The 72,089-nt window shown below is 35.9% G+C and overlaps 1 protein-coding gene and 5 pseudogenes across 1 annotated transcript; 2 read left to right on the forward strand and 4 right to left on the reverse strand.

The window, feature by feature from the left end:
• Nucleotides 1-660: 660 nt before the first annotated feature.
• LOC129250161 (uncharacterized) lies at nt 661-11,889 on the reverse strand (annotated as a pseudogene).
• Nucleotides 11,890-18,260: 6,371 nt separating this feature from the next.
• Nucleotides 18,261-27,354, reverse strand: LOC129250163 (cytochrome b-like; annotated as a pseudogene).
• Nucleotides 27,355-27,794: 440 nt separating this feature from the next.
• Nucleotides 27,795-28,583, reverse strand: LOC129250164 (NADH-ubiquinone oxidoreductase chain 6-like; annotated as a pseudogene).
• Nucleotides 28,584-29,658: 1,075 nt separating this feature from the next.
• LOC129250165 (NADH-ubiquinone oxidoreductase chain 5-like) lies at nt 29,659-30,868 on the forward strand (annotated as a pseudogene).
• Nucleotides 30,869-37,982: 7,114 nt separating this feature from the next.
• On the reverse strand, nt 37,983-39,725 carry LOC129250166 (NADH-ubiquinone oxidoreductase chain 6-like; annotated as a pseudogene).
• Nucleotides 39,726-39,985: 260 nt separating this feature from the next.
• LOC129250167 (uncharacterized) lies at nt 39,986-40,564 on the forward strand. Its single transcript, XM_054889804.1, has one exon. The coding sequence runs from the start codon at nt 39,986-39,988 to the stop codon at nt 40,562-40,564; it is 579 nt and encodes a 192-aa protein (XP_054745779.1).
• Nucleotides 40,565-72,089: the final 31,525 nt, after the last annotated feature.

Raw genomic sequence — 72,089 nt, forward strand, 5'->3', positions numbered from 1 at the left:
GAGGAAAGTTGAATTTGAAAATTCCTTAATATGAATCTACAAATTAGTACTCGAAAAAAGCTCATTTAACATTTGCTCCTTCTCATTCCATTAACATTCTCTGGTATTACTATAAAAAAATTATTACAAAAGTGTGAGCTGTTACAATTACATTATAAATTTGTTATCTCCAATTAAGGCTCCTGAAAATAAAATATAATGTTCCAATATCTTTATGATTTGTTGAAAATAATAATCATTGTCGCGATTAAGTATTTAGTAATTAAATAGATTTAACTAAATTTTAAAATATGGATGATTAAATGGCTGAAGATTAGGCGATAGATTGTAAATCTATTTATATGAATAAATTCTTTTTAATCAAAACAAATTTACTAAATAAGTAGATTTAACGAAATTTTTGGCTTTGGTCAATAATAACATTAGACTGCAATTCTAAAGAAGTAAATATGATTTAATTTATATTTATAGCTTTGGAGGTTATTAGTTTATTTAACTTAAAGCCTTTAGTTTTATTGTGAGTACTAATCTTTCAAATTTATAGTAATTAAATTTATAATTATTTTGATTATATTTAAATGAAGGTAGGGAGGAGTTGTATTTGTATTATATTGTTGTATTTATTTAGTGTTTATATAGAAATACATGTATATAATTTGTTCAATTATTTTCATTATAGTTTAATATAAAAGCAGCAAAACATTAACTTAAATAAAAAATTATGTAATTAAAGTTATTACAGTTATAATTGTTATAATTGTTATAAGAGTATATTGATTATTTAAGACTAATAGTTGAATGACCAATTATTTTGGTAAAACTCCAATGAATAGTGGAAGTCCACCTAAAGATAATAAAATTTAGAAATAATATAAATTTAAAGATTTTTGAATTGAATAGTTGGTTAAAGTGACAGGTACATTTTAAAATTATTTAAAATAAATGTTAAACTAAATGATGAAAATGTATAAAAACAAAAAAAAAACTGTTCATATTGATTCACTAGCTTTTATTGCAGCTAGTTTTCATCCTAGATGATTAATTGATGAAAATGCTATAAGTTTACGTAAAGATGTTTGATTTAATCCTCTTATTGATCCAACAATTGTTGAAAGAATCATTACTGAAAAAACAAAAGTATTTGTTGAATTCTAATATATAAAATTAATATAACTGGCGCAATTTTTTGTCATGTTATTAATATATATATACATACATATATATAATTGGCGCGTACACCCTTTCTGGGTATTTGGCCGAGCTCTTCCTCCTATTTGTGGTGTGCGTCTTGATGTTGATCCACAAATGGAGGGACCTACAACGGCAAATATTTCTTATGAGGAGCTTTTTCATGGCAGAAATACACTCGGAGGTTTGCCATTGCCTGCCGAGGGGCGACCGCTGTTAGAAAAAACGTCTTTTTTATTTTGATCTTTCTCCGAGATTCGAACCTACGTTCTCTCTGAATTCCGAATGGTAAAGCATTTATTCATGATAAACCTTCTATAACATTAGTAAATCAAAAATGAAAAGGCGAAGCTCCTCTTTTTAATAGTAGAGAGGAATAAATAATTATATTATAGACGGCACGCGAACCACACAGGTGGAAGAGGTAAACTTCGTTAAAAAACTCCCTCAACCCGTGCCTATTGGGTGGGCTTGGCAGCCGGGGGACTAAACGAGGCTGTCTTCGAACGGAGTCCTCCTGATATCAGGCCGCCTCTGGTTGTAACGGTGGCCTTGCCATGGTATGGGGCGCTGCCATGGTCGACCGGATAGTTCCCCTTTATCCTCTTTGGTCACCGCGCATGGCGACATGCGCAGCTCACAAACTTAACCAACAGTCGGACAAATGGACATGACGTACGAGCAATGACGAACTGAGGATGACTGCGTCACCCTCAGAGAATGAGCTCTTGGCATTCCAAACCGTTCGCACGACGAGGCTGGGAAGGTAACGAAGAAGCACAAGATTTCGGATCAGGGTAGAGTTGCCTACCAAGCGATTTCGTGAGGTGGCACGGCATTGGTGGATGAAACCTCTAACCGCGAAAAACCAGTGCTTCACAAGTGGTTAGAGATAGAGGCACGGTTGTCTTGCATAGTCGTCGACCATGTCATGGTGAGCCCGGAGGGTCAAACACCAGGTTTCGATTCGGTGGTGGTAGTCCGCGGTTACCATGTCATAAAATCCGGTTACCAATTCTCACTGTATTTTCTGACAAATGTGATTGGTAAAATCTACAACAGCTGTGAAGGTTTGAAACGCAAGCTAATTCGGGCTAGTGAGATTCCACGAAGGCCGAGGGCTCGCATCTGTGTACCAAAGATGGAGTTTGAAGCTAATCAACTGATCCCCTACCTTGAGGCTCATAATCGCTCGGTGCTGATGACTGACTGGTCGATCATCAAAGCGGAGGCTCCGTAAAAGCCCAGCACATCTTTCCTCCTTCTAAGTACAGAAAATAGTCTAGGACCACTGGAGAAAAAGGGAAATAAACTTCGGTTCGGCATTCGGAAGACCCAGCTGAAGATTTTCCGTTCTGCGTACCCAGAAGTCCTCTTCCAGGATGAGGTTGATGGTGCCAACGAACTGCTGCCTGCCATGCAGCTAGATGACACCGAGTTCGAAATAGGAAACCAATAAACATGGGTTTAAGGGCTGTCCAAATTAATCTTCAGCATTCACAGACTAAACCGTTCTCCTGGTGGAGGAAGAGGTGGACATCGCATCATTTCAGGAACCCTGGGTGTAGAGCACCGAGGTGAAGGGGTACTCTGGAAAAAACTACAATATCTACTGCAAACGGAGAGAAGGTAATCCCAGAAAATGTGTTGTACCTAAAAAACATTTAAACACATTTTTAATTCCATTGTATAGTTCACAGTATGTGACGGCTGTTGATGTGGTAGCCACTGACGGAGTCAGAATGACACTTTTCTCTATATACATGGCACATGATAGACCAGCACCGCCTGAGGAGACCCGTAAGCTTGTGCAGGAAAACTCAAGCAAAACCCTGCTTCTCGATGTCAATGTGAGGCATGCCTTATGGGGAAGCTCCGAAACACACGACCGAAGTGAGTCTCTTTATGATTTTATAATTAACACTAACTTGTTGGTATGTAACAGGGGAACACTCCCACTTTCACCTTTCCCAGTACGGAGTACTTCAGGGGATGGGAGGAGGGGATCGATGTTACCCTATTGTCTGAAAACAGCTTAGTAAGGTTAGACAATTGGAGGGTCTCCAACAAAAGGTCTTTTTCGGATCACAGCTGGATCTTCTACGATCTGGTTCTTAATGTTGATCCGCCCTTACCATATAGAAATCGACTAAGGTTCAGAAACGTAGTTAATAAAAGGATAGGAGAGATTCCCATCCACCAAAGTACTCTGACCGAAAACCTTGGGAGTAGGGTCACAACACTGGAGAAGGCATTTAGTAGGACTAACAAAACGTCCTGCCCCATAAAATTTACGAAAAAATCCCATTCTCCTTGGTGAAGCAGTGAGCTCTCAAAACTGAGGGAAAAATCTAGATCAATGTTTAACCTCAGCTACTCGACAGAAAATTGGGAATTGTACAGAGAGAGTCGGAGAAAATACAAGAAGGCAATTAAGGCCGCCAAGAAAGAGAGCTGGAGTGAATTTTGTTCACCAATCGAATCCACCAGGGATTCTACTATGCTCAGCCATGTCCTATCCAAAGGTCATTCAATGGCTTCTTGGGACAAGAGACCTGATTATACTTCGATTGCCATGACAAAAGAATCCTTAGAACTTATGCTGAACACGCATTTTCCGGGGTGCAGTGTCCACGATAGTGGGAGAGGAAATATCAGCCGGAGCCAATATAATCCACAGCATCTTGCAAAAGAAGCAATTACAAAGGAGGATGTTGCATGGGCAATTAAATATTTTCACATTTTTAACCTCCGGGGCCAGATGAGATCTTTCCAAAGATGTTACAGGAAACCTTGGACTGCATCCTAGCATGGGTAGAGGAAATTTTTAAAGCGTGTTTAAATTTAGGCCATATTTCAGATAGTTGGAAACTAGGCAAGGTCGTTTTCATTCCAAATATAGACAGGAGGGGACATGAGTCAGTGAAGGACTATAGGCCAATCAGTCTTTCGTCTTTCATGTTAAAAAGCTTTGAAAGACTTTTGGATGTATATCTCAGAAGCTCTTTGGAGAGCTGTGGTATATCATCTGCACAACACTCTTACCCTAAAGGCAAATCTACGGAGACAGCACTTCACGAGGTAATCCGAAAAATAGAGGGTTCTCTAAAGAAAAAACATCATACCAAGGCGGCATAACCAAGAAGGTCCACAGAGGCACTCCACAGGAGGGAGTATTACCTCCATTTCTCTGCTTATGCGTTATTAGCAAAATCTTAACAAATCTGAATAGAGGTGGGGTAAAAGCGGTGGCGTACGATGATGATGTGGTACTAATGGCGTCAGGATTGTGCCCTAATACGATCAGTGGGATCATCCAAAGGGCGTTAGGTGAGCTTAACTCTTGGGCCACAGGCTGTTGCCCAGGTTTAAACCCGCGTAAAACAGAACTTATGCTTTTCACCACCAGATATAATGTACCAACTTTTACCCTACCAAATACCAACGGACAAACTCTCTCACTATGACCCAGCGCAAAGTACTTAAGGGTAATTCAGCACTCCAAACTTAGCTGGAAATTAAACGTCGAAGAACGGTAAGGAAGGCAGAAATTGCTTTATATGCCTGTAAACGTATGGCTGGAAGAAGCCTAAGCCTACATTATGGCTGTATAAGGCGGTTATCCGACAAATTTTATCGTATGGCTCGGTAGTTTGGTGGAAAGCTCTAGGGAGAGAGTATAATACCAAATTACTCGGCAGAATACAAAGATCACCCGTGCAATAACGGTCGGTGAAATCGGATCATGTCCTAGAGAGGCTCTCAATGCACTATAGATCTACATATTAAGAAAACGGCAACCATGAGAGCATTTAGGTTAAAAGAAGCGGGTCGCTGGAAAGAAAAAAACTTATGGTCATGCCAGTCTATTATTGCGACAAACTCAGTTAATCTCGGTGAGGACAGATAACATCGTCCCGACGGTAACACTCAATAGGAACTTTGCCACTCTCTTTGCATCTAAGGAAGAATGGAATAAGGGATTCTCTCTAAACAACTTCGACACTGCAGTCTATACAGATGGCAGTAAAATGGACTGTGGTGTTGGAGCTGGTATATATTCTCACAGAATTAAAATTGAGAAATCTGTGCGCCTCCTTAATACCAGCAGTGTCTTCCAGGAAGAAATATTGGCAATTGGGGAAGCTTGTAGGCTACTAATCGCAGATTTCTCTTTTAACGGCTACAACAGCCTCTAAAGTGGTGAGTAGCCTCACCACCTTAAGTGTAAAGCATAAAGTTATCTTAACCTGGGGGATTGTAGATGGAAAGACCAGACGAAATGCAAAATTAGTAGAACGTTATGGCCTACCTACAAACTCAAGCAATCGTTGACATTAATACGCATGAAACGACGGGACGCGTGGAGACTAACGGTAGTCATAACTGGCTTTTGGTCTATCGGAGAACAAGCAGCCAAAAAGAGTATCCCTCACAATACATACTGTCACAGTTATAAACAACCGGAGAGAAAGGAGACAATTTTCCATTTCCTCTGTGAATGCCCTGCCCTATGGAAGGACAGCATGTTATCACTGGGCAAACCGCTGTTCGAGAGTCTCGAGCAACTGCCTGGCTTAAACGTCAACAACCTAATAATGTTCTTAAACCGCACAGACTGACTATAACCCTTAAACAAGTTGGTAATGAGGATGTGGCAACAAAATAGTGCCGAAGCACTAGTTGGATTCTGGAAGAATCCCCACTTTAACCGACCAACCCACCATGGGAAAATTATTGAGATATATTATAATATAATATTCGCGAATAATAAAACAGCAGATCCTATTGCTTGAGTTAAGAAATACTTAAGAGAGGCTTCTATTGATATTAAATTATTATCTCTTATTAGGGGGATGAAAAATAATAAATTAATTTCTAAACCTATTCAAGCACTTAATCAAGAATTAGATGATACTGTAATTAATGTTCCTACTATTATTAAAAAAAATATATGATTTTGGCAGAATTATTGAAAACTAAATCCTGTATAAATGGGATACGAACCCAGTAACTTAATTAACTTATCTTTTTAGGAATTTACTAAATTTGAAAAAATTATATGTGTTATTAATTAATTATGTTAGAGATAATGCTATATTTTGGTGTATGATGCACAAAAGCTTTTGATACTTTTAGACATAGTTTAATTCTACTAAATATAATGAATGTAAAGTTATTACATAATTTACCATATCAATGTAACCCTTTTTTTTTTGCCTGATAATTCATTAAAGGGAAATAACTTATTTAAAATGAAATAGGCTGTTTCCATTGAATTGTTTTAATGAAAAAGAGTAAATTTGATTCGCGGTATTTTTACTTTTAAGGAGGAAATACTAAAATATTTTATTAAATTTAAAATTTAATTATTTAATTTTTTTATTCAATATTTGTTATTAAGAATTTAGTAAATAAATAGATGTGACTCTGTGTAGTCAACGAGCATTTTCGTTAACTGTTCTTTCAACGAAAAGAAAAACATGCTATTCCGAAAAAATATAATTTATTTTATATACATATGTATATACATATATTCGAAGTTAAGGTAAATAGAAAATTACGGCACGGCGCCTCGAATTAATCTGCGCGACGTGGTATACGATCCAATTGCGACTGACTTTGCCCTGCAGTTGGGCGTGGATATATACTTGCTTTGATTGCTGCGCAGAGCAATTTACAAAAGTTTGTATATATGTACATACAGGTGTTAGAGTGCATGAGAGAGGGCAAGTGCATCGTAACCAAACATCCTCCCCCCGTTGGAAGACTCGGGCTTTCAACCTCATCCTGTCTTGGCAATGGGCATAGCTTTCGGATGGCTCTTCGGATGACTCCATTTGCAGTTTTTAGTACAGCGACACGTGCCACACGATCTGATCCATATATTAGTTCGGTGACTCTTGCTAGGGGCCACTTGAGAGGAGGCAGATTTTCGTCTTTTACTAAAACTATGTCGTTGACGCAGAGTTCGAAATTCTGTGTGCGCCACTTTGAGCGCTGCTGCAAGGTAGTTAAGTACTCCTCACGCCAACGTGCCCAAAATATCTGCTGGTAGTATGATACGCGCTGCCATTGATCCAAGCGATTAAAGTTAATCTTCGTGACATCTGGTTCAACGTAAGTAGAGATAGGAGCAGTGCCAATGAAGTGAGCTGGAGTTAGAACGTCTAAATCAGCCGGATTCTCTGAAAGTGGAAACAAAGGTCTTGAGTTAATAATTGCCGCTATGTGGCAAATAAGTGTGCGCAGTTCATCGAAGTTTAATAATGACGAGCCCACCGAGCGATGAAAATGATATTTCGCAGTTTTAACGGCCGCTTCCCAAAGCCCACCAAAGTGTGGAGAGCGAGGTGGAATGAAATGCCATTCTATGGTATTGGCTAGACAAAATTCATGAACTGCTTGCACATGATTATCGCTCAGGAATAAACGTTTTAATTCTGCCATCTCATTCTTAGCGCCAACAAAGTTGGTTGCGTTGTCCGACCATATACGAGTGGGGCGACAACGCGTTAGGATGAACCGCTTTAGTGCATTTAAGAATGCCTTCGTTGATAAGTCTGCTACGAGCTCCAAGTGCACAGCTTTCGTGGCAAAACATATGAATATGCAAATGTAACATTTTATGGGTTGCTTGTTGCGTATTTCGTTTTTATAATGGAATGGTCCACAATAATCGACGCCTGTGACCATAAATGCATAAGATGAGTTTACCCTATCTTCCGGAAGATCAGCCATAATATGTTCCGCTAAGTGCGGTTTAGCTCGAAAGCATAGAGTGCATTTGCTGACAACGTTCGTAACAGTTTTTCGTCCGCCAATAGGCCAATACTGCAGCCGAATGTATGCTAGTAGGGAACGAGGACCCGCGTGCAAATTGCGCCTATGAAAATGCATAATGATTGCCTGAGTGACAGGATGACGCCTCGGCAGTATGACTGGATGCTGCGCCTCGAAGTCGAGAGCTGAATTTTTCAGTCGTCCACCCACACGAAGCAATCCACAACTATCGATGAACGGTGATAGCGACGCAATGCAACTAGATGCCTTCACACCTTGACCGGCTTGAAGGAATTTGAGATCCTCTTTGAAGTGAAGCCTTTGGATGGTGCGCAGGAGTAGTTTTGTGCCACGGCGTATGCAATCAACAGTCAATCCAGAAAGCCGCAAGCGATTTTGGAACTTATAAATGTAACCAAAGACATGCTGTAATTTTTCAAATGAATTTATGAATTTACACCTGAGTGTTATGTCGACGTACTCAGATGTCGCAAATAACACCCTTTTGCGCATTTCTGGGAGTTGACTGACTTGACTGCAAGGCTTTGGCCAATTGTTTTTATCTTGAGCTAAAAAATCCGGTCCATGCAGCCATAGAGATGAGTTAATGAGGTCGTTAGAGGTTGCACCTCTGGATAAAATATCAGCTGGGTTAAAATTCGTAGGCACGTAGCGCCATTCCATACCCGCAGTCAACTCCTGTATAGTGGCTATGCGATTAGCTGTAAAGATTTGAAATCTTGAAGGTTCGTCACGGATCCAGGATAACACCACCGCCGAATCAGACCAACAATAATATCGACACGAGAAAAGTTTCATTTGAGCTATTTCATGCATGAGTTGCGCCAACAGGGAGGCACCGCACAACTCCAGCCTTGGAACCGTAAGAGTTTTTAAGGGCGCTACACGAGATTTTGAACATAGCAGTTGCGCCTGGTTTCTTCCTTGACTGACTGACACGACGTAAAGACAAGCTCCGTATGCTTCGATGCTGGCGTCACTAAAACCATGAATTTCATAGGCGCCATTCTGCTGGATTGACAAACGGGGAAACTTTATTTGCGGTATGCGGCCAAAATCTGCACACAAACTAAGCCACGATGAATGTAGTGATGAAGGCAAACTTTCATCCCAGTCAAGCCTTTCTTTCCAGATTTGTTGAAGAAAGATTTTGGCCTTCGAAATAATAGGGCCGATGAGACCGAGTGGGTCATAAAAACGAGCAATAGTTGACAAAATGGACCGCTTGCAATGTTTTGATGAAGGCTGCATTGGTGAGAACGCGAACAATAGGCAATCTGATGCAGGATCCCAAGTTAAACCGAGTGTTTTAGTTATATCGCTTCCATCGTCGAACTTAAGTAGTGTTTCTCGATCATCAGGTGGTATCGTCTGCAACAATTCAGGATTATTGGAGCACCACTTTCTCAACTTGAATCCTCCTTTTGCCAGCAGCTTTGTAGTTTGACTCATAATTTCCTTGACTTCTTGAATGGACTCACCGCCTGTAATAAGATCATCGACATAAAAATCGCGCTTTAATATTTTTGAGCCTATGGGGTAGACAGTTTGTTCATCAATGGCTAACTGGTGCATCGAACGAATTGAGAGGAATGAAGCTGGTCTTGTACCATAAGTGACTGTGTCAAGTTTAAAGACGGTGACCGGCTGCTGTGGGGAGTCACGCCACAAGATGCACTGCAGATAACTATCGGGCTCTGAGACTCGTACACAACGATACATCTTACATATGTCACCCGTCAAAGCAATTGGAAAGGTTCTAAACCGAAGCAATGTGTTGAACAGCTTAGGTTGTATGGTGGGTCCTGTCATAAGCAAGTCGTTCAACGAATATCCAGAAGATGAAGCCGCAGAGCCATCAAATACAACGCGGAGTTTTGTACTTGTGCTCTCTTCCTTCAAAACACAGTGATGTGGCAGAAAGTATTTGCAATACCGCAGATTGTTCTTAGTAACCAGTGACATATGTTTTAGATTCAAATACTCCCGTATGAATGCTGCATATTGGGCCTTCCTCTGTGGGTGGCGCTCCAATTTTCGCTCTAGATTAAGAAAACGACGAAACGCTTGTTGATAGGAGTCACCCAAGAGATCAATATTAAATTTTGCTGGTAGCCGGACCGAATAGTTCCCTGTAGACAAGCGCATATAATTGGCCTTAAAATGCGCCTCGCAGTCGAACTCTTCCTTGGAGTATGTGGCGACAGATTCACAGCAACTTTCAACCTCCCAAAATCTACGTACTAGTTGATCGATTTGAACATTGGATTCGTAACCTATGTCAAGTGATGACTGTGCGGCCAATATCGCTCCCCTTTGCCGGTGCGATTCACCACCTGTTACAACCCATCCTAACCTAGTTTTCTGTAGGCACGGTAGACCGTGAGCTAACTTTATTTGTCCAATGCATAAGAGATCATAGAAGAGGCTGGCTCCAATAAGCATGTCTATTCGTTGCGACTTGAAAAAACCTCGATCTGCTAAACAAATGTTCGACGGTATTTTCCAATGAGAAATATCCAAAGTAAAAGAGGGTTGATTGTCCGTTATGTTAGGAGCAACCAACGCTGTAATGCAGGTAGAGTACTCTGAGTTTTGAGACTGAATATTAATATTGACAGTCAAACCATCAGAGGCGAAGTTTGCATTACCAAGACCCGATACGTAGGTGGGTGACTTGGTTTTTCGCAACTGCAGTTGATGAGCAAGACGACACGTAATAATATGCAACTGCGACCCTGAGTCGAGCAGTGCACGACATGGTACCCATGTACCTGCGCTGTTCTTAACGTTGATGACAGCAGTGGCTAGAAGCACAACATCAGGACTGAGATTCTGAGCAGATGTGACAATTGACGTTGTTCGTGAGATTGCAGCCAAGGTGTGGTGTGTGACTGAAGTTGAAACAAGCTTGGAGGTGTTTGGAGGTGCTAATTGGGAGGATGCTTGCACTGAAGATGCAGGACCTTGTGACGACATTAGTGAAGAAGAGGAGTCGATATGTAGCAGACTGTGGTGCTTGGATCCACACGTACGACATAGACCAGCATTGCACGTTCGAAGCTGATGGCCTTTTCTGAGGCAGTTTAAACACAAAGCAAGCCTTTTGACCTCCTTAAGACGGAGTTGTGGAGATAAATTTAAAAAAGGGGTGCATGAATATACAGCATGGTCTGTGTTGTCGCAAAAAACACAGCCATTGGTTGAATTGTTTGTATTGTTAGTAGCAATAAATGATTTTCTACCATGGTTAATAGTTCTACTATTTTTTCCCACCTGAAAGCCACGAGTATACGCTGCCATGGAATGTTCTACATTCTCCAGCCTTTGACAACGCTTCTCCAGGAAACTTGTAAACTGCTCCCATGAGGGTATGAGATCTAACGGCGCAGCTTCCTCCCAATTTGCCTGCGTGATACTGTCGACTTTTTGCAGAAGAGTGTGTACGATTATACACCCCGCTATTTGCTCCGAATTCCCCATGGTGCGTAGGGCGCGCAGGTTTGCATTTACCTTGTCGGATAATTCACGAAGCTTCACCGCTGAAGAAGTGTCCACCTTTTTAATGCCCATAATCTCAGTGATGTATGCCTGAAAAATAAGACGCTTATTATTGAATCTTTTGTTAAGCAAATCTAGAGCCACAGAGTAGTTGTTGCCACTCATCTCCAACGAACGAATTGCATCCAGAGCTGGACCCTTCAGATTTGAACATAGGTGTTGCAACTTCTCGACATCCGTGAGGTCCGGATCCTTGTCTATAACGGTTGAAAACAAGGAAAAGAAATCTGTGTATTCCGTATATCCTCCACTGAATGTAGGCAGTCTGAGCTCAGGCAAACGTGGTCGACTTTGCAAAACAACTGTTTGCCCTTCCAAAACCGGATCGTGCCGCATGGTTGAACAGGATGGCATTTGAGATTGACGTTTATGAATCTCACGCCGTATACGACACCGAAGTAAAAGGAGTAGCTCTTCAAAATTTGAACGCAGTGCTCCGCAAAATTCGTCAAAATTGAGCTCCTCTAAGCTGTCATGAGCCAAGTTAAGCGTGCTGGAAATATGTTCGAGGCACTCCAACCGCACCTTTAAATCTACTTCGGTGAATGGATTAATTTTTTCGCCTTCGATTGCCCGTTCAATCGATTGCGCTTGTGCATAAATTGATTGCGCCTTACGTTTGTAAAAATCTCCATATCCTCAGGTGACAACCGAGAAGCTTCGTTTGTTGCCATCATACAAAATATTAAAAATGTATTAACGAAAAATAATATATATATACTATATATCCAATATTAAAGTTTTATGCGCGGGTTGAAGTTAGCAGTATATACCGTTTGAAGTTAGCGGTATGAGCAGGTTGAAGTTAGCGGGATATACCGTTGGAAGATAAAACTACCGTATGAATACCGTATGAAAATAGAGTTTTTATTGTTTTTTTTTTTTTTTTTTTTTTTTAAGTTCGTACATATGCTACTTTAGTTATGTACGTGTGCTTCTGTACTTCAACTGTATTTTGCTTTATTTATTTCAACTGTATTTTTTTTATATGTTTCAACTGTATTTTGCTTTATTTATTTCAACTGTATTTTTTATTTTATTTATTTCAACTATTTTTTATTTTATTTATTTCAACTATTTTTTGTTTTATTTATTTCAATAGATTTATTCCACGAGAATTTAAATAGGATTATATTAATCGCGATCACGTCGGGGTGACCAAAATGTGTAGTCAACGAGCATTTTCGTTAACAATTGCGACTGACTTTGCCCTGCAGTTGGGCGTAGATATATACTTGCTTTGATTGCTGCGCAGAGCAATTTACAAAAGTTTGTATATATGTACATACAGGTGTTAGAGTGCATGAGAGAGGGCAAGTGCATCGTTTATGTTGGTTGCGCTGACTGCGCTGACTGCGCTGCTTTCTGCATAACCAAACAGACTCTTTTAGAATGTAAAGTATTACCAGAGAATGTTAATGCAATGAGAAGGTGCAAATGTTACTGTAAGCTTTTTTTAGTACAATTGAGATCTGAAAGATTTGTAATAAGGTCATTTAGCACACCGAGTTTATAGACACCTCACTGACTTTTGCCCACACAAAAATTAGAAACACCACACATCTTTCACCTCAACACACGACACATTTCTCACCTCGACATTAAACCAATTAAATTTGTACTATTTTCGTATTTTTGAAATAATAAGCGAATACGTAAAATTTATTACATAATTTTTTTTTTTCAATTACATTAAAAAAAAAAACGATTTTAAAAAATAAAATTTATAAAAAAAAGTTTGCACCGGGAATTGAACTCGAGTCTAACATGTGGCGAGGAAAAATAGGCGGTGCGTTTAGTTCTTCGACTGCTTATTTTTTGACCATTTTGTTACTTTTGAAATGATAAGCGGATACATAAAATTTATTAAAAATTTTTTTACGATTACATTAAAAAAAAATTTAAAAACGAAAAAAAAAAAATTTGCACCGAGAATTGATGGCGAGTCACGTGGGGAGGATAAATACATTAAACTAATTAAATTTTTACTATTTTCGTATTTTTTTGAAATAATAAGCGAATACGTAAAATTTATTACATAATTTTTTTTTCAATTACATTACAAAAAAAAAAACGATTTTAAAAAATAAAATTTATAAAAAAAAGTTTGTACCGGGAATTGAACTCGAGTCTAACATGTGGCGAGGAAAAATAGGCGGTGCGTTTATTTCTTCGACTGCTTATTTTTTGACCATTTTGTTACTTTTGAAATGATAAGCGGATACATAAAATTTATTAAAAATTTTTTACGATTACATTAAAAAAAACACATTAAAAAAAAAAAAAAAAATTGGCGCCGAGAATTGATGCCGAGTCACATGGGGAGGATAAATACGCAGTGCGTTTATTTCTGCGCCTGCGTTGTGAACCAAGGTTTTGTGCATGCGCGCGACGCGAATAAATTTTAATAAAGTTCTGAAAGTAATTCAAGAAGTTTTTCATTACATATATTCATAAATGAACGTATACTCTATATGTACATAAATGATGGTATATGACAATATACATACATAATATGTATGTACATGTCAATAGGAGGTATTTGCATTAAGAAAAAAAAAACGGTTTAAGATAAATCAACACTTATTTTATATTGTATGCCAATTTATAGTTTATGTATTCGACAGCATTTACATACATATGTAGGTATGTACATTTGTATATGAAAAACAATAATGCACAAGCGCAAGAACATCATCTTCCTTTCATACATATGTACATATGCATGTATGCCCAAATAACCTTGACTTATGTATGTACACAAGTCACAGCACATCACATTCTTACAAGACAAATACACATACGCACTAGCGAGTTTCTTCCTAACAAGTGCAAAAACAATTCTGCTCTATGTTATGTCCTAGCATATATATGTACATACATATATGAGTATACCTACTTGCCTTCTAAACTTCCTACAAAATAATTGTATTCATATGTTACTACATCCATGCACGTTCATACATTCAAGCATATGTATATGCGCGAGCACAGCGCTCCCTTCTTGCTTCCGTGCACTTTTGTCTTTCACCAGTCGATATTCCTAATATTGTACTTACAAAAACACGATATGTACTTTGATAGACGCAAAAGCAACAGCAAGCGCAACGCCATGGCCGCTTTGCCACCGCACATTCTAAAATGTTCTAGAACACAACAAAAACACATACCTCACATGCGCATGTCGCCCAAAGCTAAAATCTAAGCCTAGCGACTACAAAAATAAAATACATTCGTAGACGCAGTCGCAGCGGCCATGATTCTATCAGCGACTGCGCTGAACAATTTAGAAGAAAAACAAAAAGTTCATTCATAAGTTAGAGCTCATATTTCAATTTCATTCATAAAACGAGCCGCCCATATGCCAATTTTCGCGACCGTTCGAAAATAGTCAATATTGGAATATTTCGCGTCGAATTATTTGCCAATATTTGATAAATCTTGAATTTTTGTCATGTCGAGTGGCCGCGGCTCCGTATGTATGTATGCACCCTTATATGTATGTAAATATGTCTTCTAACTGTGCGACAGTCGCGAGTTAATGCGACTTCCAGCGAATCACACATTGCTGTCCGCAAAGCCGCAAGTATGTACCTTATGATCAGAAAGTACCGGGAATGTTTAAATTAAACAAAACAGAGTTAAATTTAAGGCAAATTTATATTATCTTCTTCAAAATATGACCCGTCTGAAGCAACACACATGTGCCAACGTTTAACCCAGTCCTCCAAACACCCCCGGCAGGCCGATTTGTATTCTCTTTGATCAGTGCGATGGCGCGTTATCATCATACAAGATCTGAGAATTGTTTGCTCACATTTCCGGCGGTTTGCAACACACAGCATCTCTCTAAGGTTTCAAAACGAATAAATAATATTCTCTATTGACTGTCTGGCCCGATGGAGGACTATGCCTTGGCAATCGAAGGAAACAGTCAACATCACCTTCCCGGTTCTTTTTGCTCATAGGGTATACATATCCCATGTGTCAAGTGTGCGCAGAAGCTTGTGTTCTGGGTTTGTTAGAATAGTGGTAGTTTGTACATATATTTAAACACATATGTGAGTATGCGCGTTAGGCTTCCTGGATGGATATTAGAATATTTTCTCATCAATATGTGTATGTAAGTAGTTCAGATTTGACTGAAGAAATTAAATATAGGAATGCATATTCATATGATTGACTTTATGGCTGTTTTACATATAAATCAATTCAAATGAATAATGTTATATAGAAAATAAATTTCTAAATAACTGGTATTAGAAAAACCTGAATACACTATTTTAAATCAATTTCAATTAAACCAAATATAAAAAATGAAATAAAAATATCGAATAAAAAACTGTGCACAGGATTTGAACCTGAGTCAAACATGAGACTACGTACTGCATATACGACACGTCCTTCACGATTGCGCTAATCTATAATTATTGATGATCTTTTCTAAATCACTCATTTATTCGATTCGCAGTTTTATATGTACATACCTATTCTGCGTTAGTTGAAAGTTTGTATGCGTAATTATATGCATATGCATCTGTGTATGCGCGTTTGGCTTTCTGGACGGATATTAGAATGATATTTTCTCATCAATATAATTTGGATTTGATGAAATAGATTAAAGACATATGTACATATTTTCTGTTTTGATTGATTTATATAAAAATCAGGTCATATCCAGTATGAACTATTTTATACCGAAAAGAAATTTCCATTTATAAAATACAAAAAACAGTATTTTAAAGAAATTTTAATATAATTAAAATAAACTCAAAAATTGTACCAAACTTTCCTGGTTTGAATTGTAAAAAAAAAATGTGCACGAAAAAAAATATGACTTCAGGACTTGAACCTGAATTAAATACGTGCAAAAACACAAAACGAATAACTCCGCCGACTTTAGCTTCTGCACCACAAACTAACTACCGCGCGGTCTTCTTAATCGCAAATTTATTCGCTTCGATTTCCTTAGTAGTGTGCCGAAAAATCTTATGAACGTCCTCAGTAGTATGGTAAACGCAGAAAATATCTGAATTCTTGGCCTAGCGTGGTAAGTAAATATAGAAACCCTCCACTCGCGTCACTCGCGTGGTAAATATCTGCAATTCCGACCTCTTCAGGAAAGTTGAATTTGAAATGACCTTATTATGAATCTATAAATTAGAACTCGAAAAAAGCTCTTTTAACATTTGCTCCTTCTCATTGCATTAACATTCTCTGGTATTACGTTGTATTCAGATTCGTAAGGGTCCTAATAAGGTTGGTTTAATAGGAACTCCTCAGCTTTTTTGTGATGCAAATCAATTATTAACTAAGGAACAAACTTACCCTCTTTTATCAAATTATATTTCTTCTTATTTTTCTTCTATTTTTTCATCATTTATTTCTTTAATTGTTTGATTATATATTCCTTTATTTGTAAAATTATTTTTTTTTAATTTAGGAATTTTATTTTTTTTTGTGTTGTACTAGATTGGGGGTATATGCAGTTATAGTTGCTAGTTGGTCTTCTATGTATAATATTATATATACTTCTAATTATGCTTTGTTATGAGGGTTGCGAGCTGTTGCTCAGACTATTTCTTATGAAGTTAGTATAGCTTTAATTTTATTATCTTTTGTTTTTTTTTAATTGGGAGATATAATATTTTAGATTTCTTTTATTATCAGAATTATATTTGATTTGTAGTAACTATATTTCCAGTTAGCCTTATTTGATTTTGTATCTGTTTGGCTGAAACTAGTCGGACATCTTTTGATTTTGGGGAAGATGAATCTGAATTAGTTTCTGGGTTTAATATTGAATATAGAAGTGGTGGATATGCTTTAATTTTTATAGCTGAATATGCTAGAATCTTATTTATGAGTATTCTGTTTTGTTTAATTTTTTTTTGGTTGTGATTTATTTAATTAAATATTTTACTTAAAATTACTATTTATTTCAATTGTTTTTATTTGAGTTCGTGGTATTTACCTCGATTTCATTATGATAAATTAATATATTTAGCTTGAAAGTGTTTTTTACCTTTTTCTTTAAATTATTTATTATTTTTTATTGGGATTAATCTTTTATTAATATATTATATATTGGTAATTGATTTTAGTAAAGTTAATAGGAAATTTTTGTTCTTATATTATTTTTTGAAAACATATGCTTGTTCAAGCTCATTAACTAGTTATTTAAGTAGTGGATTAATAATATGGTATAATAAGTAAACTACTGTTAAGATTTGTCCAACTAACACATAATGATCTTCTACAGGTCGTGCTCCAATGCATGTCAATACAATTACAGTAACTACTATAATTCAAAATAGAATTTTATCAATAGGATAAAATTGAATTCCTCGAAAATTTCTAAGATGATAGAATGGTAGAATTGCTAGAATTGCAATTGATAGAACTATTGTTGCATTAGTAGTGGATTAATAATATAGTATAATAAGTAAACTACTGTTAAGATTTGTCCAACTAATACATAATGATCTTCTACAGGTCGTGCTCCAATTCATGTCAATACAATTACAGTAACTACTATAATTCAAAATAGAATTTTATTAATAGGATAAAATTGAATTCCTCGAAAATTTCTAAGATGATAAAATGGTAGAATTGCTAGAATTGCAATTGATAGAACTATTGTTGCATTAGTTACCTCCCAGTTTGTTAGGAATAGAACGTAAAATTGCATCTGCAAATAGAAAGTATCATTCAGGTTGAATATGAACTGGTGTTATTAAAGGATTAGCTGAGATAAAATTGTCTGGGTCTCCTAATAAATATGGATTAATTACAGTTAATAATAGAACTGCTATAATTATAATAATAAGTCCGACAATGTCCTTATATGAAAAATATGGATGAAATGGAATCTTGTCAATATTAGAATTTAACCTAATTGGATTATTTGGTCCTGTAAAAATAATAGATGAACTAATGTTATTGCTAATACAATAAATGGTAAAATGAAATGTAAAAAATTGTGTAAGAGTAGCATATTCTATTGCGAATCCTCCTCAAACTCATTGTACTAAATCAATTCCCAGATAAGGGATTGCAGATAATGGCCCTTATTATGAGCAACATTCGATCTTCGACTATAGTCGAAAGTGCTGATCGAACGAATTTTCATTTGGTATTATGGTGCTCATTCGTTGAAGAATAGGACTATTGTGAATTTCGATCGCTCGACGCATTTACAATAGATAATTTTTCTCAGCTGATACAGCAAATCAAAATAAAAGAAAATCCGATTGTGTTGAAATTCTTTGCTAACAACAATTTTAAAAGTTAAAAAAAGTATTTTTTGTGAAAATGAGTACAACGGAGTTGTGGTTCGGCGATTCATCGCTCGATGAAAGATTAGTGGAACTAGCTAGATGTAGAAAACAGCTGAGGGGCGCATTCAACCCCCTTGAAATGGGTTCCACTGAGTTAGTTTAGTATTTTCAAAATGTGTTGACGTACTTAATATTACAGAAATTTTCTTACAGTTTTTTAAAGAACTTTAGATTATCTAAAGAGGCGTTTATGAACCTACTGTCCAGTACAGAAAACCAGTTGCAGCAGTGCACCCGAGCCAAGAGCTCTTCACTATTATCCAAAAAAAGCAACACAAATTATTAATGTGTGTGCAGCTTTGCACAACATTTGCTTGTTTTATAATGTTCAACTTCCGGATGAAGAGTTATCCGATGAGACCCTCAACGATGATGCTGAAGATATTGAAGTGGAGCCAAATAACGGAGAAGCAGAAAACATAAGAAATGAAATTCTTAGAATATTATAGAAAAATCTAAAAAGTATTAAATAGAAACCTTTACGCCACAGTTTGTGTTTTATTTTTGTTATAAATTTTCTTTATTCAATTATTCGTCATTCGAAAAAAATATGTATTTCAGCCCATACCTGCCAAGGGAAAATAAAAATGTATTTCTATAAACATCACAAAAAAAAAAACCATTATTAACCTTAATCCATTTTGCTGCCGTTCTAACTGGTGGTCCCAAGCAATTCAGCTCCGTTGTAAATTCTTCCCATTTTTTTGCTGCTTGTACTTTGGTGGAAATCCCTTTTGCGAATTGTGGATTCTCTTCCATTAATGCAACTAGCCTTTCTAATTGCTGTTTGGTACTCACGACTTTCGACCTGCATAATATTAACAAAATTAGTATATATTTATTATTTGGTTACTATAAAACAATAAATAATCGCAAACAACTTACATTTTAACAAGTTTTCCCACAATACGCTACACAATCGAAAGCAAAATTGCATTCGGCTCTAAATAAATATTTCATGGTTGTCATATAATAATAATCTAATACCTTCTAACGTGAAATCTGAAATTGAGTTACTGTTTGTAAGCACTTTATTATCGTTTGGCCTTAAACAGATCAATTCAGTTCTAAACGATAACAATCGAATATTGGATTTAGCTCTTATTTCTGCAGACTTGAATTCATCTTGCCAACAATGATATTTACCTATTTTAAATAATAGTCAACATCATAAAGCGCTCTTAATAAATTTTGAATTTTATAATTTCGATAAACTATCGTCGATCACTACACTTGGACGCAATTACTCTAAAGCTGATGTTACAAAGATGAGCGAATACATTGATAACACAGATTGGTCATTTTTGGACACTTTCGATGATCCTAAAACATCTTATAGTATTTTATGTGACAAGTTACAATCAACAATTTCCCGCTTTGTTCCTCTACGAAATTGGAAATCTCATAAGAAACTCCCTTGGTTTAACTCGAGGCTTTGTCATCTGAAAAATTTAAAAAATAAAGCATACAAGAAATTAAAAAGAACCAATAGCATAATCGATCGAGACAACTTACTCCGATTGAAAAGGGAATTCAATTGTCTTCATAACTACTTGTTTAAACATTATATACAATATTTAGAATTGAATCAAATTTAAAATCAAATCCCTCTAGCTTTTGGCGTTATATCAACAATAAACGGAAGACCAATGGCTTCCCCACTTGTTTAAATTACGATGGCATTGTTTCGGATAATGAACAAGACTCGTGTGACCTCTTTGCAAAATTTTTTCCAAAAAGTTTATGAAAAGTTTGACAAATTAGACACTTTTAACCTTAATGTATCCTCTTCTAAATCCTATGATGACTTTACTGTTTCAACCAGTGATGTTGTACAAGCAGCTTCAAAACTGAATAATAGCTCATCTACCGATCATGAAGGTTTCTGCCCCGTATTTTTTAAACTCGTCTCAACCTCAATAGCGAAACCGATCTCAATTCTCTTCAATAAATGTCTAAACAAATCGATTTTCTTAGAGGATTGGGAAATATGCTCAATCACGCCAATTTATAAGTCAGGAAGCCGAAATGACGTATGCAACTATCGCCCAATAATTAAACAAAGCACCATTTCGAAATTATTTGATTATATTCTCAAAGTTAAAATGTTAAGTCGTATTAGTGATCTTATCTGCGAGTACCAGCATGGCTTTGTCCCCTTAAAATCCACTTGTACTAATTTGGCACTAGTCACAAACAATATTATTAACGCTTTTGTAAATCGCGCACAACTAGATGTAGTTTACACGGATTTCTCAAAGGCATTCGATAAAGTCAACCATTCTATCCTCATTAAAAAGCTGAGTGCATGCGGTATTAAGGGAACACTTTTAAAATTCTTTTTAAGCTACCTTACGGGAAGGAAATTATTCGTTAAAATAGCATCGTCTAAATCTACATTATTAATTAATGCTTGGTCTGGAATACCCCAAGGGACTCACTGTGGGCCAATTCTTTTCTTAATATTCATAAACGACTTACCTAAAATATTTCAATATGTAAAATGCTTAATGTTTGCAGATGATGTAAAGTTATGTTTACAAATCGGCTGTATTGAAGATTGTTCCAATCTTCAAAAGGATCTCAAACATCTTCAAGATTGGTGTACCATGAACCACCTACACTTGAATACCGACAAATGCTGCGTGGTTTCATACAGGAAGAAACCTAATCCATTCATCTATAATTACTTTTTGAACAATATTATACTTAGTAGGAAAGAGGAAACCAAAGACTTGGGCATAATCTTCGATTCAGAACTTACGTTCTCGAAACACATTGATTACATTATCTCTAAAGCTTTTTCTATAATTGGATTTTTACGTCGTAATACGGAAGACTTTTCAGATCCCTTGACTTTGAAAGCACTCTACGTCTCCTTAATTCGAAGCCGACTAGATTATTGTTCTCTAATATGGAACCCATTCTACCAATGTCATATAAATAAGATTGAAAGAGTCCAAAAAGTCTTTACCAAATATGCGTTGTGTAAGCTGCGCTGGCCTAAAGGGCTCCCTAGTTATATAGGCAGACGCAAACTGATTGGACTGCAAAGCCTTGAGGACAGACGAATCTACTTTTCGATTCTCTTCGTGTATAATCTTTTAAATTTCAACATAAATTGTTGTGAGTTACAGAGTCTAATTACATATCAAACAAAGCACCATGATTTAAGGCAGGTTCGTTTATTTGTAGATCAACGGTATAAAACTAACTATGCCCTCAATGAACCAATGGTGAGATGCATTCGATTCTGCAACAATTATCCTAGCCTCGACTTTAGACTAAGTTTATATAATTTTAGGCAACAATTGTTTATAATCTTTAACTAATAATTAAAAATTGTCTAATATAGTCTGTAAGAATTATTTGTAGACTGAATAAATAAATAAATAAATAAATAAATAAAAATTCGGTATACAACGAAAATTTCGACAGCGTTGCATCGCTCATAATACCACGAAAAAACTTGTGATTAGCAAAATACATATTCATGCGTTTTTAGTTTCGCTGTGCATATATGTACATATATTATTGTACGGTAGACTAAACGCGAAAACAAAGAACAATAGAAGAGAGAGAAAGAAAAAAACAAAAAACAAAACAAAAAAAAAAAACATTACAATAAAAAAAAAACAAAAACCCCGCTATAAAGAGTGTAAACAATCTCGTAAACAAACAATCTCGTGGGTCGGAAGAACAGCTGTCATCGTTAACTGCATTACCGACTCAACGAAAAGGTATCTACTATACCGACTAAACTTCGAACCCAAAGTGCTGTGTTAGTAGATAAGTGTTTAAACATACATATATCCCAGCGCACACTACGAATTACATAAATTAAAACCATGAAATTATGGCAAATAACTTAATCCACTATCAAAACATAATAAGCCAACAAGCTAACCAGTTAAAAAATATGGAAAAATGTGCATGGAATTAAAGAATGAATTAGATTTACTCAAAACAGAAAATAAAAACCTTAAAAAAAATAGTACACCTCCTAAAAAAAATGATACTAACGTACAATATGAAACGGATGAAGAGGAACTTGCACGAGAGACGGATTGGATCCTAAAAAAAAGGCCAAGTAAGAAAAGAAAGGCTGAAGTATCACCTGAAATACAGGCTTCTTACTCAAAAGTTACTGCAAAAGCATCCTTTGAGCAAAAAGAGAAGAAAATCCCGCGATCTCCACCAATAATGATATCTGGAGAATGCGATTACCAACAAATTTTTAATATTGCGAAAAAGGAAATGAAAAAAGAGTTTCTTATTAAACTTCTAAACAATAATACTTACAAAATCAATGCATCAGATCCTGATGACTATAGAAACCTGACAAAAATGCTGACCAATAAAAACCTATCTTGGTATACATACGAAGACAAGCAAGCCCGGCCGATTAAGGTGATGGTAAAGAACTTGCATCATACGAGTGATCCAGGAGAAATAATATCAAATCTTCAAAAACAAGGACTTAAAGCCATCAGCGCAGTCAATAAATTGAAATGGAAAACTAAAGAACCTTTAGATATGTTTCTCCTTACGTTTGATTCCAATGAAAACATTAAGAAAATACATGAAGTAAAAACTATCTTACACTCTGTTGTTACTATAGAAGCAGTGAGACAATCAAAACTCATACCGCAATGCAAATCATGCCAGGCGTATGGGCACACGCAAAACTACTGTGGCAAACAACCAAGGTGTGTCAAATGCGCAGGGAAGCATAAAACGGTTGAATGCACAAAGCTTGAACAACAACAACCAAAATGCTGCAATTGTGGTGAGTCCCATCCTGCGAACTACAGGGGATGTGTTGTTGCCAAAGAACTACAAAAGATACGCGATCAACGAACTGGCTCAAAAATAAAAAATAATATATTATAAATAGTACTCAAGGCAAAAATTTAAATAAAAATATTATAGGTAGCTACCCAAATAACCTTACCAGCAAACCAATTTTGCAAAACAATACTACACCACTTAAAAGACCCACATTCTCACAGGTAGTAAAAGGAAACAATCACTCGGAAAACGCTAACATACTACAACAAATATTGGAAAAAATAACGACACAAAACGAGTATATGACTGCACTAGAAAAGAGATTGCAGAAGATCGAAAAAACACTACACCTAGTTGAATAAAAATTACTAAATTTTTAAAAATAATGCTATGGAATGCAAACGGCTTGTTTAAACATCAAAGCGAGCTGGAAATGATTTTAGAAACCGAAAAAATCGACATCTGCCTAATATCTGAGACGCACTTTACCAAGCAGTCATATATCAAATTCAAAAACTACAATACATACCATTCAATTCACCCAACAACGCCGCACGAGGAGGCGCTGCTATTATTATAAGAAATAATATAAAGCATTACGAAGAAGGCAGCATCTCTATACCTGAATTTCAAGCAATAACCGTAACAGTGGAGAGTGATAGGAATTTATCAGTCACTGCAGTCTATAGTCCCCCAAAACATCAGATCAAATGCGACCAATACATAGAGCTAATTAATAGTCACGACAACCGATTTGTAATGGGCGGTGACTTCAATGCGAAGCACACACACTGGGGCTCGAGATTAACCACCACAAAAGGTAGAGAATTATGCAAAGCTCTTCAACAGACTGGATGTATAACATTTTCTACTGGGACTCCAACATACTGGCCAACGGATTCACAAAAAATACCCGACCTAATCGATTTTTTCATTGCCAAAAAAATATCAGCTAATTATATCAGCATAGAAAGCGGGTTGGATATGAACTCGGATCATTCTCCAATTTTATTAACATTATATGAAAATGCGCTTATCAAGAAATTTCCATTTACGCTAACAAATAAATATACGGATTGGGAATATTTTAGGAACGTTTTAACCGCGGATAATCACAATGCAGAAATTACCAACACTTCCGATTTAGATGATGAAATATTAAGATTATCTAACCTTATACAACTGGCAGCCTGGAGTAGCACTTCGGAAAAAAAGTTTGTCACATCAGGTCATAAATATACCAAAGATATTAAAGATATGGTCGCAGAAAAACGCAAAATACGAAGACGATGGCAGCAAACAAGATCTCCCTCCGACAAAAAACGACTAAATAAAATTACGAAAGAAATTTCCAGGAAAATAAAAGATTTTAAAAACAGATCTCTGAGTACGTATCTAAAGAGCTTATCGAACGAACGCAGCACTGATTACTCGCTCTGGAAATGTACAAAAAACTTTTCACAGCCAGTAACACAGTACCCACCAATCAAAAAAGAAGACAGTTCTTGGGCCAAAAGCAGTAAAGAAAAAGCTAATGTTTTTGCTGAGTACCTCGAGGGCATCTTTAAGCCATATGACACGTCGAGGATAGCCGGAATGCAGCCACTTACCTATGAAACTGATGCCGAAATTCCCCTTGTTACGGATTCCGAATTGCTTGGTGAAATAAATACACTAAAATCAAAAAAAGCGCCTGGGTATGATCTTATAACTGCTGAAATTTTAAAACAACTTCCTCAATGCACGGTATATAGGTTTACTGAAATAATGAACGCCACATTCAAATTGCACCATATCTCAATATATTGGAAAACTGCTGAAATAATTATGTTTAATAAACCAGGGAAGCCAGCGCATGATGTCACATCTTATCGGCCTATCTCGCTCCTACCAATTATATCAAAACTGATGGAAAAGCTTTTAGCCAAACGTCTCAACATAATTATTAAGCAAAGAAATATAATACCAGTGCATCAATTTGGTTTTCGCACAAAACATTTTACCATCGATCAAGTGCACAGAATTACTCGCATCATTGAAAACGCCTTTGAGGAAAAAAAGGTGTGCTCTGCTGTCTTTCTCGACGTGTCTAAAGCCTTTGACAAAGTTTGCCACATTGGGCTCCTCAACAAAATAAATGCGCTTCTACCAATACAATATTTTAATGTTCTAAAATCGTACTTATCCGATCGTTTTTTCCGAATAAAATACGAAGACACATATTCCGAACTTAAGGAAATTAAAGCTGGCGTCCCACAGGGCAGCGTGCTGGGGCCCATTTTTTATATTCTTTTTACGTGTGATCTACCTATTGACATAAACTGCTCCACAGCAACTTTTGCTGACGACACAGCCATCTTATCGGTAGGAGAAACTCAGATTGACTCAATCAAAAACCTTCAAATTTATTTAAATAAAATCTCCGAGTGGACCATTAAATGGCGCATAAAACTAAACGAAACAAAATCGGTTCATTTAGACTTCACACAGAAGAAAATCAAATATCTGCCACTACATATAAACGGCGTACAAATCCCGCATCACAACACCGCCAAATACTTAGGTATGACACTAGATACCAAGCTTAGATGGAATGCTCACGTTAAAAAGAAAAGAGAAGAGTTAGATATCAGATTTAGAAATATGTACTGGCTTATGGGCAACCAATCAGCCTTATCCCTATACAATAAAATTCTTTTATATAAGCAGGTGCTTAAACCAATTTGGACATATGGGATCCAGTTATGGGGATGCTCAAGCTCAACCAACATAAAATCCATACAAAGATTCCAAAATAAGGTACTACGATGCGCTGTTAATGCACCTTGGTACGTCCGTAACACCGATATCGAACGCGACCTTGGCATCGAATCAGTTGCCACTTCGATCAACATCAACGCTAAGTCTCATATGGAAAGACTACGCCACCATGTAAATAGCGAAGCCTCAGCCCTAATTGACCCCTTTAAATGGAAAGAAAGGCTGAAACGAAACTCACGCAGTAGCCCATTTCCCTGCAAGCCTGATGCAGAGTATCTTTAAATTTAGTTGTATTGTACAAAATTAAATCCAAATTGTTCGTTAGTTTATAATTTATTAACTAGTTACAAAGTAAATAATAATAAAAAAAAAAAAAAAAAAAAATAATACCAAATTGACATTCGATTTTCGATCTTCGACAACCAACGAATATCGAAGATCGAATGCAACTCATAATAGGGGCCAATAAATTAGTAATGACGGAGAATGATATTTGTCCTCATGGTAAAACATATCCTATGAATGCTGTTGCTATAACTAAAAATAGAATTTGTACTCCTACTAATCATATGGGTGTAAATAAATATGAGCCATAATAAATTCCTCGACCAATATGTAAATAAATGGAAATGAAGAAAAAGATGCACCAATAGCATGTAAAGCTAGTAATAATCAACCATAATTTACATCGCGACAAACATGATTAACACTATTGAATGCCATATTAATATCTGCTGTATAATGTATAGCTAAAAAAATTCTGTTAAAATTCGAATTATTAAACATAATCCTAATAGTGATCCGAAGTTTCATCAAACTGAAATATTATATTAGTTGGAGTTGGAAGGTCTACTAGAGCGTTTTTTGCAGTTTTAAATAAGGGGTGTTGGGTTCGCAAAGGTTTGCTCATTGATTTGGTTTAATGTAATAATCGTAGGGGTGCATAAAATAATTTAGTAATTTTTACTACTGCAATTAATGTAATTAGCAAATAATTTATTAATAAAATGGTGATTGAATTTGTTGGGTAGCTATATAATTTGTGAAGATTTAAAGAATTTTCTTCTGTTAATATATTTAAATTAAATATAGTTTGTATTTCGTTATTTTGAATAAAGAATGAAATATATGATTTATCTGTAACTCATCTGGTGCTTAATAATAAAATGAAAATTAATATGAATGAAAAGGCTGATTTCATTCAAAAGAAGAATATTTCATTTGATGCTAGAGATGTAACATAAATGAATAGAACTAGAACTCCTCCTAGGAAAATTAAAAGTAATACATATGAGAATCAAAATCGTTTAGCTATTAGTCCAGTTAGAAGACAAATTTGCATTGTTTGGATTATTGGAAATAATTTATTAATAAAATGGTGATTGAATTTGTTGGGCAGCTATATAATTTGTGAAGATTTAAAGAATTTTCTTCTGTTAATATATTTAAATTAAATATAGTTTGTATTTCGTTATTTTGAATAAAGAATGAAATATATGATTTATCTTTAACTCATCTGGTGCTTAATAATAAAATGAAAATTAATATGAATGAAAAGGCTGATTTCATTCAAAAGAAGAATATTTCATTTGATGCTAGAGATGTAACATAAATGAATAGAACTAGAACTCCTCCTAGGAAAATTAAAAGTAATACATATGAGAATCAAAATCTTTTAGCTATTAGTCCAGTTAGAAGACAAATTTGCATTATTTGGATTAATAGTATATATTAGTCTCATTGCTAATGGATGATTTATTTGAATAAAAATAAGACTAGAAATTAATGTTTTAGAATATAGAATTAATTGTATAATATCAGGAGGTAGTTTATTTAAAATGTTAATCTTGGGGAATAATGATAAGGTTATTTCTTTTCTCTTCAAGCTTTAAAAGATTAATTCTTATTTTTTTATTAAAACTAATGTTAATATTATTAAATTGGGGATAACCTTGTTTTTTTAATTTTAATAGGAGTATTTGTTTTTGTTTTTAATCGTAAACATTATTGTCTATACTTTTGAGATTAGAATATATTGTTCTAAGTTTTTATTATTAATTTATTTAAATTTAATTGATTTTAGAAGGGGCTTTATTATGTATTATGTATTACAATGTTAAACTTATTTTTTATAATCATTTTTATTACACCTTTTTTTTATTATAAATTCATTTTCAACGGTTCAAAGTTTATTATTTTTGATGAGATTTATTTTTTTTAGGTAATTATTCTACTAATTATTTTGTAAATATTTCTTATTTTTTGGGGTTTGATTTTATTTCTTATAGATTAATTTTGTTAAGTTTCTGTATTTGTACTCTTATAATTACTTCTAGTGAATATATTAACAAATATAATAATTATGGAAATTTTTTTAAATTAATGTATTAGTTTTATTGTTGTGTTTAGTTTCAACTTTTGGTAAAATGAATTTATTTATATTTTTGAATAGAATAAATTTATCTTATTATTGATTTTGGGGTGGGGGTATTAACCTGAACGTTTGCAAGTTGGAATTTATCTTTTATTTTATATTTTATTACTTTCTTTGCCCATATTAGTAGGAAATTTTTATTTTTATATAGTACTTTAATAACATTAAATTATTAATTTTCTTTTGATAACTTACCCGTATGTTAATTGTTATGATTTAATATATTTATCTTTAATTTTAGCTTTTTTAGTAAGAATACCTATATTTTAAGTTCATTTATGACTACAAAGGCTCATGTAGAAGCACTTGTTTCTGGTTCTATAATTTTAGCTGGAGTGATATTAAAATTAGGGGGTTATGGGTTATTTCGAGTTTTTTTCCTTTTTACAAGTGAGTGGTATAAACTATAGCTATATTTGAATTAGAATTAGATTGATTGGGGGTGTTTTAATTAGTTTAGTTTGCTTACGGCAAACTGATTTAAAGACTTTTATTGCTTATTCTTCTGTTGCTCATATAAAAATTGTTTTGGGAGGTCTTATGACTTTAAGATATTTAGGATTTTGTGGTTCTTATACATTAATAATTGCTCATGGATTATGTTCTTCTGGACTTTTTTGTTTAGTGAATATTACATATGAACGTTTAGGAAGTCGACGTTTATTAATTAAAGGGTTTATTAAATTGTATACCTGTATTGATTTTGAAGAGTGATAATTTGTATACTTTGACTTTTATTTAAATAGTTTATTTAAAATATTGATTTTTGGTGTCAATAATATGATTTTCAATCATTTTAAATCGTGAGAAAGTCTTTAGCTATTTGTAGAATTAGATTTTTAATTTAAATTTTATTTAGAATTAATTATTTTTTTTAGATTGTTGATATTAATTGAGGATTTTTGTATATTTATTGAATGAGAAGTATTTAGATTTAATTCATGTACAATTATTATAACTTTTTTATTTGAGTGAATAAGTTTATTATTTATGTCTTTTGTTTTATTTATTTCTTCTTTAGTTATTTATTTTAGAAAGGAATATATAGGAGAAGATTTAATTATTATTTTATTATATTAGGTCTTATATTCGTTTTGTCGATGATATTACTAATTATTAGTCCTAGTTTAAGTATAATTTTGTTAGGATGGGATGGGTTACGGTTAGTTTCTTATTGTTTAGTAATTTATTTTCAAAATGTAAAATCTTATAATGCTGGTATATTAACTGCTCTATCAAATCGAATTAGTGATGTTGCTTTTTTATTAGCTATTGCTTGAATACTAAATTATGGAAGGTGAAATTATATTTTTTATTTGGAAATAATAAATAATATAATTGTAATAGAAATTATTGGAGGATTAATTATACTAGCTGCGATGACTAAAAGAGCACAAAAGTTCTTTTTCATCTTGGTTATCTGCTGCAATAGAAGCTCCTACTTCTGTTTCTGCTTTAGTTCATTCTTCTACTCTTGTTACTGCTGGAATTTATTTTTTAATTCGATTTAATGTTTTATTATGTAATTCTTGAATAGGCCAAGTTTTACTTTTGTTATCTGCGTTGACTATATTTATAGCTGAATTAGGGGCTAATTTTGAATTTGATTTACAAAAAATTATTACTCTATCTACTTTAAGTCAGTTGGGTTTAATAATAAGAATTTTATCTACAGGGTTTTATAAATTGGCTTTTTTTCATTTGTTGAGCCATGATTTATTTAAAGCATTATTACTTATGTGTGCTGGGGCTATTATTCATAATATAAATAATTCTCAAGATATTCGACTGTTAGGAGGATTAGGAATTTACATACCTACCTTTAACTTCTGGTTGTTTTAATGTTGCTAATTTAGCTTTATGTGGAATACCTTTTTTAGCTGGATTTTATTCTAAAGATTTAAATTTAGAAATTGTTATATTAATATATTTTCTTTTTTTCTTTTTTTTTTTTCTTCTGGACCAACAGTATGTTAATCCAGACGTTTAGTTTATCATTCTATAATTGGTGAATTGAATTGTGGTTCTTTAAATATATTAAGAGATGAAGGATGAGTAATATTGCGTGGTATAAGAGGTCTATTGATTATGAGAATTATTGGTGGTAGTATACTTAGATGATTAATATTCCCAACTCCTTATATAATTTGTTTACCAATTTATTTGAAATTATTGACTTTGTTTGTTTGTATTAGTGGTGGATTGTTAGGTTATTTAATTTCTAATGTATCTTTGTTTTATTTTAATAAATCTTTAAATAATTATTTAGTGAGTTATTTTTCTGGTTCAATATGATTTATACCTTATATTTCTACTTATGGTGTAATTAATCCTCCTTTAGTTTTAGGTAGAGTTGTTTATAAATCTTTTGATCTAATTTAAAAATTTATCTTTTATTGTTTGTTTTATGAATTACTTTCCTTTTCAGACTTTTTTTCTTACTTTATTCAAGTAGCTCAAATCATAGAGTATAACGCTGAAGAGGTTAGGGTAATTATTTAGTTCTTGAATGTAGTGAATAAATTTTAGTAAATTAAGAATTTACTAAATAAATAGATTTAACTAAATTTTAATTTTTATTTAATTGTTTAAAGTTAATTAAATTATAAATATATATATTATATGTAGCTATTGAGTAAATTATATAAATGATATATGTTTATTATACTATATTATTATTTTTGATGAATATATACGTAAGACGGAGTATACATTTTGATACAGAGAGAGAGATAAACAGTTGTTGGCGATCGAAGTGGTAGTCGGCGGACAGCTTTTTTCCATTTTTCTTTATTTATTGAATCTTTCTTGTATAAGAAACTAACAATAAGTTTACAAATCTTATATACTATAGTAATATGTTTACTTGCCAGTGCTAAGAAACGAATTATTTGCTCAAATGAATATATATGGTAGGTATTTAGATATATGATTAAATCGGTTGTGAATCTCCAATTCTTTATAGTTGGGAGCTGGAAAGGACTAGTTTCCAGTCTCCCTTAGAGATTCCGTTGTCCCTCATGTCGATTGTGAAAATGTTGTTGTTTTTTTGTTTTTTTTCGAATGCGATAGATGTGGTTGGAGGAAGTTGCGGACGGACTCTCATGTGAGATGAGATAATTAAGATAGTGCAGACTTGAAGATGTCTCTTTTTTTCAATCGTGTGTGATCGTCATCTAAAAGTAGATTTCGCGCTAGTTTATTGGGATGGTCTTCTAGCTTTTGTAGGTATTTTTTGCTCAACCGTACTATTTCATCGACTACACGAGGTATGCAAATATCTCTGTGAATGTTCGCGTTCTTTATATACCATGGAGCTCCCGTGATTATCCGCAAGGCTTTAGATTGCACTCTCTGAAGTTTTTCGATATTTGAGGGAGTAACCGTTCCCCACATTTCTATACCATATGTCCATTATTGGTTTTAGCATGGCTTTATATAGTAGCCCTTTGTACTCTAGAGGTAATGCTGATTTCGAATTAAGCATCCAATATAGGCTTTTCATTTTAAGCTTGATATTCGACACTTTCTTTTCCATATGATTTCGCCATGTGAGTTTTCTATCTAAGTGAATTCCAAGATATTTTATTTCGTTTTGCTGTGGTATATTCTGACCATTTATTGTAACTGCAGGGCAAGTTTCTTTTCTTAGAGTAAAAGTAATATGCACGCATTTGGTTTCATTAACCTTTATTCTCCAGTTTTCCATACTTCAGTTTCAAGTATATGCCTTTGTAATATGGAGGTTGCTACTTTTGGGTCTGTGTGAGTGCAAAGTATTGCAGTATCATCGGCAAATGTTGATGTCATTGTTTGGCTTGTCGTTGGCATATCAGATGTGTATAATACATATAAAATAGGGCCTAGAACGCTGCCTTGTGGAACTCCAGCGTCTATTCTACAATGCCGAGAGAAAAAATCTTTTTGCTTTACAACAAATTCTCTATTAGTGATATAGTTTTGCAGCAAGAGGTGTACATTCGTAGGCAGTAAACTAGTAATTTTGTGAATTAGGCCGCGGTGCCATACCTTATCGAATGCTTGTGCTACGTCTAGGAACAGTGCAGTGCAGTACTGTTTTTTCTCTAAGGACTTTCGTATAAATGACACAATGCGATGAACTTGCTCAGTTGTACTATGTTTTGATCTAAATCCAAATTGGTGTTGAGGAATAATATTGTTATCTTGAATAAAGGGCATTATTTTCTGCAAGAGCAACTTTTCAAATAGCTTTGAAAGTATGGACAATAGACTAATTGGCCGATATGAGGATGCTTGGCTTAAGTCTTTCCCAGGTTTACCAATTATAGTGATTTGAGATAATTTCCAAGCTTTTGGGTAGTAGGCAGTACGAGAGATGGCGTTAAATATGTGCCTGATATGAAGAACAGCAATATTGGGAAGCTCTTTTAGCATTTTTGGGGTGATTTTGTCGTAACCTGGTGCTGTTTTAGGTTAAAGTTGATTAATAACTGAGACTATGTAATTTTTTTTAAACTTTATTGGCTTTTTTGGTGGTTGCAATATGTCTAGTGGTAAACAAGTAGTTGCAGAAGACTGATTGGGAGTGAATACAGATTGCAGATGTTCAGCAAATACACACCGTTTTTCAGAATCCGTACGTGCCCAATTACCATTTCCTAGTCGAATTAGTGATTCGTACTGTATGGGCCGATTTATATTTTTTGTGGCGTTCCACAATGCGTAATCTGTTTGGTCCGTCGGAGTAAGATTAGAAAGGAAATCATGAAGGTGCCTCTCCTTTTCTTTTTTAAGGGCGCAACGCAACTTAACTGTGTATTCATACAACAGTTTCTTGTATTTTGGAGAACGATATTGTTGCCAAGACCTTCTCAGCTCTCGTTTCTTTTCAACTAAATCTTCAATCAAATCAATGTTTCGCTGAGAGTTAACACGACTTTTATTATTTGTGGCCACTGCTGCCCTAGTAGCTCCATGCATTAGTTCAGTCAATGTATATATCTGCCTATCGATATCAATATCATTCTTTAAAGAAACATTGGTTTTTATATGAGTGCTAATGTATTTCTTATATTTAAGCCAGTTTATGAGATTGGGATGAGGGAGCTGATTACCAGCTGTTCTGGTGCAAGGACTACCTTCCATGGTTATAATAGACGGAGAATGGTCGGAGGACAATTCCAGGGATGAGGACACTGTTACAATCTTGCGATCAATACCCTTTATAATACCAAAGTCAATCAGGTCAGGCATCTTCTGGCGGTCAGATGGCCAATATGTTGGCTGTTCTGTAGATACAGCATCAAGTTTTGATCTTAGTATACAACTAAAAAGTTTTCTCCCTCTAGGTGTGACCAGTCTAGAGCCCCAATAGTGGTGCTTGGCATTGAAGTCCCCTGCAGCCATAAACTTTGGCCCAAGTTAGGCAAAAAAATCTTTGAACTGTTGTTCGGTTATAATTTGAGAAGGAGGGCAGTACACAGCTGCGATAGCCATGGTACTGGAAAATTTTTGCAGTTGAATAATAGTGGACTGAAGGTATTCTTCATTAAACTCCTCTAGTATACTGTGCTCTGGCTGAAGCGGAAAGTCGCAGTGAATCACGAGAGCTGAATATTCATTTTTCATTTTAATACAATACTCTGTAATATAGTTCGTTCATATAATTAAATACTCTTTTTACATTTGGGGGCTCAACCGCTTTTAAGCCAATAGAAAAGTGTCGCGTACGTGTCTGAACTGTGCAAAAGTGTGTAATTTTGAACGATGCATGCAACGACGCGTTAGATCAATACAGTCGATATACGTAGTTGGTCATAGTAAGCGCAGTTGTTTGTAGTGACGCGAGTTGACGCTGGCAAGATCAAGTGGAAAAATTCATATAAAGAACTGCAACAATGGTTGTTGTGTGCGCGAATTGACGATAAACATCTATACGGATGTTGACTATGCGTTATAGCTCCTGGTGACGCTCAAGCATGCTTGTTCTGCAGCTTATGTGTGTGCATGTCGGGTGCTTGACGCTAATATCTAAAATTTTTGATTTTCATCATGCAAAAGCCGACAACAAGTATGTGTGACACGAAGCAAGTACGAGTATCACCCGACACGCACACATATAAGCCTGCTGGACATGCATGCTTGAGCGTCACCAGGGGCTATTACTAAGCGCAGGGAAAAGTTGTAGCTACGCGGTTGTTATTCGTCGTCCTATTGAGTTGAACAGTTATTGCGTGCTCAAAGAATGAAGTTAAAACGCCGATAAGATGTAATGGGCAAAGTAAAGCATACACCAGCAAAAATAACTAATCAAGAGGAAGTTGAGAAAAAAGTTGAAACAAAAGCAACAATGGCAACGGGAGTACCAGAGAAGATAACAGTGGCGATAAATAGGAAGAGAAAATTTAGCAATTGCTACAACTTCTTACTCTTAAAATACAAGTTGACGAACAAAGAGACAGTAAAGTAAAAATATCAACAGAGAATTTTGAGAAAGTAATCAGCGAGTGTGATGGCCGTTCTATTCCAATTATTAAATGGTTTGTAGTCTTCGAAGCAAATGCCGACGCATACGGTTTGAGAAATAAGCAAAAGTAGGTATGTACAGGCGAAAGGGAAAATGCGAAGATGTTTTTAGAAGCAGAAACAGTATCCGATTACACCGGCTTGAAACAGGCGCTTATCGATGAATTTCAATATAAGCATCACGTCAAAATCAGTAATCAAATGTAATCATACGAATGTAAACATACCAATACATACAAACAAAGCATATCATTTTGACGTAAGCTATATCTACGGCGAAAAATTCAGCTGGGTCAATGCTGTCACCTATAATAAATCCACCTTGGCAGCTGCGTAAGCGCAGAAATAAGCAGAGCGAAACATTACATGACAATATGTTAGTAATGAAAAAATTGCAAGCATTGGCAATGTTGAAGAAACAGCTGTGCTACGATACATTGTTGACGGTCTGGACATAAAAAATGAGTATAAATTTGCCATGTATCGTAGTAAATCCTTTAAAGAGTTGAAAGACGAATTTTGTGTGTACGAGCAGTTGCATATTAACGAAAAAAAATATAGAAGTCTTCAAAAACAAAGGGTGGTGAATAAAGAACAAGTGGCTCATAACAAGGAAAAAGTGCATTATCTATTGCGAATCCTCCTCAAACTCATTGTACTAAATCAATTCCCAGATAAGGGATTGCAGATAATAAATTAGTAATGACTGAGAATGATATTTGTCCTCATGGTAAAACATATCCTATGAATGCTGTTGCTATAACTAAAAATAGAATTTGTACTCCTACTAATCATATGGGTGTAAATAAATATGAGCCATAATAAATTCCTCGACCAATATGTTAATAAATGGAAATGAAGAAAAATGATGCACCATTAGCATGTAAAGCTTGTAATAATCAACCATAATTTACATCGCGACAAATATGATTAACACTATTGAATGCCATATCAATATCTGCTGTATAATATATAGCTAAAAAAATTCTGTTAAAATTCGAATTATTAAACATAATCCTAATAGTGATCCGAAGTTTCATCAAACTGAAATATTAATTGGAGCTGGAAGGTCTACTAGAGCGTTTTTAACACACTTTTATTAGGTCGGGTTGTATGTATGTATGTATGTATGTATGTATGTATGTATGTATGTATGTATGTATGTAACGGAATCTTTGAGCCTAATTTTCACTGACTTTTAAAAATCTGATTGGCTTGAAATTTTGCATACCTATCAAGGACCGATGACAATGCAATAATTTGATAAAAGTTTTCCATTACCCTTATTAGGATTGCCAGGATTAATATTTTCTTTTTTTTACTGTGGGCAAAAAGTAAGGTGAATTTGGTTGTAAAATGAAAAATCTTTATTTATTCTTGTAAATCAGTTTCTCAGGCTCCCTCCACGAAATAAGGATTAAATATAACACGAATATATCGAATCATTTATTCACTGACTGCAATGATAACAATAATTTTCATTCATAATAAAAAAAATAGTTTAAAGAAACTAAAAAATACGCGTTTTTGCTAATCGAACTAAAATGTAGAAAATAAATTTTAATGACAAAGAGGCCTATTATGAAGCAATAGCAAATCGAACGATCAGTCATAATCAACTTCCTTAGAACAAAATTATAACAAAAATTAAGATACAAATAGAATAATCAACACACTTTTATTAGCTCGGGTTGTATGTATGTAACGGAATCTTTGAGCTTAATTTTCACTGGCTTCTAAAAATCTGATCGACTCGGAACACACAACCTAGATGACTAGATGGGAAACTCTTTTTCTCGTGAAAGCGCTGAAAATGTGCATTTTTTATAACATTTGCCAATATTGCCACACCGGTAGAAACATGAATTGGGTATTTTTTTAAACAAAAATTGGGAATTTTTAGTTTCCACACCACCATTGAGGTTAGTATTTAGTGTGCGGTTGTGTAATAGTATATTACTCGTAAACACCTACATATACTAAAAATAAAAAATAGTTAAAAAAGAAAACTAAAAAACACGCTTTTTTGCTAATCGAACTAAAAAGTAGAAAATAAAAAATAGTTTAAAAAAACTAAAAAACACGCTTTTATTGCTGATCGAACTAAAAAGTAGAAAATAAATTTTAATGACAAAGGGACCTATAATGAAGTAATAGCAAATCGAAGGATCAGTCATAGTCAACTACCTCAGAACAGAATTATAACAAAAATTAAGATACAAATAGAGTAATTCAAATTAGAGTTAAAAGCGTGGGATGCTTGATATAGTAAATATTACAATCATTCTATTGGCAACTACCTATGTACAGAAGGTTATGAAAGTGAAGCAAAATGCATCCCACGCTTTTAACTCTAATTTGAATTACTCTATTTGTATCTTAATTTTTGTTATAATTCTGTTCTGAGGTAGTTGACTATGACTGATCGTTCGATTTGCTATTACTTCATTATAGGTCCCTTTGTCATTAAAATTTATTTTCTACTTTTTAGTTCGATTAGCAATAAAAGCGTGTTTTTTAGTTTTTTTAAACTATTTTTTATTTGCAATTTTAAATAAGGGGTGTTGGGTTCGCAAAGGTTTGCTCATTGAGCTGGTTTAATGTAATAATCGTAGGGGTGCATAAAATAATTTAGTAATTTTTACTACTGCAATTAATGTAATTAATAAATAATTTATTAATAAAATGGGGATTAAATTTGTTGGGTAGCTATATAATTTGTGAAGATTTAAAGAATTTTCTTCTGTTAATATATTTATATTAAATATAGTTTGTATTTCGTTATTTTGAATAAAGAATGAAATATATGATTTATCTATAACTCATCTGGTGCTTAATAATAAAATGAAAATTAATATGAATGAAAAGGCTGATTTCATTCAAAAGAAGAATATTTCATTTGATGCTAGAGATGTAACATAAATGAATAGAACTAGAACTCCTCCTAGGAAAATTAAAAGTAATACATATGAGAATCAAAATCTTTTAGCTATTAGTCCAGTTAGAAGACAAATTTGTATTGTTTGGATTAATAGTATATATTAGTCTCATTGCTAATGGATGATTTATTTGAATAAAAATAAGACTAGAAATTAATGTTTTAGAATATAGAATTAATTGTATAATATCAGGAGGTAGTTTATTTAAAATGTTAATCTTGGGGAATAATGATAAGGTTATTTCTTTTCTCTTCAAGCTTTAAAAGATTAATTCTTATTTTTTTATTAAAACTAATGTTAATATTATTAAATTGGGGATAACCTTGTTTTTTTAATTTTAATAGGAGTATTTGTTTTTGTTTTTAAACGTATTGTTCTATGTTTTTATTATTTATTTATTTAAATTTAATTGATTTTAGAAGGGGCTTTAGGACATTTTATTTTAGTATCTATTATTTGATATCATGGATATAGTTATATTATAATGTTACACACTACTATACTTAGTTACATGATCACCCTATTCCTATATTATACCTACTCTTAATTCTAACTTAATCTTACTCTTATATTTAATTACTTATGCTAACTCTAATGTAAACCAACAACTGCTTTACATACTTTCTCACACTCTACACCCACACGCTTACTCACGCACTCAACATACACACAACATGCATTCCTACATTCATTTGCTAGCTTTACTTTCTCCCATTCTCATTAAATGTAAATATTAGTTAAGCTTTAAGTTAAGAAGAGTTTTTGTAAAAGTGAGAGTGAAATAAAGTTCTTTGACTGAAGAAGACGTGTTTTACTTCATTATTGGCGCAGTCGGTCAAGAGCCTAAAAGGCACGGCAAAAAAAAAAAAAAAATTAAAAAATTAGTAGAATTTGTGGCGCAATCAACAAATTAAAGTTTAAAAGAAAATATTTAAAAACCATTTCAATTACGAACTCATTCTGAACTTACTTCGCAATAAAAAAATATCAAAGTTTTTTTTATTAAAATGCTGATTAATTCAAAATATTTATAAAAAAACAGTTTCATAAACATTCGGTACAAAAAATAAATTAATAAAAATTGGTGGCAAATAATTCTAAAAACACTAAATAATCTGAGCTTAAAAAAATATTGGTGGAAGAGTTTATTCATTGCGTATTTAAAAAAAAAAAACAAATTCAGAAACTATTTCAGTTCTGATCTTACTTTTTAATAAAACAATTTCAAGTTCCTATTATTGAAATGCTGGTAAATTAAAAAAAATTAAAAAGAAACTGTAAAGTGAAAAAAACGGTAAATCAAAAGCCGTTATAATCAACTAAGAGAGAAAAAAAAACCACAACAACAGCAGCAGCAGGTGCTACCCACATCGCCACCAACAGCTGTCACACCTGCACCATTTCCAGTGCATACACCACAGCAATTGAAAGAGCAAAAACAATTGCAAGCGCAGCATCAAGTACAGTCGATGCCACCTCAGCCGCAAATGCAGACGTCTTTAACAGCAGCGCAGCAGCAATGTTTATGTTATGTTTATGTTATATACAATATATATGTACGTAATTAACATTTAAAGCCAACAAACATAATTTTTCTAGTATATTTGTAGAAACTCATTGTTTAATTTATATAACATTTCATTTAAATCAGTTGAGCAAAGATGGATAGTTTAGACATGAATATAAAATTTAAGCTTATTTCCTCTAACATAAATAGCATTCCTCCATATGATGGAAACAGAGATGCATTATTAAATTTTGTACAGCGTATAGATTACATGTGCCCAATGTTAGACACTTTTACTGCTCAAGAATATAAAATTCTATTAATTGGTCAAATTAAAGATAAAATTATTGGAAACGCTAGGAGATCTCTTTTAATAAATGGAAACCCGGATACTTGGCCGGAAGTTAAAAGAGTTCTTATAGATAACCATGGCGAAAAAAATTCGGTTGACGAACTCATTGACAAAATTAGAATCTGTAGATGTGATTCGATAATTGAAGCTTTTTATAATTCACTTAAAACTTTGTTATGCCGGTTAAATAACGCGTCAATACTTTGCACAAATAGTACTTCCAGTGAAAGCAATGCCAGAATTGCTTTGAATTCATTTAAACATGGTTTACCCGAACCTGTCAAAAGTATTATTGTTAGTAGGAATCCTAAAACTTTAAAAGACGCATATGATATTATAAAATCAAATGGTTACTTAAACCAGAGAATGTTAATGCAATGAGAAGGTGCAAATGTTACTGTAAGCTTTTTTTAGTACAATTGAGATCTGAAAGATTTGTAATAAGGTCATTTAGCACACCGAGTTTATAGACACCTCACTGACTTTTGCCCACACAAAAATTAGAAACACCACACATCTTTCACCTCAACACACAACACATTTCTCACCTCGACATTAAACCAATTAAATTTGTACTATTTTCGTATTTTTGAAATAATAAGCGAATACGTAAAATTTATTACATAATTTTTTTTTTTCAATTACATTAAAAAAAAAAAAAACGATTTTAAAAAATAAAATTTATAAAAAAAAGTTTGCACCGGGAATTGAACTCGAGTCTAACATGTGGCGAGGAAAAATAGGCGGTGCGTTTATTTCTTCGACTGTTTATTTTTTGACCATTTTGTTACTTTTGAAATGATAAGCGGATACATAAAATTTATTACAAATTTTTTTACGATTACATTAAAAAAATAAAAATTAAAAACGAAAAAAAAAATTCCACCGAGAATTGATGGCGAGTCACGTGGGGAGGATAAATACATTAAACTAATTAAATTTTTACTATTTTCGTATTTTTTTAAATAATAAGCGAATACGTAAAATTTATTACATAATTTTTTTTAATTACATAAAAAAAAAACGAATTTAAAAAAAAAATTAATAAAAAAAGGTTTGCACTGGGAATTGAAATCGAGTCTAACATGTGGCGAGGAAAAATAGGCGGTGCATTTATTTCTTCGACTGCTTATTTTTTTACCATTTTGTTACTTTTGAAATGATAAGCGGATACATAAAATTTATTAAAAAATTTTTACGATTACATTAAAAAAAACACATTTAAAAAAAAAAAAAAAAAATTGGCGCCGAGAATTGATGCCGAGTCACATGGGGAGGATAAATACACAGTGCGTTTATTTCTGCGCCTGCGTTGTGAACCAAGGTTTTGTGCATGCGCGCGACGCGAATTAATTTTAATAAAGTTCTGGAAGTAATTCATGAAGTTTTTCATTACATACATTCATAAATGAACGTATACTCTATATGTACATAAATGATGGTATATGACAATATACATACATAATATGTATGTACATGTCAATAGGAGGTATTTGCATTAAGAAAAAAAAAACGGTTTAAGATAAATCGACACTTATTTTATATTGTATGTCAATTTATAGTTTATGTATTCGACAGCATTTACATACATATGTAGGTATGTACATTTGTATATGAAAAACAATAATGCACAAGCGCAAGAACATCATCTTCCTTTCATACATACATACATATGTACATATGCATGTATGCCCAAATAACCTTGACTTATGTATGTACACAAGTCACAGCACATCACATTCTTACAAGACAAATACACATACGCACTAGCGAGTTTCTTCCTAACAAGTGCAAAACAATTCTGCTCTATGTATGTATTATGTCCTAGCATATACAGTAGGTTCCGTTTTTATGCGGTAGATACGTTCCGCAAGAAACAGCATAAAAAAAAATCAGCGTAAAAAAAGCTACTAGTTCTATAGTAAAACTATAGATACGTTTCAAAAGTGCTAAAACCGCATAAATCTGAAATAATGTAATAAAATCGCATAAAAAAGGGCACTAGTCCCATATTATAACTATAGATACGTTCCATAGACCGCATGAATCTGAAATAATTAAATAAAATTGCATAAACTAAATATTGTATTTTTGAAAATTATATCTTTATTTAAGAAACGTCAGAATCGAAAAATAAATTTAAGTCAGAAATAGAATCAGACAATACCCACATGTTGCGCGTTCGTTTAGGATTTGGCGTAAAATCACTTTCGTCACTTGAGGAAATGTACACGTCTGATCTAGATAGCTATTCAGGCGGTTCCATACTTGTAGGGTTAGCATTTCTGATGTAATCTGTGATGAGTTTTTGCTTAGCTGGTTTAGAATCTTGTTTATATGTACAATTCCCGATAGGTCGACATGCATTTTGTAATTTAAAAAAAAACCGCACTATTTCAAAACCGCATAAAAAAAAGCCGCATAAAAACAGAACCTACTGTATACATACATACATATATACCTACTTGCCCTCTAAACTTCCTACAAAATAATTGTATTCATATGTTACTACATCCATGCACGTTCATACATTCATGCATATGTATATGCGCGAGCACAGCGCTCCCTTCTTGCTTCCGTGTACTTTTGTCTTTCACCAGTCGATATTCCTAATATTGTACTTACAAAAACACGATATGTACTTTGATAGACGCAAAAGCAACAGCAAGCGCAACGCCATGGCCGCTTTGCCACCGCACATTCTAAAATGTTCTAGAACACAACAAAAACACATACCTCACATGCCCATGTCGCCCAAAGCTAAAATCTAAGCCTAGCGACTACAAAAACAAAATACATTCGTAGACGCAGTCGCAGCGGCCATGATTCTATCAGCGACGGCGCTGAACAATTTGGAACAAAACAAAAAGTTCATTCATAAGTTAGAGCTCATATTTCAATTTCATTCATAAAACGAGCCGCCCATATGCCAATTTTCGCGACCATTCGAAAATAGTCAATATTGGAATATTTCGCGTGGAATTATTTGCCAATATTTGATAAATCTTAAATTTTTGTCATGTCGAGTGGCCGCGGCTCCGTATGTATGTATGCACCCTTATATGTATGTAAATATGTCTTCTAACTGTGCGACAGTCGCGAGTTAATGCGACTTCCAGCGAATCACACATTGCTGTCCGCAAAGCCGCATATATGTACCTTATGATCAGAAAGTACCGGGAATGTTTAAATTAAACAAAACAGAGTTAAATTTAAGGAAAATTTATATTATCTCCTTCAAAATATGACCCGTCTGAAGGAACACACATGTGCCAACGCTTAACCCAGTCCTCCAAACACTCCCGGCAGGCCGATTTGTATTCTCTTTGATCAGTGCGATGGCGCGTTATCACCATGCAAAATCTGAGAACGGTTTGCAACACACAGCATCTCTCTAAGGTTTCAAAACGGATAAATAATATTCTCTATTGACTGTCTGGCCCGATGGAAGGTACTCATGGTGGACTATGCCTTGGCAATCGAAGGAAGCAGTCAACATCACCTTCCCGGTTCTTTTTGCTCATAGGGTATACATATCCCATGTGTCAAGTGTGCGCAGAAGCTTGTGTTCTGGGTTTGTTAGAATGGTGGTAGTTTGTACATATATTTAAACACATATGTGAGTATGCGCGTTAGGCTTCCTGGATGGATATTAGAATATTTTCTCATCAATATGTGTATGTAAGTAGTTCAGATTTGACTGAAGAAATTAAATATAGGAATGCATATTCATATGATTGACTTTATGGCTGTTTTACATATAAATCAATTCAAATGAATAATGTTATATAGAAAATAAATTTCTAAATAACTGGTATTAGAAAAACCTGAATACACTATTTTAAATCAATTTCAATTAAACCAAATATAAAAAATGAAATAAAAATATCGAATAAAAAACTGTGCACAGGATTTGAACCTGAGTCAAATATGAGACTACGTACTGCATATACGACACGTCTTTCACGATTGCGCTAATCTACAATTATTAATGATCTTTTCTAAATCACTCATTTATTCGATTCGCAGTTTTATATGTACATATTCTGCGTTAGTTGAAAGTTTGTATGCGTAATTATATGAATATGCATCTGTGTATGCGCGTTTGGCTTTCTGGACGGATATTAGAATGATATTTTCTCATCAATATAATTTGGATTTGATGAAATAGATTATAGACATATGTACATATTTTCTGTTTTGATTGATTTATATAAAAATCAGGTCATATCCAGTATGAACTATTTTATACCGAAAAGAAATTTCCATTTATAAAATACAAAAAACAGTATTTTAAAGAAATTTTAATTAAAATAAACTCAAAAATTTTACCAAACTTTCCTGGTTTGAATTGTAAAAAAAAAAATGTGCAAGAAAAAAAATATGACTTCAAGATTTGAACCTGAATTATATACGTGCCAAAAAACAAAACGAATAATTCCGCCGACTTTAGCTTCTGCACCACAAACTAACTACCGCGCGGCCTTCTTAATCGCAAATTTATTCGCTTCGATTTCCTTAGTAGTGTGCCGAAAAATCTTATGAACGTCCTCAATAGTATGGTAAACGCAGAAAATATCTGAATTCTTGGCCTAGCGTGGTAAGTAAATATAGAAACCCTCCACTCGCGTCACTCGCGTGGTAAATATCTGCAATTCCGACCTCTTCAGGAAAGTTGAATTTGAAATGACCTTATTATGAATCTATAAATTAGAACTCGAAAAAAGCTCATTTAACATTTGTTCCTTCTCATTGCATTAACATTCTCTGCTTAAACTATAAAAATCAGCAAACATTTTTTTTTAACAGTTGTTCGCTTAACAGAAGCAGCAACTTAGAATATAATGCTGATAACATGAATTTTGCTACTCAACAACGTAGACAGCAACATAGTTATAACAGAGGACCTAATATGCACCAATATCATAATCAACAGAACAGCCAGCTGTTCAGTAACAGCAATATAAGTCATAGCAGAGAAGGTTAATGCAATGAGAAGGAGCAAATGTTAAATGAGCTTTTTTCGAGTTCTAATTTGTAGATTCAAACTAAGGTCATTTCAAATTCAACTTTCCTCACGAGGTGGGAATTGCAGATATTTACCACGCGAGTGACGCGAGTGGAGGGTTTCTATATTTACTTACCACGCTAGGACAGGAATTCAGATATTTTCTGCGTTTACCAAACTACAGAGGAAGTTCATAAGATTTTTCGGCACACTACTAAGGAAATCGAAGCGAATAAATTTGCGATTAAGAAGACCGCGCGGCAGTTAGTTTGTGGTGCAGAAGCTAAAGTCGGCGGAATTATTCGTTTTGTTTCTTGGCACGTATTTAATTCAGGTTCAAGTCCTGAAGTCATATTTTTTTTCTTGCACATTTTTTTTTACAATTCAAACCAGGAAAGTTTGGTAAAATTTTTGAGTTTATTTTAATTAAAATTTCTTTAAAATACTGTTTTTTTTGTATTTTATAAATGGAAATTTCTTTTCGGTATTAAATAGTTCATACTGGATATGACCTGATTTTTATATAAATCAATCAAAACAGAAAATATGTACATATGTCTATAATCTATTCCATCAAATCCAAATTATATTGATGAGAAAATATCATTCTAATATCCGTCCAGAAAGCCAAACGCGCAAACACACATACATATGCATATAATTACGCATACAAACTTTCAACTAACGCAGAATATGTGCATATAAAACTGCGAATCGAATAAATGACTGATTTAGAAAAGTTTATTAGTAATTATAGTTTAACGCAATCGTGAAAGACGTGTCGTATATGCAGTACATCGTCCCATATTTGACTCAGGTTCAAGTCCTGTACACAGTTTTTTGTTCGATATTTTTATTTCATTTTTTATGTTTGGTTTAATTAGAATTGATTTAAAATAGTGTATTCAGGTTTTTCTAATACCTGTTATTTAGAAATTTATTTTCTATATAACATTATTCATACTTCTTTTGAATTAATTTATATGTAAAACAACCATAAAGGCAATCATATGAATATGCATTCCTATATTTCAAATCTGAACTACTTACATACACATATTGATGAGAAAATATTCTAATATCCATGGATGCATCCAGAAAGCCAAACGCGCATACACGCATATGTATACAAATATATACAAACCTTCAACGAACGCAAAATGTATGCATACAAAAAACAACAACTGCGACCGTCTTCTTGCCCGTCAATGAAAAGATGGGATATGTATACCCTATGAGCAAAAAGAACCGGGAAGGTGATGTTGACTGTTTTCTTCGATTGCCAAGGCATAGTCCACCATGAGTACCTTCCATCGGGCCAGACAGATTTTGCATGATGATAACGCGCCCTCGCACTGATCAAAGAGAATACAAATCCGCCTGCCGGGGGTGTTTGGAGGACTGGGTTAAACGTTGGCACATGTGTGTTGCTTCAGACGGGTCATATTTTGAAGGAGATAATATAAATTTGCCTTAAATTTAACTCTGTTTTGTTTAATTTAAACATTCCCGGTACTTTCTGATCATAAGGTACATATATGCGGCTTTGCGGACAGCAATGTGTGATTCGCTGGAAGTCGCATTAACTCGCGACTGTCGCACAGTTAGAAGACATATTTACATACATATAAGGGTGCATACATACATACGGAGCCGCGGCCACTCGACATGACAAAAATTTAAGATTTATCAAATATTGGCAAATAATTCCACGCGAAATATTCCAATATTGACTATTTTCGAATGGTCGCGAAAATTGGCATATGGGCGGCTCGTTTTATGAATGAAATTGAAATATGAGCTCGAACTTATGAATGAACTTTTTATTTTTGTTCTAAATTGTTCAGCGCCGTCGCTGATAGAATCATGGCCGCTTCGACTGCGTCTACGAATGTATTTTGTTTTTGTAGTCGCTAAGCTTAGATTTTAGCTCCGGGCGACATGCGCATGTGACGTTTGTGTTTTTGTTGTGTTCTAGAACATTTTAGAATGTGTGGTGGCAAAGCGGCCATCGCGTTGCGCTTGCTGTTGCTTTTGCGTCTATCAAAGTATTGTGTTTTTGTAAGTACAATATTAGGAATATCGACTGGTGAAAGACAAAAGTACACGGAAGCAAGAAGGGAGCGCTGTGCTCGCGCATATATGCATGAATGTATGAACGTGCATGGATGTTGTAACATATGAATACAATTATTTTGTAGGAAGTTTAGAAGGCAAGTAGGTATACTCGTATATGTATGTATATATGCTAGGGCATAAAGTGGGTATATATACATACATAGAGCAGAATTGTTTTTGCACTTGTTAGGAAGAAACTCATTCACTAGTTTTTTTTTTTTTTTTTTTTTTTTTTTTTTGTTTTTTTTTTATGGAGGTGGCACAAAGCATTGAAAGCCGAAAAGTGTGAGACTTGCCTTTCGGCTCACCCACTAAAAACCCACCCCAGCTCCGTTTCCCTCCCGCGGGACAACCGTTAAGTAGTACTTCACGGAAGGGGGAGCGGCCTATTGCCTCTTCATGAAGATCTGCGCTGTTGTTCAGCGCGACGCAGTTTGGAGATTATTATTTTTGCCATATTACATACAGCGGACCAATATTCTTCGGACTCTATCATAATATCGACTAGGTTATCAGCCGTAATTGGCTTCCCCACCCTAGTGCTTAATTCCTCCCTTTCTAACGCAAATCGCGGACAGACAAACAAAACATGTTCTGCGTCTTCTGCAGTTGGTGCACAATAAGAACAGTACGGGTCGTCTTCGTACTTAAACCTGTATAAGTAGGATTTGAAGCACCCATGTCCTGTCAGTATTTGGGTCAGGTAGTAGTCTAACTGTCCATGTTCACGGTTAATCCATTTCGAAATAATGGGAATCAAACGGTACGTCCAGCGTCCGTTGGGAGATGAGCTCCATTTTTCCTGCCATAAACGCTGGCTGCGCTCCCTTGCTATCCTGCGTATTGTCTGTCGTTCTGAAGTAGCTTTGTTTTGGTAAACTTCAGCGTACTCTTTTGCCATTAAATTTATTGGGAGTAGACCTGCTATAACCATAATGATGTCTTCCGATACCGTGCGAAACGCGCAGCACACTCTGAGAGCACTCAATCGGTACACCGATTTCATACACTTCACATACGAGCTGTAGTTTGTGGCTTCCGCCCATGCCGGAGCTGCGTACAGCAAAATCGACGAGACCACAGTATTAAGAAGTCTCCTGCTGTTTTGCCTAGGGCCTCTAATATTCATCATTAGTCGTGTTAGTGCAGTTACTGCTTCTGCTGCCCTTCTACTCGCGTACACCAAGTGCTCTTTGAAATTGAGCCTACGGTCAATTATTACGCCCAGGTACTTAATGAATGGTTTCGATTCTATACCATGGTCGCCCACCATTATATTAGCTGACTCCACAATCTTCCTGCTGCTAATTAATACTACTTCAGTTTTATGGTCCGCAAGAGTTATACCACTGTTGCATAACCATCTCTTTACCATGCCGACAGCCTGGTTGCATGTTTCTTCGGCTCGACGGAGTGTTTTGGCCACGACCACAACAGCTATGTCGTCAGCAAATCCAATGATTTGCGACCCTAGAGGCAGACTGAGGCGCAAGACTCCATCGTACATGACGTTCCAAAGTAAGGGTCCCAGGACTGAGCCTTGTGGAACTCCGCCAGTTATTTTGTGCTCTTTTACCCCAGCATCGGTTTTATAGCGCAGGGTTCTGTCGGAAAGGTAACTGGCGACAATCCTGCGAATGTACCTTGGAATGTGGAAGTTATCCAGCGCGATCAGAATTTTGCTCCAATTCGCCGTATTGAAGGCGTTCTTGACGTCTAGTGTCGCAATTAGGCAATACTTCTTGCTACCGTTTAGCCATCGAGTACCTTCTATTGCCTTCTGCGCAATGGTCTTGACTGCAGACACAGCATCTGTTGTTGAACGGGCTTTCCGGAATCCAAATTGTCGTGGTGATAGACCGCCTACATCCTCTATAGCAGCCTCCAGACGGACTGCAATCAGTCGTTCAAGGATTTTTCCTGCGGTGTCGAGCATGCACAGGGGGCGGTAGCCTGTAGGATCTTCCGCAGGCTTGGATCCTTTTGGTATTAATACCAGTTTCTGCAACTTCCACTGGGTTGGAAATGTACCTTCCTTTAGGCATGTATTGTAGAGATCTACAAAAATGTCGGTACGACTTTGAATAGCAACTTTTAAGGCCTCGTTGGGGATTCCATCCGGTCCTGGAGCTTTATTATTTTTAATCCGTTTTATGATCATCAGGAGTTCTTCTTTGTTGGTTAGCTGCAAATTTTGTTCGCCTTCACAGGATCCTACCAATTCGTGGTCTCGTATAGTGTCTTGGACGGGGAACAGAGTTTCTACTACATTACGCAGTGTAGCTGGGCATGTTATTGGGAGTGGCTTAAAGACTTTGAGTTTTTTCATAACAAGCCTGTAACCGAGGCCCCAAGGGTCATTATCTGCGTCGTCGCATAGCTGCAGGAAACACCGGCGTTTACTGTTTTTGATTGCCTTTTTTAGGGCCTTCCTTCTTTGCTTATATTGGAGCTGGTTTTCTTGGAATCTGTCCGTACCCCTAGATCGTTGGTAGATTCGACTTGCTCTTAAACATTCGCTGCGCAGTTCTGCAATGTCTGCTGTCCACCAGTAGACAGGTTCGCTGTTGCGCCTATTGGGCCTCGTTTTGGACATGGCTGCGTCGCATGCTTCTGTTAGGTGTCTCATGGTTTGTGTTGTTTTCTCAGATGCATCCCCTCCGAGAGTTACATCTGCCAGCATGATTTCAATAATCTCAGCCTCCATTGTTTTAACTTTGTACCGCGTGTCGTAGTTATTTGGGAACCTTTCTTCGCCGTGCTTCCTTATTTCACAGATTATTGCGAGGTGATCGCTCCGAGTGTAATGCTGGCTGACGAACCATTTCGTGTCGCGAACAAGACTAGAACTCACGAAGGTTAGGTCGATTATAGACCCCGTTCCCGCCTTTTGATACGTCTGTTGACTTCCTGTGTTCATCAAGGCTATATCTAGCATAGCAAACGCTTCCAGCAGGGCTTGCCCTCTAGGGCTTGTCCGTGGGCATCCCCAGTTAACAGCCCAAGCGTTGAAATCACCGGCTACGATGACAGGTCTATGCTCCTTTACATCCTGGGCGAGGTTCTCCAGGATGCCTGTTGCTTCCAGCAGAGTTAAGCTGGGTGGTAGATAGCAGCTGTAAATGTATGTGCCTTCCACGCGCGCACGTACGAATCCGCGGGCTGCATTCACGCTCATCAGTTGGGATCTATTTGCTCCACAGTTCCAAATCGTTGACTTGCCTGTTGTGTCAGAGGCCCAGCCGTTACCTGTTTTGTGTTTATAGGGCTCACTAAGTATAGCAACATCTATTTTGTGTTCCCGTATTGTCTGCTCGAGTAGGTCCTGGGCGCTTTCACAGTGGTTAAGATTTAGTTGCAAGATCTTCATTTCTGCCGAATTTCTTTAAGAGCTCTCAGATATTGAGGGCACTTACTGCTGGTCATCGCATGCGCCGTATCGCTTTCCTTTTTCTTCTTGCACATTATACAGCTTGCTGTTTGTGTGCAGTTTTTAGCCTGGTGATCCTTGTTACCACATTTGAAGCAGGTGTTACTAAGGTCAGCTGAGCTTTTACAGCTTACTGCCACATGCCCATATTCCATGCATTTAAAGCATCTTTTTGGCTCGATCTTCTCCCGTATGCGGCAAATTACGAGACCTATGCGGATTTTATTAGCTTCCGCCAGCTTGGTAGCGATTTCCGGTGCTACTTTTAGCGTCGCCGTTTGCGTTCCTCCGTAAGCTTTTCGCAGACCCAAGATGGCTGAGATAGGTATCTCCAGCTCTTGGAATTGTCTTGCTACCGCCTCGTGAACTTCTTCCTTTGTCGTAATTTCATCGAGGTCACGAATTTCCACCTGCCTCAGCTCTGTAAGTGCCCTGACATCTACACTTTCTCCTAGAGCCGCCTTAACAGCTTCATGGACTCTCGAGGTATTTGGGTCGGATGTTTTTTCCAGCAGAAGCAGTAACTCTCCTTTCGCAGTTTTTTTGACTCCTTGTATGTTGTTACTAAGTTCCTTAAGACTTGGCTCTGTCTTAACGCGCTTCAAAATTTCGACATATGAGATGTTACCAGCGCTTTTGACCACGATAGCGTCCTTACGTGGTGGTCTTCTCCGTCTTCTACTGCTTTTGGCGTCGTTATTTTCTACTTCCTTAACGTCTCGTTTGAGAGTATTCTGCGAAGAACTCTTTTGATTCTTCTTAGCTTTAACCACTTCCCACTTTCCTGTTTTTTCTTGTTCGTACGTTTTAACCGGCGTATTCTTTAGGTCTTCGACACGGTTCGTTTTACTTCTTTTCGCTGAGCTTGCTGCAGCGTTATCTATTGCCCTCTTTGGCGTGCAATCTGTGGTACGCTTGATCAGTGGTGATGTTTGGGTACCTTTGTCTCGAATAGCAGAAGTTGCTTCATTCGCTCCTCTTGGGGCCTGGTTCCTCGGGGTAAGGATAGATCTACCTAGCTTTTTATGGAGGTCCGTTATGTTAGCGATCAAATCCCTCATTGGTTGATTGATATTTCGCTTCGGAGGCTCCATCATATACGTTAGCTCCTTAACCTTATCGCCAATTGCTTGATAGATTTCTTCAGCCGTCATCGCTTTCAAGAAACCGAAGTGCTGCATACACGGTGACGCCGATCTGGTCCTTCCCGTGTCTGGTGGCGAGTGCGCCAGCCTTGAGCTCCTTTGGAAGGGGTTTTTAAGGAGTTCCCCGCAGCCATTATTGCCATCTGCAATAGCTGTTGGGAGTATTAACTCGTGCACTTGTGATGCCGTTTTTGCTGTTACTTCAGCCTCTTCCCTAGTTTGTTGTTTTGAGTTGTTTGTCTTATTCGTATTCATGTTATATGGGCCCCAACTTCCAGGTCGTTATCCATATTCCGATGCGTAGTCACCATTGACGATTCCATGGTTATCTTTGCATGCAGGGAGGCCATGCTAGGGTTGACAAAGGCTCCTTATGGGAGCTTAAGTTCAGAGCCGAATCAGTGTTAACTAGGAATATTACATCTAGACCTACGCCGACACTTAATGGCGACGGAATATGGAGCGTTCCTAGAGATTTGCCATCATTTTAACGGGGCGGGGGCAACTACACCATTAGCCTGAATGCCGTTTCTGCTGGATACCACTCCGCATACTAAGGAAACAGAATAGTGCAGTCGTCAGCTCGAGGTATTAATTCCAATCATTTTCCAGTACGCCATAATCAAGACCTTACTGGGCTCAGTCTTAATATCGTTGTTGTTGTTTTGACAGCCGCACCTAACATGGTGAACAGACGCTGACCAGGAAGCCGTCCATTATGGAGCCGTCGCGCCTGGTTTTTTGTATTACTCATCATGCCTACACATGATGAGGGGGACACCTATATCTAAGAGGCGGTGTCTTTTCGCCACTGTCACAAGAACTTCATCAGATTTATGCTGGCTTTTATACCGCATCCTCCGCTCCTGATCGCTCAATTGTCGGGGGTTGCTTATTCGTTTAAACTTATTTCGCAACTGGCCTGCTACTACAGGCTTTCCGGCTATCCGCAACCTGCCGACCCCCACGGTAGCTTAGAGCCCAGCTTAGCAGTCCGATCCCTAAGGAGCGTGGACCTCCGTGCGTATGTGTATTTGATTTCTTGTAAGAATGTGATGTGCTGTGACATGTATACATACATAAGTCAAGGTTATTTGGGCATACTTTGCATATGTGATATGATGTTCTTGCGCTTGTGCATTATTGTTTTTCATATACAAATGTACATACATACATATGTATGTAAATGCTGTCGAATACATAAACTATAAATTGTCATACAATATAAAATAAGTGTTGATTTATTTTAACACGTTCACGCCGGCGCGTACCACCGCACAAGTCTGCTTCATGGGGCGGCGTGTACCAGCGGTGGCCCGCACAAGATTGCTTCATGGGACGGCGTGTACCACCAATGGTACTTTATTAGACGGTACCTATGAGATGAGAAGCCATAAACGACTACCCTTATGAAAAAATTTCGTTTTATATAATATAACCTGCAATCGTTTCCGATAGAGCGAAAAGATGTAAACGTTGCCGTCTGTGGGCGAAGACCATGAATAACAGCGCCGGCGGGAACGTGTTAAACCGTTCTTTTTTTCTGAATGCAAATACCTCCTATTGACATGTGCATACATATTATGTACCTATGTATATTATCATATACCATCATTTATTTGCATATAAAGTATACGTTCATTTATGTACATATGTGTGTAATGAAAAACTTCATGAATTACTTTCAGAACTTTATTAAAATTTATTCGCGTCGCGCGCATGCACAAAACCTTTTGTTCACAACGCGGGCGCAGAAATAAACGCTCTGCGTATTTATTCTCCCCACGTGACTCGCCATCAATTCTCGGTGGAAATTTTTTTTTTTTCGTTTTTAAATTTTTTTTTTAATGTAATCGTAAAAAAATTTGTAATAAATTTTATGTATCTGCTTATCATTTCAAAAGTAACAAAATGGTAAAAAAATAAGCAGTCGAAGAAATAAACGCACCGCCTAATTTTCCTTGCCACATGTTAGACTCGAGTTCAATTCCCGGCGCAAACTTTTTTTTATAATTTTTTTTTTTTAAATCGTTTTTTTTTTAATGTAATTGAAAAAAAAAATTATGTTATAAATTTTACGTATTCGCTTATTATTTCAAAAATACGAAAATAGTAAAAATTTAAATGGTTTAATGTCGAGGTGAGAAATGTGTTGTGTGTTGAGGTGAAAGATGTGTGGTGTTTCTAATTTTTGTGTGGGCAAAAGTCAGTGAGGTGTCTATAAACTCGGTGTGCTAAATGACCTTATTACAAATCTTTCAAATCTCAATTGTACTAAACAAAGCTCACAGTAACATTTGCACCTTCTCATTGCATTAACATTCTCTGGTAATAGAGCAAACGATGCGTTTAGTCAACAGCGTAGACAACAGTACAACAACAATAGCATTAATAACAATCACCGACAACCAAGTTTTAATAGCAACAACAGTAACCAAACAAATAGAACAAATCGTAGCTCTGGTAGTTTTCTTAATCAAAATAACAGTAATGAAAGACTTTTCAATAACGGAAAGTATAACAATGTAGAACCCATGGAAGTAGGAGTGAATGAGAACGGTGAAAATTTTCCATTAGTAGCGATAGAAAGTTACCCTATATAACGGTGGACACTCCAGTGAGAAAATTGAGATTTATTATAGACACAGGAGCAGAGTTTAGTATAATGAACACCAAAGTCTGTAATCCAAAATGGGGAATAACGTCGCCAACCATAACATTGAAAGTTGTTAACAGAAACATTTCAACAGATGTGCAATATAGAATTCCACTATTTAAAGAATTTAAAGAAACCAACGCATATGTAAATTTGTTAGAGTTTAAGTTTCATGACTATTTTGATGGCATTGTAGGTGATAACATTCTGCTAAATCTTAATTCAAAAATTGATTATGAGAACAGGCTATTGATAACAGACAATGCACACTTACCAATTTATTTTAGTGAAGAAGAAGAACTGACTGTCAGAGATTACCTGCAAAATGAATACATACAAATACTTACCAGCGAAAAAGAAAACAGAGATGCAACATTAGATAGTCTTTTTTCGAAAAACCTGAATTCAAAAGATGAAAAAGTTTTAAAAAATATTTTACGTCAATTTCAAGACATATTTTATAAAGATGGAGACAACTTACCATTCACTAGCGAGATTCATCATAGGATAGTCACTAAATCCGATATTCCAATTTATACCAAACTTTACAGATATCCAGTAATACATCGAGAAGAAGTTAACAAACAAATACAGAGTATGCTAAAACAAAATATTATTTCTCCAAGTCATAGTCCTTACAATTCTCCATTATGGGTAGTACCCAAGAAAAGTGATAACAGTGGTGAACAAAAATGGAGAATAGTAATTGACTATCGTAAACTGAACGAGCAGACAGTTGACGATAAGTTCCCACTTCCAAATATGGAAAACATATTTGACAAGTTGGGAAAATGTAGTTATTTTAGTACCTTAGATCTTGCCAAGGGATTTCACCAAATTCAGGTGCATCCAGACGATAGAGCTAAGACAGCATTTTCGACCGCAAGCGGCCATTACGAATTTAATCGTATGCCGTTTGGCCTTAAGTCGGCACCAGGTACGTTTCAAAGATTAATTAATCACATTTTAAGAGAATATATTAATAAAATCTGTGTCGTCTACTTAGACGACATACTAATATTTTCTGTTAGTTTTCAAGAGCATATTGAATCTATAAGAAAAATTTTAAGCACTTTGCGAGATGCAAATTTAAAAATCCAATTTGACAAATGTCGTTTTGCACATCTAACTACAAAATTTTTAGGACACGTTGTGACAGGTGATGGCATTAAGCCTGACCCGCCAAAAATTGAAGCAATAAGTACAATGCAAGCGCCAAAGAGCATTAAAGAAATTAAGCAATTTTTAGGTATCACGGGATATTACCGGAAGTTCATGCGTTATTATGCGAAAGTAGCATATCCGATGGTTAAACTTTTAAAACAAAACGCGATACTAGATTTCAAAAGTAAAGAGTTTTTAAGTTCATTTGAAATGTTGAAAAAACTTATTACAAGTGAACCAGTTTTACAACCACCTGATTTTAGTAAGAAATTTGTACTTACGACTGATGCATCGCAATATGCAATAGGCTCGGTATTAAGTCAAAACGGTCATCCAATTTCTTTTGCATCACGTACACTGTCAGATCACGAAATTCGATATTCAACTATCGAAAAGGAGGCTTTAGCAGTTGTATGGTCTATAAAGCATTTTCGTACTTATTTATATGGTCGTAAATTTCAGATTCAAACTGATCACAAACCCTTAGTTTGGTTGCATAATATAAAAGAACCAAATATGAAATTGCAAAGGTGCAAAATAATGTTAAATGAATGCGATTTTGATATAGTTCACATCAAGGGAAAAGATAATACTGTTGCTGATTTTTTGAGTAGATATGTTAGTGAAGATGGTAATAATTTTGAATATGCAAATGTTTTAAATAATCAGCTAAATACTTATAATAATGAATGCAATGAAGAACAAATGGAAATTAGTTCGACTTGTCCTGCAGTTACAATAAATGGTCAGAATATACCACAGCAAAACGAAATAAAATATCTTGGAATTCACTTAGATAGAAGACTCACATGGCGGAATCATATTGAAAAGAAAGTGTCGAATATCAAGCTTAAAATGAAAAGCCTATATTGGATGCTTAATTCGAAATCAGCATTACCTCTAGAGTACAAAGTGCTACTATATAAAGCCATGCTAAAACCAATATGGACATATGGTATAGAAATGTGGGGAACGGCTACGCCCTCAAATATCGAAAAACTTCAGAGAGTGCAATCTAAAGCTTTGCGGATAATCACGGGAGCGCCATGGTATATAAAGAACGTTAACATTCACAGAGATATTTGCATACCTCGTGTAGCCGATGAAATAGTACGGTTGAGCAAAAAATACCTACAAAAGCTAGAAGACCATCCCAATAAACTAGCGCGAAATCTACTTTTAGATGAAGGTCACACAAGATTGAAAAAAAGAGACATCTTCAAGTCTGCACTATCTTAATGATCTCATCTCACGCGAGAGTCCGTCCACAACTTTCTCCAACCACATCTATCACATTCGAAACAAAAACAAAAAAACAACATCATTTTCACAATCGACATGAGAGACAACGGAAGCTCTAAGGGAGACTGGAAACTAGGCCTTTCCGGCTCCCAGCTACGAAGAATCGGAGACTGGAAACCCGTCCTTTTCAGCTCCCAACTACTTTTAGATGAAGGTCACACAAGATTGAAAAAAAGAGACATCTTCAAGTCTGCAGTATCTTAATGATCTCATCTCACGCGAGAGTCCGTCCACAACTTCCTCCAACCACATCTATCACATTCGAAACAAAAACAAAAAAACAACATCATTTTCACAATCGACATGAGAGACAACGGAAGCTCTAAGGGAGACTGGAAACTAGGCCTTTCCGGCTCCCAGCTACGAAGAATCGGAGACTGGAAACCCGTCCTTTTCAGCTCCCAACTACTTTTAGATGAAGGTCACACAAGATTGAAAAAAAGAGACATCTTCAAGTCCGCAGTATCTTAATGATCTCATCTCACGCGAGAGTCCGTCCACAACTTCCTCCAACCACATCTATCACATTCGAAACAAAAACAAAAAACAACATCATTTTCACAATCGACATGAGAGACAACGGAAGTTCCTAGGGAGACTGGAAACTAGGCCTTTCCGGCTCCCAGCTACGAAGAATCGGAGACTGGAAACCCGTCCTTTTCAGCTCCCAACTATGAAGAATTGGAGATTCACAACCGATTTCATCATATATGTAAATATATGTTCGTTTGAGCAAATAATTCGTTTCTTAGCACTGGCAAGGAAACATATTACTCTAGTATATAAGATTTGTAAACTTATTGTTAGTTTCTTATAAAAGAAAGATTCAATAAATAAAGAAAAATGGAAAAAAAAAAAAAAAAAAGTTCGACTGGAGCTACAATACACAGCGCACTTGAAGACAGTTTAAATTACATAAAAATTACGGAAAAACCTATCAACTATTACAAAAATCAAATTTATTTAAGTTACGCACAGAAAGAAGATTTTCGCATCCAAATAGTAAATAACAAACATCAAACTTTTGTTGAAGCTACTGACAAAACTTGCTTAAGGAACATTATGCAAAATATTTTAATTGAAAAAGGAATAATGTGTATTTTTTGTGATGATGACGAACTCTTTTTGAAATTTCAGAATGTTTATACTAATTTTTTTCATAGTAGAAACCTTATTATTTATCGTTCTAATGTTAAACTAATAGAAGTTATGGATAAAAATGACATATTAACAATAATAGAAAAAGAACATATTCGAAATAACCATAGGGGAATACAGGAAGTATATTCAGAACTAAAAAATAAATACTTTTACCCTAAACTATATAAAATAATAACGATTTTTATAAATAATTGCTCTATATGTAATATTGCTAAACATGACAGAAATCCTATCAAAATTCCTTACCAAATTTCTGAAAGTCCATCACACTTTAACGATATAGTTCATATTGACATATGGTTTCCCTGCAGAAATACATTTTATTTAACCACAATAGATAAATTTTCTAAGCATGCGACATTTCACAAATTGAATGATCGAAATTGGATATCAATTTAGCAGCTTTAAAAGAGCGAATTTTATTTTTAGGCAAAATGAATAAACTTGTATTTGACAACGATCGTTGCATACTTCATAGCGCAGTTAAATTTTTTTTAAAAGAACAGAAGATTGATACGCACACAACGACACCATATCTTAAAACCGGAAACTCAGACATTGAGAGGTTACATGGCACACTCAATGAGCATCTACGAATATTAAAAGCAGATAAAAGTAATACAACATTAACCTTAGAAGAAAAATTATTCAAAATTTTTGAAACTTATAATAGAACTATACACTCAAGTACGAAAAAAAGACCAATTGATTTTGTAATTAAAAATTTTAGTAAAGAAGAAATAGAAAATTTGAGTAACGAATATGAAAAGCGTTAAATAATAGGACTATGTTTAAGAGAAATGTTTAAAGGATTTTTCCTTATAAAAGAAATACGACTTTTGTCGTTGGCTGTGTTTTCACAACCGACTAACAGAAATATTTAAAGGATTTTTCCTAATAAAAGAAATGCGACTTTTGTCGTTGGCTGTGTTTTCACAACTGAATTCTTTATTCAATTCCTCTTCCTTATATTCTAAAATTTCAATTTACTTATTAACTAGAAATGTCGGTTTTTTGCCTACTCATCATAAGTGTGTTAATAAATTAAATTGAATTGCATTTTCGTTGTGATAACGGAAATGCAGTCGATTTGGAAATAATATTAAGTTACATTTTTGTCAAGTGGCATAAACATAAATATGTATACATTGGTAATATGAGTGCAATTTACTTGATGTCGGCTTTTTGCCTACTAATCATAAGTGTGTTAATAAATTGAGTTGAATTGCATTTTCGTTGTGATAACGGAAATGCAGTTGATTTGGAAATAATATTAAGTTACATTTTTGTCAAGTGGTATAAACATAAATATGTATACATTGGTAATATGAGTGCAATTTACTTGATGTCGGCTTTTGCTTACTAATCATAAGTGTGTTAATAAATTAAGTTGAATTGCATTTTCGTTGTGATAACGGAAATGCAATTGATTTGGAAATAATATTAAGTTACATTTTTGGTAAGTGAAATAAACATAAATATGTATACATTGGTAATATGAGTGCATGTATATATTTATATACATATGCATTCATATTATATTGACCCTTGTTATGGGGATAATGGTTGGTGTTGTAACACCCCCACCGTTAGATTGAGGCTCCGACGAAATTTTAAGTATTCGTTTTGGTCTTATAGTATATATTACGATTAAGATAATGATACTTAGTATAATTACAGTATCGATGGTATAACTAATAGTTTTTGTTCGTTTATCATGATTTATCATTTGATCTAAATTTTCTTCATATTTGGTTTGTTTAATATACAAATCTTTTAAATTTAATTCTACAATTGTTTTATTTTCTTTAACTTTAGTTATAAGATGAGGCTGAATAGTTTTTTCCATAAATGATATTTTATCATTGTAGAAGGTTTTATTTCTTATATTTATTTCGCAATTCTCAAAAATAATTAGGAAAGTTGAACTTACATTTAAATTATTTTGTTTATAATTGCAATTGTTTGAATAGCTTTCAAAGAAATTCTTCACTAAAATAAGTCCTGGTTTAATTTCTTTTACTTCTGACAAAGTGTTTTTCTTCATGATACAACTTGCTATGTTATTTTTCACAATATTTTGAATACATTCATCGTGTAATATTTGCATATCCTTGCGTAAATTAGTTATATTTGGATAAAATATATTTTTGTTTTCATCTATTATAATTTTATTAATTTCAAAGTTTACAGATTTATTTTCTTTATTAGGTATCGGTTCGAGGATTATTTGGGAAAAGGATGAATTTGAGAATTCGGGAATAGATAGGATAATAATTATTTGTTCTTCATGGAAAGATACGGAAACTTTAGTATTGGTGTATGTCTCAAAGTTATCTACAATTTCGATTTCCTTTTCGCCTAGCAAGTCAGTGGGGATAATACCTAATTTGCTAGTAAATATAACTCTAGCAATGTCGTCCATATGGTTTTTGAGTAAGTTTATGTCACTGTCAATCTGATATATATGGCTTAGAAACATAACTTCGTTTTCTAAGGAAAGTATTTGGTTCTCTATGTCCCGTCGGAATTGGTTAATATATTTACTGACAATAAATTGTTGCTTATTTATATGAGAGGTGATATTCTGAATCTGTTGAGAAAGGGTGTTGCTTATTCGTACCAACGTATTTGTCTGTTCTGAATTGTGTTTTATATTGTCTGTGATGTTTAGTAAAGCTGATTTGATTTCTTCTTCGTCATCGCTGTCCATGTTACCTGTAATAAACTTTATGCCTTTACCTAATCCGTTTATTAGTCCTCTTCTGGTTCTTGTCTTAAAGTTGGGTGAAAGATTGTCTAATTTAGTCTTTAGTATTTTGAAGTTATTTTTCATTGTATCGAGCAAGGGTAATAAGTCCGATAAAGGGCTATCTAACAAATTTATGTTATTGTATATGGTTTCCGTTGTGTGATAGTAGTCAGTTAAATTTATAAAATGAAATATTCTTTTGTAGTGATCTATGAGTCTTATATCTTTTTCCTTAATTGGGATATAACCTTCGTTTTCCTCAAGGTCTTGTATGTCCATCTTTTGCGATTGTGTCAGGTGTAGAACCAAAATTAACCTCAATATTGTTGGTAATAGTTTCATCTGAAAAGGAATGTATGTATTCTTATTTTATGCTATTTGTCTGTTATTTGTTAAATTTTGAAATTTCTTTTTTCTTTTAATATGGGATTTGTAGTATTTATGATTTCGATTTGTAACAACATGATCGTCATCTATCCTAGATACTACTACTTTCCTAAACTTTGAGTGGTTTTTTCCTCCTCTTTCATCTTTTAAGTATACTGGTCCTGTTTGTACTTCTACATTTTCCCTTTGTTTATTTAATTTCTCTAAAATTCTTTCTTTTTGTTTAATGATTTTCTCTCTAATTAAAGGGTATTCCGAGTTGCTTATATTACCATTTCTAAAATCTATTGGTTTTCTACCAGTAGTTGAATGTACGGAATTGTTATAGTATATCATTATTTTGTACATTTTCTCTTCGACGCTTTCCGTATCTCTATTTGAATCGTGTTTTAAAATTCTTACATGTTCGTTTATAGTATTATGTAATCGTTCTATGTCAGAATTTGAAGTGTGGTTGTTGTTGGATGTGTAGTGAATGTCAATGTTCTGTTCTCTTAAAAATTCTAATAGTGGTAACGCCTTAAATCCAAGTTCATTGTCAATTATCAATTTATTTACATTTCCCATTATGGACAAGAATTGAGTTAGTGCAATTTTGAATTCAATCCATGATCTGTTTTTAATTTTAATAGCTTGAGCATATTTAGAAAATTTATCGATGAATGTTAAAAATAGGGTTTTTTCAAGACTGTAAAATACATCGACATGTACTACTTCACCTGGGCTTTCGGGTGTTTCGGTTAATTTGAATTTTTGTTTTACCGGGTTTCTATCATATTTTTCTAAATTGCAAATATTGCAATTATTAATGAACTGATTAATTCTCAATTTTAAATTTGGATGGTAAATTTCGGTTTTTAAGGCAGTAAAGTTTTCGTTAACTCCTCTGTGGTTATTTTTCGCATGTTCTGTTTCTATTCTTTGTGTTAGTTCTGTTTCATCCAGGATATCTAAAAGGAATGTTTTGCATTTAACAATTTTAAAATTTCTATTTTCCGTGAAGTACCTATTTGCAGCTTCTTTTAGGTTCTCGTATATCCTTTCATCATCCATGAACACGGCATTTGTTTTATCAGGGCAGAAATGGTTTTTCAATATAATTTTGAGATTTCCTTCGTCAAAGTTTTTTGCGTAAATGGTTTTTCTGTTATTTTTAAAAATGTTTTCATTTTTAATTTTGAGTGATCCTGATGTAATTACTTTGAATACTATTTGCCTTTTATAAAAGTTGAGAGGATTACTTGTTTCTGTACATACGGTGTGTTCTGCTTCTAGTATGTTTTGGTTCAAAAGTATATTTGCTCTTGATAACGCGTCTGCGTTCCCATTAAGAACTCCTTTTTTGTATGTTATTTCGTAGTCAAATTCTTGGAGTCTTAACCTCCATCTAATTAATTTAGAATTCGGCTCTTTTACGGAGAATAACCAGGTTAGAGGCCTGTGATCGGTTTCTATGAGAAATCGTCTACCGAACAGATATGGCCTAAAATATTTCGTGGACCAGACGATTGCAAGCAACTCCTTTTCAATGGTACTGTAATTTTGTTCTGCGCCATTTAAAGTTCGGCTTGCAAAACAAATCGGATGACCCTTTTGGGACAGAATTGCACCTAGAGCGTAATTACTCGCATCAGTTTGAAGTACGAATTTTTCATTGAAATCGGGATATGCTAATACGGGGGCGTTTGTTAAAAGTCTTTTCAGGGTTTCGAAACTTTCGACATACTCTGAATTTTTCGTGTTTACTTTTGCGTCTTTTTTCAAGCACCTCGTCATAGGTCGGGCGATTTTTGAATAGTCTCTTATGAATTTACGGTAATAACCCGCTAAACCTAAAAATTGTTTTATTTCTTTTTGTGTTGTTGGCAGTGGGAATCTCTGCACACAACTTATTTTGTCAGGGTTGGGCTCTATGCCCCTATCTGACACAACATGTCCGAGGAAATTTGTTTCCCTCTTCAAAAACTCGCATTTATCAATTTGAATTTTAAGATTTACTTCTTTGAGGCGTTGTAGAACCTTTGTTAAAGATTCCACATGCTCTTGGAGCGAAGTGCTGAATATAATGATATCATCAAGATATACTAGGCATATCTTGTTTATTAAGTCGGATAGCACATTATTCATCAGCCGTTGGAAAGTAGCTGGAGCCGTCTTCAGTCCAAATGGCATACGTAAAAATTCGTAATGACCATTTTCTACACTGAAGGCCGTCTTAGCCACATCTTTTTCGTGAATTTCGATTTGATGGAAACCCTTTGCCAAATCCAAAGTCGTGAAATATTGGCAGCGTCCGAGCTTTTCTAAAATTTCATCTATATTTGGAATAGGATATTTGTCGTCTATAGTTACTTCGTTAAGCTTCCTATAGTCTACGACAAGCCTCCATTTCTCTTTGCCGCTGGCGTCCAATTTTTTGGGCACAATCCAGACAGGTGCAGAATAAGGAGAGTGGCTGGGTCGGATTATTCCTTTGTCCAACATCTCTTGTATCTGCCGTTGTACCTCCAGTTTGTGTACATACGGGTAACGATACGTTTTGGCTGTAATAGGGATATTATTAACCGTCCTTATTTCATGCTTTATAGCATTAGTAAAGGATAGGTCGCTATCATCTGAATAAAATATATTTTTATATTTTTTTATTGCACCTAGAAACTTTTGTTTCTCTTCCTCATTTAAGTGATCTATACGAATTTGGTTCAACACGTCTTTCTTTATTTCCTCTTTTTCATTAAAATATTCGCTGTTTTCCTTAGAGTAATGTATGGGGATTTTATTTTTCCCGATTATTAAAGTGTTGTCTTTTAAATTAATTATAGTATTAAGCTTTCTTAATATATTGTTGCCTATTAGCCCACTATATTGTTTATGGAAATTATATATTAGGAATTCCATTTTGTTATTTAAAGTTTCGCCGAATTCCTTAAAAATAGGAATTGCGACTTTTTCGCTGACTTGTATCGTCTGGGAGAGTGTCTTGATGTATATCGGTTTGCAGGGTACTTTCCACTTTGGATGGCATATCCCTGGATTAATTACAGAATGTGTTGCTCCGCTATCAATGATAAACTTCAAATAACCTTGTTTAGATTTAATTATTATATGGGGTAATTGCCCGTGGAGGCAGCTGGTTGAAAATTTTGGGCAGTGTTTACTTCCATTGGCTCCACTTCCTGGTGTTGTTGGTTACTCTGCCACCTCTGACCTTGTTGGAAGGGTCTGTAGAATCTTTGTCGTTCATCCTGTTGATTTTGTCTATGTAAATTTTGGTAGTCATCTATTTGGTTTCTCCTGGGGAAATCATTTCTATTAAAGTTTCCATTCTGAGACCTTTGTGGTCGGTTACCACGAGATTGTGGATTATTTCCAAACCTTTGGTTTTCTCTAACCATTTTAGTTTTTCTAGGGTAAACTTGTCCATCCCTTCCTATTTTATCGTACCCATTCTCATAAAGAATATTAATCGCACTTTCGAGAGATTGAGGATTCCTACATGCAAGGACTGTTTTCATTGGTTCGGGGATTTTGCTTTTGAATATGTTCAGAGCCGACCTCTGATTATTGATAGCAACCTGATTAGCGGCTTCGCCTTCTCCTAATATGAGGACGGACTTATTATTTAGTCGCCTCAATCTATACTTGATATTGTTATAAAAATCTATTGTATTAGTTTCAAAAGTCACTGAACGTAAGTCGTCGAAAAGCTCTTCGCAGCTTTTCCTTTCTCCAAAATTATTGTTAAGTAATTCTTTGATTTGGTTCCACGATTGCGCTTGTGTGTTAATTTCTAGAATTTCTCTGGCCCTACCCGTAATTCGACTTTTTATTATGTCTGAGAACAGTGATTGCGACAAATCATCGTAAGCTAAAAGAACTGGGTGGATCCTGTCAATAAGTTTCGTGAAAGTTGGAAGTTCGTTTATGTTTCCGGAGAATTGTGGGATGCTGTTTAGATACTTAATTGGATCTAATTGGATTTGAGGAGGGTTTGCCATTTTTAGGAGTTATTTTCTTATATATGTATAAATTAATTAATTTTAATGTTGAGAGGCGAACTGAGCCTCTTAAAAAGAAACAAATTATTTTAACGGCCAAGTGCCGGAGTGGATGTTTATTTAGGCGACTTATCGAAGGTGCGCTGTATATCCCAACTGATTTCTTAAAACATAGAATATTTTACTTAACCTAAGCCAAAACTCGCATCACGCCATAATGTCATGGTATCAAGCCGACCCAGCGAAATGTTTGACGATAGCGGAAACTCTTGCAGCAAAACAAAAGTGTCCGGTTACTGTCGCTGACCCTTGCAGCTATAGCGCGCTGAAAATGTTTGGCGATAGCGGAAACTCTTGCAGCAAAACAAAAGTGTCCGGTTACTGTCGCTGACCCTTGCAGCTATAGCGCGCTGAAAATGTTTGGCGATAGCGGAAACTCTTGCAGTAAAACAAAAGTGTCCGGTTACTGTCGCTGACCCTTGCAGCTATAGCGCGCTGATACAACTTATGTTATATCGCAATTGCGAGGGCTGTTTCTTAACTTATGAAGCTATAAACTTATGAAACTTACAAATGTCTCTTACAAGTAAAATATCCTATATTAGGTGTTATTTGTTAACTACTCCCCCTTCAAGTATAAGGCCGTCCTCGGCCGACCCAATCCCGGCGACGACTTCTCGTAGCTGCTTTGCAGACTTCCTTGCACCGATGATTCGACAAAGAGTGAGGCCAATGCAGATTAAAGCACAGCATATGGCTCCAATGATGAATGCCACACGATAAGCTTGATCAGTTCCGGCGTTTTTCTTGAATTGCTGTATCACCTCCAGATTACGTTCATTCAAACGATGAAGGTAAGGGAGGCTGAGGACATCTTGGGTGGCAGTGATGTTCAGCAAGGGAGAATTGGCAATACCCGGGACTCTATTGCGTACGTTGTTGTGATTGTAAAAAAGAGTCCCGTTAATTGCGACTCGGTCTCCGAACGTGATGAGATGCGTGCCTTGTACCTGGATCTCAGTGCCGTTGTCCACCTGAATCCTTGCGGACCCGTCGTTGAGGATGATGATTCCGTCATCTACATGGGTGATTATTTCCAGGTTGCTCGGCTGGATCTCGCAGTGTGCCGTGCCACCTGCATGGAGTTCTTTGGCACATGAACTTTCCAAAGCCAGACGACAAAATGTGGCTCCAGGTGAAGCGGCGCAACTCTGCAGTGTGTGGGTTTCTCCATCGCATTCGGCTATGACGTTGTCAAGCAATCGCACTATGAAGTTCTTGTGGACGACAGGATAAATCGTGATCTTTCTGCAAGCTCTTTTAATCTCGGGGAATTTAATTATAAAGTGTATGGTGTTAATGGATTGAAGAACTTTTACGGACGCAACGGACATAAGATCTCCTATGGGAGTGTTGGTGGGTTCCTCTAGCCAAATTGATTTCAAATCTGAGTGGTCCAAAATGTTTGGGCTAACAATGTTAGCCTTTGCAAGAGTAATAGCAAGCATTAAATTTTGCAACTCCATCATTAGCATTCTGTTTCTAGACAGTAGTGTTTCAAATAAATGGCTAGTGTCGACTTGTGAGTTTTTGGCTATCTTGAGAATTCTGTTGACAGTGATTGTTAACTGGTTAAGCTGATCCTGAATTCTAGTGTTTATTTCTATTTGTCTATTATTGGCATTTATTAATTGCATTTCAGTAAACCTAGTCTGCTCTAAATCATCGGCATCGGGTGTACCCGCCACAACCTTCAGTATGGATCCTAGGAAATCTAAGCTCCTGGCGACTCTATGGTGTGTGCCTAACGCCTCCAATAGGTCCTGTAGATGTGCCGTGTCCACACTTAGAAGTTTTTTCATGTGGGATAGCGGGAACATGTCAATTAATTTGACTGTCTCTTCCACCATTCGCGCGTACTCTGAGAGGTTTGCCGAGTGCCTGATATAGGCGTATTTCTCCCATACCAAGATTTCGCCGTCGACGATGGGAATATACCTGGCACGCGAGTAGTCGATGACATGTGCCGAAGCCAGGGATAAGGAAAGGAGTAATATGGATCCAAACCTGTGAAATGAGGATGTTTTAGCAATATTTTTGTTTTTCTTTTTAAGGCCCACCACCAAGAAAGTTTTATAAAAACTATGCCAAGTGGCTAAAAGTAAGTTGAACAACTATATCTAACTTATACGAGTTTGCCTAGTGGCTTAAAAAAAGGTGTAAAAAAACAAGGGAGTCACCTTAGGTTGTCCTTGTGGACCACCCTCCCTTTAATGAGGACCTCGGTCCCCAGGTCTGCTTCCACGGCCTTCTCATCACATAAGGGTGTGAGTTTGTTTCCGAGTCGTCGGTTGGACTTGACCAAAACTTTGTCACCAACGTCGAAGATCCTATTTTGCCGATTTGCGTTCTCCCTAGCTCTGAGCATCGTCTGAGCGTTTCTGATCTTTTCTTGTATTTTTTCATGTGGCTCATCTGGGTGCGCCTGAACCACATCAACTGGTCTCTGGTCGATGACCGAATGGATCGACTTATTGTACTCAGTTGTAGCCAGTAAAATGACTTCTACGGTGTCATTTATGCCTTTATCGATCTTTAGGCATCTGGCTAGCTCTAACAGAGTGCTGTGAAAGCGCTCAACCTGTCCATTCGAGATGCTATGCAATGGTGGTGCATTTGAAATGCTGACCCCATAGTTGTTTGCGAGCATAGTCACTATGGTCTCTGAATTCAATGACGGTTCATTGTCACAGTAAATGGATTCGGCTTTAGGAAAAAAATTCATTAGTTGCATTAAAGCTGGCTTCAGATCCACAATGGTTCTTGAGGGGATCGGTTGGACAATAGCAAACTTAGAGAACTTGTCGATGCAAGTTAGAAAGTATTTCCTGTCAGTGGAGAAAATGTCTATGTGTAACATCTCACCTACATGTGAGGGGATCGGTGTATCCCCAAGCTCTTGTTTTTTAGGGTGTCTATCATATTTAGCCCTGGCACATGTTTTGCAATTTTGTACTATTTCATTGGCCATTCTTGCCATCTTTGGAAAGTAGTACTCCGAGAGTACTTGCTTGATATTTTCCTGTGCAGACCTATGGGCCCTATTATGCTCGGCTGTGAGGATTTCCCTTCTATCTCCCACCGCAAATACGTCCACTACGCGATTTTTGCAATGCCAGAACTTTGTGGCCGGGTATCTACGAACCAATGAATCTTGTATCATTGCAAGCGTGTGTAAATCACAGTGGAGAGCATTTACGCATTTGGGTGAAACTACATCTTCGAGCTCGTCTAGCAGCGATTCGATGCAAGTATAGCTGATCAAGTAGCGTTTCTTATTTCCAAAGAGAATAAAACTTCGTTTTAAGGGTAAACGCGCCTCTTCTAGCACTATTTGGTTTTGAAAACAATTCAAGGGTTTGTCTGTTGTCTCAATGGTGTTGGTGAGAGATACCTCACTGTGGATCGTTGCAGCGCAGGACTCAATTTCTTGTTCATTCACAGCGTTGAGCTGCTGTCTTGACAAGGCATCCGCAACCAGATTGTCCTTGCCGGGTTTATAGAAGATACGTGCATTAGACTCGTCAATGCGCGCTTTCCACCTTTTGATCTTCGCATTTGGATTGGATTCCGAAACTGCGAAGGTCAAGGGTTGATGGTCAGTGAAGATATTAATGTCTTTCACCCCATACAAATAGTGCCTTAACTTGGCAAGTGACCATACGATTGCCAATAACTCTCTCTCATTTGTTGCATAATTTACCTCGCTGTCCTTCAATGTTCTTGAAATCATTGTTATAGGACGACCCTCTTGAGACAAAACTGCACCTATGCCGTGAGCCGAAGCATCGGTCGTTAGATCGAATGGCTTCTTAAAATCGGGGTACCGGAGCATTACATTCTCAGATGACAAAATGTCGCGCAACTTCTGAAAAGCCCTTTGCTGCACTTCAGAGAATTGAACCTTTATATTTCTGGACCTATGCTTACTGACTGTTCCATTTTCACCCTTCAAAATATTGGAGATGGGTCTTGCTATTGCGGCGAAGTCCCTAATGAAACATCTGTAATAACTTGCGAGGCCTAGAAATGATCTGACCTCGAACAGTGTTTTAGGTTCTGGATACTCCTGTATTGCCTTAACCTTTTCAGGATCCGTCGTGGCGCCAGTGCTGGTGACTATGAAACCAAGAAAGTTCACGCTTTTCTTAAAAAATCGTGACTTTTCGACGGAGACCCTCATGTTTGCTTCGTGTAAGCTTTTTAGGACCCAATCCACGTGTTTAATGTGGGAGTCCTCATCTTCTGAAAAGATGATTACGTCATCGACATAAACATAGCAAAATTTGCCAATCTGCTCTCGCAGTATGTCGTCAATGGTTCTTTGGAAGATGCTTGCTGCATTCTTCAATCCAAAGGGGAGCCTTTTGAACTCGTATTTCCCCCCGTTTACAGAGAAAGAGGTTTTTTCACGGTCGCGTTCTGCGAGTATGATCTGGTGATAACCAGACTTGAGGTCTAATGTTGAGAAGAATTTGGCTCTCCCCAAATTCCCCAATATCATTGATATATTTGGCATAGGGTATTTGTCAGGCACGGTTCTTTCGTTAAGTTTACGAAAGTCCATTACCAACCTCATTTTCTTATTGCCCGCTTCATCAGTGCCCTTCTTGTCTACTATCCATATTGGGTTATTGTAGGGAGAGACTGACTTTTGAATTATATCATTTTTTAGCAGGTCTTTGATTTCTTTATTAACGAAATCAGCTGCTCCCATTGGATATGGGTAAAGCTTGGCATAGATCGGTTGCTCATCTGTGGTCCTAATGGTAGCTACGACTGATGTGTTATACGGCAACGCCTCGTCTGGGTCTGCAAAGGCCTTTTGTCTGGTCTTTAGCATTTTCAAAAAGGAACTTCTAGCTAATGGGGATGCCTCTGCACAGTCTACATTTGTGAAATTTACATTTTTGCACGTGTGGAAGGTGATTTGTTCGACCTCCGTGCCCCATTTAAGCTGTCCTGAAGCTAGACAAAGCGAAGCAGCTGCCTGCTTTAGCAGGTCAAGGCCTACAATCCCATCAAAAGTTGACAAGTCCGGCAGAATAAAAAAGGTTGCCTTTAACCCAAACATTGTAACAAAGCATTTGTGTGTAATTTGTGTCTCGCCGTGAATGGAATGAATTTTGAAGGAGGACTCTACAGGGTGTACGCCTTTTAACCCTTCATGTGGCCGAATGAAATTCTTGGCCGCGCCCGTGTCTATGAGGAATCGCATGTGAGTCCCTGCTATTCTTCGTCTGATGACGGGTAGCAGGGATTTACTCCTAAAAAATTGAGGGCATCAGAGTCATAACTAGCATCGTCATTGATTTGTGCCGCTGCGCTAGAGGCGGCATCAGCGTACGCCTCTGCTCCCTGTCCCGCGTCTTGCGTGACGTGATTCAATCTTTGCTGATTTCTCTGACCGCCTGTGCGGTCGGATGTGGGGTGCTTCCTATTCGCGTAAACAGGGGCCTGAGTGGGCTGCAAAACCCTTGAAAAGGAAGGATCGACCTCCATGGGCACCGGTGCGCCATTATTATTGTGCTGCCTACTGCTTCGTTGGTCAGTCTGCACTGGGGCCTTGCTTTGCTTGCTAAAGTGTGGATTCTTTGTACCGCTAGCTTGTGTTTCGGCTTGTTGCGAATGCCTCTCCTGTTGGTGACCCTGCGCTTTGGCATGCGGCTTGCGCTCTTTGTCCTCTAGGCTTCTTGCGAAATTAGCCGCGAATGTGTACCTTTCATGATTTGACTCAACTTCTTGCGCGAGAGCTAGCGCTGAAGGCAAGTCTCTGGGCTTTGCTGCAAAGAGCACATCTGTAAGACTGCGCTTGAGACCCGATATGAATACACGCAACGCATCGTCGCGGAATTTTTCACATAGGCCCTTTGCTAAAGCCGGCTCATATGACATGTTAACTTTGTTAGTGAGAAGAGTGAGTTTCTTCTCTACCTCATCGTAATATTGAAGCAGGGACAGGCCACCTTGCCTCAAGGTACCTAATTCCTGTTCAATGACGTGAATTGGTCTCTTGTCGCTGTATGTGAAATCTAGGCGATTTATTATCGCATCAAAATTCAATACAGTACCAAATGAGGCCAGCACCGCGTCTGCGGGGCCCCTGATCTTGCTTCTTATAATGATAACAGCCTGGTAATGACGAGAACTGCCATTATGTGGTCTGAAGATCTCGTAAGCGGCTAATGCTGCCTGCCTCCAAGATACATAAGCTTCCTGTGCTCCTGCAAACTCAGGTAAACATTTGACGGCATCTAGTGGCTCGTCACAGCGAATGTCGTTTCTAATTCCTATAGCAGCATATGCTACTACTTGTGGGGCGGCAACGTTTGCTGCTGCTATTTGTTGAGCCAACTCATTAATTCTTTGAGTCAATGCTCGCTCCCTCTGCTCGTTTACAGCGGCCTGTTCAGCTAAAGCATTGCTGACAGCCGACCTTATTATTTCCCTAAGCTGATCTGGATCCATTTTACCTAATGGTGGGGGAACTGTAGGGAGAAGTTTTGTAGCCGGGACTCTGATGCGAATGTCACAGTCGGAATCTGAGTCGCTAGACTGCTTGCGAGGTTTTCTATATTGGCTGAACTGTGACATGCGCAGGCCAGTGGCCGCGAAAAGTAAAACGGGCCGTCAAAAGAGAACTGTATGTATTGTTATAGCACAATTTTAGACACATAGAAAGTAGCACAAAGTAATTTAATTAACGATCTGGATGCTAAATTGTT

Source organism: Anastrepha obliqua, chromosome 6 (assembly GCF_027943255.1).
Source record: "Anastrepha obliqua isolate idAnaObli1 chromosome 6, idAnaObli1_1.0, whole genome shotgun sequence".
Lineage (NCBI taxonomy): Eukaryota > Metazoa > Arthropoda > Insecta > Diptera > Tephritidae > Anastrepha > Anastrepha obliqua.

Excerpts from the sequence above, each read along its gene's own strand:
- LOC129250167 (XM_054889804.1), top strand. The coding sequence starts at position 39,986 with ATGGATAGTTTAGACATGAATATAAAATTTAAGCTTATTTCCTCTAAC.